This window comes from Physella acuta, unplaced genomic scaffold (assembly GCF_028476545.2).
Source record: "Physella acuta isolate Inbredline_101_S28 unplaced genomic scaffold, ASM2847654v3 ptg001790l, whole genome shotgun sequence".
NCBI lineage: Eukaryota > Metazoa > Mollusca > Gastropoda > Physidae > Physella > Physella acuta.
Window position 1 is genome coordinate 1 of NW_026733300.1, and position 65,501 is coordinate 65,501.

At 36.8% G+C, this 65,501-nt stretch overlaps 1 protein-coding gene across 1 annotated transcript; it reads left to right on the forward strand.

Annotated features, from left to right (window-relative positions):
* Positions 1-21,885: 21,885 nt before the first annotated feature.
* Positions 21,886-55,640, forward strand: LOC131930510 (protein Wnt-5a; the record flags this gene model as incomplete). The annotated part of the gene is made up of 3 exons (XM_059287036.1): positions 21,886-22,158; positions 53,104-53,260; positions 55,381-55,640. Coding segments are annotated over exons 2-3 (388 nt in total), but the record flags the coding sequence as incomplete, so codon positions are not given.
* Between the last annotated feature and the right edge of the window lie 9,861 nt (positions 55,641-65,501).

Sequence of the window (65,501 nt, forward strand, 5' to 3'; positions counted from 1 at the left end):
TCAACTGAAATGCAGTATATTGGCAGTATATCACTTCGATTTGTTTTAGAATATATTTTACTGTGATTGCAATATTTACGAAACAAATAAATACACGTGAATGCATGTGCCATAACCAATGCACGCTCAGCCTGCGGCGTTACAGCCTGTGCTCTCCCTCTTGCCTCATCAAAAGAATTGGTTATCTTTCCTTGCTTTTTAACAACACTTTAAAAATCCCTTCTTCCCGTGTCTCAGGAGGGGGGGGGGTGGAGAGAACAACCCCACCCCTTCCTCCCCCCCCCCCTTTCGCACTACTTTAAAACACGCATCTTATTTCGCCTTCCATGCCTCTTACTCACCCAGCCAACTTGCTTTAAGCACCCCCCCCGCCCCCCCCCCCCCCCCCCTCCAGGTTTATCAGCAACCGCTATATTCCGGCCGCTGGTAGCAAGAAAAAGAAACCCGTGTGATTGGCCTAGTTAGGACTCTCAAATTAGTGCACAAAATCTTGACAATAGTTTCAGACTCGGCGCTCGGGGCAATATGGCCGCCGCCAAATCAATGCCCGGGGGTCGGGTTCACCAAGAAGCGGGCTGGGGAGGTGTCCCGACGCCCCGGACAGCAATTAGGGACGAGGTTTGGTCAAGTGATAAAACGACGATAGCCCCAGGGGCACAAGCAGGGGGGCCGGGCTGTGGTGGGAGGGGGGTATTTCTTTATTTAACAATGACAGCTGTTGTCGCTGTTAATGTCGATAAATAAGCGATAACGACTGCGTTTAACTCATCGTAAAGCACATCTTTACCTTTTCAAAGACACACAAAGGTGTTCAATTTGTATTCGTTAATAAATCTACATTTTAAAAGAAATGTTTTGGTTAGTTTTTAAATTAAATATATTAAATTCTGAAATTACTTCTTTATTTTCGAATTCGACGAACATGGTCATGTTATGGTGTATTCTACATTGTGTTGTATAGGTATTTATCAAACCATCTACGTCACATAATGCCCTTACTCTATATTAATGTACTTGTGTTATACTATTTTTGTATATCAGAGTTTAATTACTATACACGAAAATATTAAATCAGATCAGTAAAATAGAATCTATGTAATACTTTTGACTATTAGCCATGAATGAATTCACGCAAGACATTAAATTTTGATTATCAAAGATGGCTCATAAATTGTAATTCCTTATTTTAAAAAAAAAATAGCTCATGACTCAAAGAGATAAGAGCCTAGCCTCAAAGATCAAGCTTTGTAGCTGTCACCCCATGTAGTGGGTGATTTAATCAGTCCTTTTTTAGCTTGAGCAGTTCTAAGGAATGAAAGAGACGACGAGTAATTCGCTTCGTGTCCCGAATATGACAAGACTTTATTGCCGACGGACGGTATCACGGGGTGAAAGGTAATTTAGGGTCTTTGTCTCTACCCTACCTTTACATATTCACCCCTTTTATAATGACTCACTTTTAAATAGACTTTTTATTATTATTTCCTCTTAACTTCTTTATAAAGGTATTATTTTATTTATGATGTTTAAGGTTGCAACAAGGATTTTAATCAATACCATTGAACTCAAAGTGTGCTTGCAGTGTTTCTTTAAGATTTTTTTCTCCGGGGCAACACTTTAAATTTTTGGGGATTGGGTGGGTGGGGGGTGAGGGTCTAATATTTCCTCGCTGGGGGTATATAAGTTATATTTTGTGTATATATATATATATATATATATATATATATATATATATATATATATATATATATATATATTAAATTTTGTTCGGGGGGGCATGCTTCGGAGATGGTTAGAGGAAATGCCTGAAAGAAACTCTGCGTCTTTGTATGTGAATTGTGTAAGTTACGTATATAAAATATCAATATTTGTAGCGTTGGGTTGGGTAAATGTAGAGCGTACACAGGGAAAAGGAAAAGAGAGAGATAAGCCAGTTAACGTCAAATGAAGCCATCAACCGACCATAAGATCGTAACCCAATGTCGCACGTTCGCGGAATGTTGGTATCGAGATACAGTTTTACAACGTTGGTCAAGACAGCTTTTAGTATCCCAGTGGAGCTAGTTCACAAGGCGTTGTTTACACGCTGAGCTGGGGCCCGCGGTGTGAGTTGGTGACAATGTTTTCACTAGCGTCGACTCGGATAACAATCTAGGGAGCCGGGGGAGGGGCGCTGAGAACCTCCGGGCTGGGGAGTTAAAGTGTGAGGTGTGGCTGGTCTCAAATCCGTGCGAGGTCCCGGGGTGGGAGGCACGATGTCCCAGGGATCGAGTTGCTTTGGAGAAATTTATTTTTAAAAAAATGTTCGGAGGAATTTTCAGATTTTTTTGGGTTGTTGTTGTGTTTAAGTGCCGTAAATCAGTAGAGTACGCAAGGTGGTAAGGGGGGGGGGCGCTTCACTGGGACCATTTTAAGGATAGTGGCGCTTTTTTTAAATATTTAAAATAAAAAACAAGCTGCACCACAAAACAGCAGCAACAACAATAACAACAAGTAAATACATTTTTTAAAAAGCTGCGAAGTTATGCAAATTGCTGTAATGTAAATGCTTTCTTCTTTTCTTCTTCTTCGTTCTTAATTTTTAGTTTTGGAAGGGATCGAGCCTTATCTGCCAGAGGGTTTGAACTCGAGACTTTTCTTTTCGAATTTATCATCCACGAGCTTTTGCCAACTCGACCACGCCTCCATCACAATTAAGGATACGTGTCAACTGGTTATGCCATCGACTCCTATTTCAGCCTGCTTTTCTTTTCGGATTTGCTTCCATAGCCTTCGTCCAACCAAGAACAAACTACAAGGCAGCATTTGTTTAATTTTGGAGTTTTCTCTCCTAGAAGAGTGGATGTTCCAGCTAACGAGACTCATCGAATTCGAGCCTTTTCGGTTTAGCAACCATGAGCTTTACCGACTCGACCACGTCGACAGCCATGTAAATGTCTAATTTTTAATATAAATATTTTAAAAATTACATGTCCATGGATCGTTCTATAACAAAATTTAATGCTCAAACACATTTGGCGAGGTCTAGCACATTTAACAGGTTAAATAGAATAGTTGTGCTTATCTATATTTTTTAAAATAAGAAAAAAACATAGAAGTAAGTCGACTTTTTGATTGCCTTACTAAAACTCAGCGCATTTTCATTAGAAATCCATTCTTATAAAGAGGATTAATGTTTTTTTTTTTTCAAATTTCGAATAATTTTATAAACGTTTAGGAATGAAAAATCATATCAGTCACAGTAATATAATGTGGCATTAACCGTCCTATTTGCAAAAAAATTCATAATTTTACCGCCCACAAAGATGGTACAAACTATGAAAACATTGGACCTAGTACTACCTTATACCGACACAACTAGTACATGGACAACTCGATACCTCCATAAGATGCAATCTTTTGAAGTTGCCGCCCTTTAAGTTTCTCAATGTTTAGCGCTAGCCTCTAATATTTCTTGATAACGGGTTATTTATGTGGCGTGGGTCTTTGAAGTCTCCAGTCGCGGGGCAGACGTGGTACCGGAAACAGGTTCCATCGATCCTGTTTATTACATATAAATCCAAAATTTGACTTAAATCCCATGGGGTCTAATTTTTTTTTTTTTTTTTTTTTTTTTTTTTTTTTTTTTTTTTTTTTTTTGAGACATGAAAAACCTAGACATACGACAAACATTGTTAGACCAGTTCAAAGTTGTTTTTTTCCTTAGAGATGAGATGTAGGACAGCATTTCTACTGTAAAAACATACGAGCCGACCCGCGGCGTATCATACGCCACTATTTAGTTGTTTTATTTTCTACTTTTCAGTAATTCATAATTTGTGAATTCGACAGTACCAATGCTGCCACTGAAAATATTTGCTTTATAACACTATCAGTAGGTCGTTAAGGACGATACTCCCCCCACTCTCCTTTCCCCCAACCCCTACCCTACACCCCCCCCCCGTGAAAGCAGCCTCCTCTTAGTTACCTCCCCTAAGTTTAAAATCGTTTCAAACTAAATTATCTGCCCCTAATAGCCATCACTAAACCCGGCTCTACGAACGTAAACATTTAGCGTGAACCACAGCTCACCAGACCATGTAGGGGTGGGGTGGTAGGGAGCGCGCTTACAGCTTGTTTTCTAGCGTCTCACAGAAGAGAATTATATATATAGATACTACTAAATACGCCCGTTTTGAATATTGGCACGGGTTAAGGTTATACACAATTCAAAAGTAAACGTCAGAACATTGAAATATTATTCCGCTTCAAAAATCTCCCTTTTCTTGTTGTGGATCTGAGATTGCAAAATTTATTTACTTTGATTGTATTGAAAGCTTCACACTTTCTTTGATTATAGTAAATAAAACATATAAATTCTGAAAAGAATGAATCTAATTGTGCGCATGTAAACTGTACCGATTGTTTTCACAAAGTGAAATGAAGTTGAGCAGAAAACGATTTATTTTCTTAACCATCCCTCGACATACGCAGTACCTCTTCAAGAGAAAGTTGACTCACTTTATACCGGCCTTCGGGGTGTATTATTAGAAAACTGCATGCTGGGATATTAGCCTCAAAAAACAGCAGCCGTGTATGTACTGCCGAGTGGCACCATTGGATAAAAACAAATCATTAGCGTCTAGAAATACAATTTTTAGTCTGCATTCTTTACTAGCATTTTTTTTAAACAATTCGTGTTTTCGTCCCCTCCCCCGCAAGTTACAGTTGAGGTTATAACTACGTGGGTAGGTTTTGGGTTATCTGATGCTCACGAAGATCAAAAACAAACTGGAATTTAACTAGTGTAGGTCTAACAATACACTGCATATATAAGCTGGTATTTCTCACAAAGATGTAAAGACGTTGCAGCTATATACAGAGGCGTCGCGAGGCGGGTGCAGAGGGGTGCGGACCGCACCGGGTGACACCATTTAGGAGGGTGACACCAAGACAAAAAAATTGCAAGATTTATAGAAACAAAAATATTTTGACAGTTCAGTGAATGGGTAATTATAATTTAAAAAGTATTTTAAGTACATAATTACGATTCCGACGAGTGGGGGGGAGGGGGGGGGGTGATACCATGACGTAAACATGCAAAATATAGAGAAAGCAATGCTTCACCCAGTTATATTAACAACCGACTATAGATGAACATTATTATTATATGCGAACACTTTAAATATTTTTACCGGGATAAGGGGGGAGTGACATCAACTGCAAAATTTACAGAGACAAATTAAGAGAGGGGGGGGGGTGACACCATGAGGTGCCGCCACTGACTATATGTTAAGTTTTATCTCTAGCCTAACGCTAATTCTTGATTTAATCTCTAACCATTACCTTGACCATAACATAACGTTAATCATCACATTAAACAGCAATACCTATTTATACTTTTGCTAGCTAATTTTTATTTTTATTTTGTGTTGACAAATTTAAAAAAAACCACTGTACAATTAGTTCAATTATCGTAATAGTTTAATAAATTATCTTTATTATATTGAGCTTTGTCCGTCTAACGAGAATAATTTAAACAATGATTTAGAAGCAATCGTCTTAAAAAAACAACTTTTCAGCTCTCGCTGACCCTAAATGCTGACTCAATCAAATTTCACATTTCTTCACAATTTCCTTTTTTCCTATACCCCACCTGTGTTTAGTATCAATTACAGTATCGAACCCACAGGTCTACTTTAAAAAGATCTATTGTCAACATCAACGACCCCGTTCGCTGGTAGGAAGAAAAAACCTCCACAACAAAAGAGTGGATATCTCCCACGTTCAGAACACACAGGCAAATTATGATTGTTTGGTCAAACTGGGGGCGTGGCGGACGGCCCAGATACACTGACTGTACAGGACACGGGCTGTAACCTTTGATCTGTGTCAGACAGTTTGAACTAACGGACACAGTCAACCGTTGCTTTTTTTTTTTTCACCTCCACACCTGGCCCGTGATCAGCTGATTACTTTGTGCTGTCGCTATTGTAGAGATGAACCCACAGCTTTAAAATAGCACTAAAATATTGATGTACCCACAGCTTTAAAATACCACCAAAGTAGAGTTGTACTCACAGTTTTAAAATACCACTAATATATATATATATATATACACACAGCTTTAAAATACCACCAAAGTAGGCCTATAGATGTACACACTTTCAAATACCTCTAAAATATTGATTTCATAATGTCATCGCAGCTTTAAAATACCACTAAAATATAGATGTCCTCACAGCTATCAAATACCACCAAAATTGTCTCCACATCTTTAAAATACCACTAAAATAAAGATGTACTGACATCTTAAAATACCACTAGAATATAGATGTACTCACATCTTTAAAATACCACTTAAATATAGATGTACTCACAGCTTTAAAATACCACTAAGAAATAGATGTACTCACAGCTTTAAATAGCTTTTTAAAAGATTTTTAAAGACATTTTCTGCATCACTGCAGATATCAGAAAATTTCATAGAAATATTAAAAATTATGAAATATTGGTTTTAGATTGTAGGGGCTTACACACATTACGGCGATGGTGCTGACCACACTATCCTTTAATATACCGATGTCACAGAAACATGTGAACTCTACTCCACTTACACATGGACTGTTTAGAAAAGGGAACTTTAATTTTACACAAGTAACAATTTATAGATGGAAGTAATGACAGTTGTCATTTTGAGAGGGATGTGTATTCCCCCCTCCCTATAGCCCACCCTCCCCTCCTACGCCGTTGGATTGCACGATGATTTTATACTGCTATTCTTTTACAAAACAAATATGGCTACACAGCAAAACAAAAAGAAGAAATGTATAAAGCCTAAGTTACGTAAGTTCTATGCACATTACAATAGTGCGACCTGCCTCTCGTCATTAGTTATACATTTTAAATGAGCAGATCTGACTGCTAATTAGTTTTTGAAGCCGTGCCAAGCAGACTTCAAAAAAAAAAAATCTTTCGTAGTTTTAAAAAAAAAATGTGAAGATAATCCCTAAAATTTCTCTACTGTCAGAATCTTTCAAAACGTGAACTTGTTGAGGTCTGGTAATTCTGTCCAGTTTAGCAGGTTTTATTTTTTTATGCGGGGACTCTATCTCCCATGCGAGGGGTGAAAAAAACTATCAAAGGGTTTAGGGAGCGACACCCTACAATCCCCCCTCGCCTTTGCTCTCATAGGAACTAAGATTATAATGATTTCCGTGTAATCTGAATTTTTTTTTCTCAGCGTTTCGCTAAATCTTTCCAGATTCCCTCATTAGCTATTACATTCGAACCACACTATCGTTTTTCGTTAATTTATTTTGAAGACTGAACTAAAAGGCTATTTTAGTTTGACTAGAGCGGTTATATATTAAAAAACATTAAGAATAAATGTTTGTGGTATTTTTATCACTTTGAACGAAGCATTCTTTTATAGTTTACCTCGCTTTCATTAAGTAAAAAATATAGTTAAAGGATTTTCTGTGCTATGTATTTTAAACTAAATATCTACAGCTGTTTCATCGCATTCAGTGATGTGTCTAGTATGATATTTCACTTTTGGGATAATGTGTAATTTAGGATAATCATTTACTTTATTAGGGAGACTTCATAGTTTACTTAAAATACTATCTGGGATCTTGTGGCATTGAGGGATTTGTGCCGAATGTATTCGTAAGGAAATATCTAAATGATTTCCCCTAGCCTAGTGGTAGAGAGCTGGACTGCTAACCCGTAAGTCTCGAGTTTGAATCCGGGTTCAAGTTAGTACACCGTCCCTGAGTCCACCCAACACTGATGGGTACCTAACTCACGTTAGGGTAAGTAAAGGCGGCTGGGCATATTCTGACCACACTATCTCTACATATGCCGAGGTCACAGAAACAAGTGAACTCTACTTCATTTGCACAATAGACCGTCAGGTTTGAAAGGGGAACTTTACTTACTACTTTCCCTAGTCACATTGATGCCCCCTTTTGTCCTGTTGATACCCCCCTCTCTCACCACACCCTGGTTATACACCCCCCCCCCCCCCCCCCAAATTCAGTCGTCATATTCTTCTCTCAGGTTTTCTTCCTTATAACCATTTACTTTATCGTCCATTCAAATGTCTGTGTCCAAACACAGTTCTGGGTTTTAAAAGTATAAACTGATACTCTTTCAATGGTCAATTAAAATAATTACCTCTACCACTCTAGTGCTGAGAAATTAAGTTAAGCGTTCAAGGACTTCCGTCAACTGGTTATTATGGTTATGTAGCTCAACGCTTTCTATAACTTCAGTCCGTTGTTTATCTTTTATGCTGTGCAGCTCAACAATTTCTTTAACTTCAGTCTGCTGTTTATCGTTATGTTATACATTCCCAACACTTTCTATAACTTCAGTCCGTTGTTTATCATCGATGCTGAGAATACCCACCACTTTCATTAACTTCAGTCCCTCACTTTATCATAGATGTTATACATTCCCAATACTTTCTATAACTTCAGTCCTTTGTTTATCATTGATGTTATACATTCCCAAAAACACTTTCTATAACTACAGTCCGTTGTTTATCATTGATGTTATACATTCCCAACACTTTCTATAACTACAGTCCGTTGTTTATCATTGATGTTATACATTCTCAACACTTTCTATAACTTCAGTCCCTTACTTTATCATTGATGCTGAGCATACCCCACAGTTTCTATAACTTCAGTCCGTTGTTTATCATTGATGTTATACATTCTCAACACTTTCTATAACTTCAGTCCGTTACTTTATCATTGATGCTGAGCATACCCCACAGTTACATGCCTGCACATCATCTAGTACCCCCGTGTGCTTTATCTCAATCCGCTGCAGCCTTTTGTCAAACTGCTCATAGATGTATTTTCGGGTTGGATCTAATCAGTGAAGGCTCCGGCATAAGTGTAAATCCTTTTCTTCCTGGGTTTCTTTAGATCTGTCTTCCTGAGCAAAGATTCCATGTTCCCGTAATCTCGTAGCCGATAAAACTCACCTTTTTGAACATGAACATAAGAACAAATCACCTTTCAATAACATCTATCGTATGCTTCGTTCTATTCTTGGAAAAATGGCACTGTTCTTCACTGTTTTCTATTTGCTATTAGATTATTAGAGCACGATTTATTTTCTTCTTCAGTTTTTTTCAATCAGGCGCAATACTAAGAGAATAACTTTTGCAGCCGATTATCTATCCTTTAAAGGCGAACTCTACTTCACTTGCTCAATAGGACGTCAAGTTCGGAATAGTGTTTCTTCCAGACTTTTTCCTCCGGTGGGGGGGGGGGAGGGGGGCACTTGAAATTTTTTTTAGGGGGGGGCGGTAGACTTTCTTTAGGGGGTGGGGGGCGGACACTGTTAAAAGTATATATTTTCTATATAAATTTCATTTCGTTCGGGGGGGGGGGGGGGGGGCGGTAGACTTTCTTCGTGGGGGGGGGGGGGGGGGCTCCGCTCCCCGAAGAGATGCCTGGAAGAAACTCTGGTCTCTGGTTCGGAAAGGGAACTTTACTTAACACGTAGTTGTTAATTGTGTTGGAAGAAATCCCGTCCACCATTACAATTAAGAACGAAGAAGAAGAAGCTAAAAATTGTCGTTTACCCTTAACAAAAAGTTATGTTTTTCTTTATTTAAAGAACCGTCATGAAAACGACTCTTTAATTTCTTGGGTTTACAATGCGTCTGTTTATCCTCAGTTTTTTTTAATATATCTCTCTCTCTTCTAAGTTTACTCTTTGCTCACATGCAAAGAAACCCGAGCTAGTCTGTTTTAAAAATACAAACCCAACATTAAGATAAAATTTATAGAGTATTTGGAATCTATATAAACGAAACATCCCTCTATAGGGTCACAGAAACGAAATTTTATATCACCAATTCGGAAAGGTAAGCCGGATTTTGATAGGCCCCGGGATGGTTATATAACCCGTCGAAGCGAAAAACCTCACCCCCCACAACATTCCTGAGCTGACGTAAAAACTTAACTTCTGAGGGGTTAGAGAAGAGCTCTTGACGTTACAATGTTGGCTGCCATGTTTGATCGAGGGAGGTTGATATCGTAATTGCATGTGTACGATTTCGCTGGATGGGTTGGATAAAAACTAACTTCAGAGCGAGACAAAAACGAGTTGTTGAATGGTCTATCTCGCAATACGGCAGAGTGTGAATCTAGCGCAGTATATACCCAATTTTTGTTGTGGATCTAGCTCACTATACAAGGTTTGGTCGTGAACGTTGTAAAATATTCTGGTTGTGAATCTAGCTTATGATATATCTGATTTTTGTTGTGAATCTTGTTCAATAAACGCCTGATTTTGGTTGTGAAGCTTACTATATACCCGATTTTTGTACGTCTGATTTTGGTTGTGAATTTAGCTCACTATACAACAAGTTTTGGTCATGAACATTGAAATGTATTTTGGTTGTGAATATAGCCAAGTTTAAAACCGATTTTGGTTGTGTATCAGGTTATAGTCCGCCCGAATTTTTGTTGTGAATCTAGCCCACAATGCACCAGATTTTGATCGTGAAACTAGCATACTATAGAGCAGATTTCGGTTGTGAAAACTAGCACATCATACACCCCATTTTATTGTGAATCTATCTTATTATACACATTCACTCTAATGCTAATAAAAAGTCGTAAACTTATATCAGCACATAAACTTTTTTTTTACCTTTGAATGTACAATTATGATAAGCTCAACAAAGTCTAATTCTTTTAATTTTTACCCTTTAAAAAACCCATCTTTTCAAAAGTGAAAATGAAATAAGAAAATACACGTTTGGAAATTTTCTATAATAAAAATTGGATAAAATTAAAGTGATTAATTTTTTTTCTTATGTATTTTGAAAGACGTTTTTATATGGTTGAAACACCAAACAAGTTTTAAATACTTTATATTTTTTAAACAAGATCTCCTGAATGTTCGTTAATCTTTTGAAAGCCATCATGCGATTGGAAATCAATCCGGTTGAAATCTTGATTGGATCGTTGCACGAGGAGCTGTAGTAGAAAGATAAGATAAGAAAGGGGGGGGGGTGTGCTAGTCTTAATGCACAAAGATGACCATAAGAGATTTACAAATGAGACATTTATACACCAAATCAGAACACCTTCATACAGCAACAAATAGTGGAGACTATCATACATCCACAAATATGTTGTGTAGACTTCAATACCCTTCATATATCAACAACTATCAGCGGAGATCGTCTTCACCAACAAATATTAGTGACGACCTTCATATAACAATAACTACATGAAGACCTTCATACACCAAAACTATGTGAAGACCTTACTACACCAATAAATATGTGGAGACCTTACACCAATAACTATGTCTAGACCTTCCTACACCAATAAATATATGGAGACCTTACACCAATAACTATGTCTAGACCTTCGTACACCAATAATTATGTAGAGACCTTCATACACCAATAACTATGTAAAGACCTTCCTACACCAATAACTATGTAAAGAACTTCATACACCAATAACTATGTAAAGACCTTCCTACACAAAAACTATGTCTAGACCTTCATACACCAATAACTATGTGGAGACCTTCCTACGCAAATAACTATGTGAAGACCTTTCTACACCAACAAATATCAGCTGAGACCTTCCTACACCAATAACTATGTGAAGACCTTCATACACCAATAATTATGTAAAGACCTTCCTACACAAAAACTATGTGAAGACCTTTCTACACCAATAATTATGTAAAGACCTTCCTACACAAATAACTATGTGAAGACCTTCCTACACCAAAAACTATGTGCAGACCTTCATGCACCAATAACTATGTGTAGACCTTCATAGACCAATAACTATGTGTATACCTTCATAGACCAATAATTATGTAAAGACCTTCCTACACCAATAACTATGTCTAGACCTTCCTACACCAATAATTATGTGTAGCCCTTCATACACCAAAACTATGTGAAGACCTTCCTACACCAATAATTATGTAAAGACCTTCCTACACCAAAAACTATGTGTAGACCTTCATGCACCAACAAATGTTCCGTGTGTGAGACGACCGATGTAGTACACTACAATATCAAGTTGTTTTCATTTCAACAGATCTACTTTGAGCCCGCACCCATTGAACTGCCTAATGTCTGCTGTGCAAGTGTCTTGCTTTACCATGTTCCTCGTCGATTCCACCCCCGTGGAACCGGGGGGCCGGGGAGGGAGGCGGCGGCGCAGGGGGTGGAGGCAAGGGAGGGAGGGTGTATCAGACGGAGAGAAAACTTTCATGTATTAGACGAATTTAATATGTAACGAAGGAAACCTAAGATAATAATAAAAGATGAAAACCATTTCTGCAATTAGGTTTGATAAAAAACGATTCTGAGTTCGTACGGAGGAGCCATTTTGTGTTTCGGCGTGTATGTTATTTACTATTCGAGCCCGGGGGAAAAAAAACATTAACTTACATCAAACGCGATACAAGTGTGGATATTATTAAATACACGGAAAACCCTTTTACTCGGACAAGAAAATCCACTCGGTCGCACCTCGTTTTTTTTTCCTTCTTTCTTGGCTAAAAGAAACTTGGTGCAACACCTTTATTTTAAAAGACGGACATATCATTTTTAAAGTTTTAATATGAGTACATTTCAATTTTTAAAACTTAAGTTTTAATATGAGTACATTTAGATTTTTTTAAACTTAAATTTAAATATGAGTACATTTCGAGGTTGTTTTTTTTTAAACGTCGTAAATATATTTTTTAAGATATACGGATTTTCGATTATAAAAAAATCAATATATTTTGAGGGTCGATTAGTGGTGTAGCCGGTGTACGTCTCCGAGGGAGGGTGGTCGAGGTGAAGCTCCGTCCTATGTCTGCTTCCATTCAGATAAAACTGTTTTTATAACTTTAAAAAAAAAAATTTCACCTTACAGGTAAATCGGAATGCGTCGAGTAATTTCATTAGAGACCCGCACGCATGTGTGCAGTGTGCTCGACTGTGCGAGTGCTTACGAGTTGCAGCGTGTCTTATATTCATTAACTGATAACAATTAATTCGGTTAGGGCGCCAACAGGCACCATGCCGTTTTCTCTTCTTATAGCAGATATTTCGTCACAGGAACTTTTTTTTATTGGAACTTTTTATTTTCATCATAGGAACTTTTCATCATAGGAACTTTTCATCATAGGAACTTTTCATCATAGGAACTTTTCATCATAGGAACTTTTTTTTATTCTCATCATAGGAACTTTTTTTTATTCTCATCATAGGAACTTTTTATTTTCATCATAGGAACTTTTCATCATAGGAACTTTTCATCATAGGAACTTTTCATCATAGGAACTTTTTTTTATTCTCATCATAGGAACTTTTTTTTATTCTCATCATAGGAACTTTTTATTTCCATCATAGGAACTTTTCATCATAGGAACTTTTTATCGAAGAAACTTTTCATCATAGGAACTTTTTATCGAAGAAACTTTTCATCATAGGAACTTTTTATTTCCATCATAGGAACTTTTCATCATAGGAACTTTTCATTATAGGAACTTTTTATCGAAGAAACTTTTCATCATAGGAAATTTTTATCGAAGAAACTTTTCATCATAGGGACTTTCATCACAGAAACTTCATCATAGGAACTTTTCTTTGTAGAACCTTTAAACATAGAAACTTTTCACCTTAGAAACATGTGGCACATACTTTTTTTTAATCATAAAAACTTTTTTTCCTCGAAACTTTCATCATCAAAACTTTCATTATAGAAACTTTCAAGAAAAAAATTATTTTCATCATAGAATTTTTCATTGTGGCATTTTCATTGTGGATAGTTATAGTTGGGTAGTTGTATCCATCTTGTGGTTGGGTAGTAATATCCATCTTGTTGGCCAGTAGTTGTATCCATCTTGTGGTTGGGTAGTAATATCCATATTGTTGGCCAGTAGTTGTATCCATCTTGTGGGCCAGTAGTTGCACCCATCGTGTGGGCCAGTAGTTGTATCCATCTTGTTGGCCAGTAGTTGTATCCATCTTGTGGGCCAGTAGTTGTATCCATCTTGTTGGCCAGTAGTTGTATCCAGCTTGTGGGCCAGTAGTTGTATCCATCTTGTTGGCCAGTAGTTGTATCCAGCTTGTGGGCCAGTAGTTGTATCCATCTTGTGGGCCAGTAGTTGTATCCATCTTGTTGGCCAGTAGTTGTATCCATCTTGTGGGCCAGTAGTTGCACCCATCGTGTGGGCCAGTAGTTGTATCCATCTTGTTGGCCAGTAGTTGTATCCATCTTGTGGGCCAGTAGTTGTATCCATCTTGTTGGCCAGTAGTTGTATCCATCGTGTGGGCCAGTAGTTGTATACATCTTATGGGCTAGTAGTTGTATCCAGCTTGTGGGCCAGTAGTTGTATCCATCTTGTTGGCCAGTAGTTGTATCCAGCTTGTGGGCCAGTAGTTGTATCCATCATGTGGGCCAGTATTTGTATCCATCTTGTGGGCCAGTAGTTGTATCCATCATGTGGGCCAGTATTTGTATCCATCTTGTGGGCCAGTAGTTGTATCCATCTTGTGGGCCAGTATTTGTATCCATCTTGTGGGCCAGTAGTTGTATCCAGCTTGTGGGACAGTAGTTGTATCCATCTTGTGGGCCAGTAGTTGTATCCAGCTTGTGGGACAGTATTTGTATCCATCTTGTGGGCCAGTAGTTGTATCCAGCTTGTGGGACAGTAGTTGTGTCTATCGTGTGGGCCAGTAGTTGTATTCATATTGTGGGCCAATAGTTGTATCCATTTTGTGGGCTAGTAGTTGTATCCATCTTGTGGTTGGGTAGTAACTAGTTGTATCCATCTTTCGGCCAGTAGTTGTATCCATCTTGTGGGCCAGTAGTTGTATCCATTTTGTAGGCCAGTAGTTGTATCCATCTTGTGGGACAGTAGTTGTATCCATCTTGTGGGACAGTAGTTGTATCCATCCACCCTACTTTTCAACATTAAACAAACGAAGAATTATTTTTTGTATGGTACTACCCGCAAGTCCAAGTTATAAACGATTCTACAATTCGCTAATCAACTACTTAGATGTAGTATCGCTATGGTTCACACAGCTAAAAAGAAAACCTAATCAACAACAAAGTTTTCTACGTTAGCCATTAATAGACACAAAGGCTAATCTAGCTAATTCAAGTAACGCGGTTTTACATAGACGAGAGGCTAACGACGAAGACGTTTCATTTTCCTATTTGATTAGTCTCATTCACCCCGTCCCTCATCCCATCCCGTACATTGTTCCTTGGGCAAATATTACGCTGATGCGAACTCCTACAGTATTTTCATCGTCTCAGCGTTATTTTAACTGCCTACCCCGGAAGTTTATATTTTAAAGCTGTATTAAGATGAGATAAATTCGTGGATGTAATTAACTAATTAAACTAATTTAAACTAATAAGCTGGAACGGGTAACGAAACTACACTCGCTAGGAAAAACCTCGTTTGTTTCTGTCGCTGTACTTTTAAATCTTGAAGCGTTGAGTTTCTACTCCCCCCCCCGTATAGAAGGCAGACACTCTACCATGTGACAGAAGCGATTAAGGCTCCTGTTGTTAGGCCTTGTTTTCTTATCCAGTGTCTTGTAGTCTCACCGCCAGACACAACAATCTCTTTGTGCCACTCGAGGGCGTCTCGGCTCTACCCCGGGGCACGCGCGCTGGTCCTGAGGGGGGGGTGGTGTGGTGAAAAAAGGCGTGTTGTCCAGATAAGCCCCGCCAATAATGCAAAGAGTGCACGCGCGAAAAGTTAAGCCCCGCCACTTTTTTTCCTTCCTCAAACGTAATCCACAGACAAAACATTGAGGGTAAGTGTTTGAGGTAGGTTAGTTAGGGTTAGAATAGTTAGGATTAGGTTTAGGGTTTGAGATAGGATTAGGGTTAGAAGAATTGGAGTTAGGGTTTGAGGTAGGATTAGACTTAGAATAGTTAGTGTTAGGGTTAGGATTTGAGGTAGGGTTAGGGTTAGGTTTTGAGTTAGGGTTTGAGATAGGATTAGAGTTAGAAGAGTTAGGGTTAGCGTTTGAGGTAGGATTATGGTTAGAAGAGTTAGGGTTAGCGTTTGATCATGCTAATAATTAATGACATGTTACAAGTTCACCCTCTTCAATAAAATATATAAAAGTACAAGTTTCATATCTCTTATTTTATAATCTTTATGGGTGGTTGTAGTTAAGTTTTTTTTGGCGTGACTTATCTGGAAATATCCAAAAGAAATGTAAGGTTCCTCTATCAAAACTCATGATCCATAGGGCAGATTAAGTAAACTTCAAATGTGCCTTGACCTCGGGAAGGTGTGGTCAGCACTATGCCCAGCCGTCTTAACTTCCCCTAACGTGATCCAGGTACCCATCAGAGCTGGGTGGAATCGGGGATGTGCTGCATTCTCAAGTGCGGACCGAGATTCGAACTGGAGGCTTTCGGAGCAGAGGTTGAGCGCCCTACGACTCGACCTCACCTGGGGAGTTATCAATAACAGACAATATTCTGCCCATCTTTTCATCCTTATAAAGAAAAATCGACCTTATAAAAAAATAAAAATCCTATAAAGAAAGAAAGGGAAATTAATCTTAGAAAAAAATTAAATGAAATTTATCTTAGAAAAAATAAAAAGAAAAAAAAATCTATCTAATATGAAATAAAATGAAAGTATCTTACCACAAATAAAGAGAACTCTAATCGTACAAGAATTTTTTTTTTAAATATGTTGTACGCAATAGTCTGATTCTTTGGCTTCTATATAACAATTAACCAGCTGGTTTAGAAATCAAGGTGGTTATATTAAGTTATGATTTAATCAAGTAAATTGAGTTGAATTACCTGTGACTTCATTAAATTAAATTATATACATACGGTTTAGTTTATTTTTTGTTAAAGTTTAGGTTATCTCTGGGTTACGTTTTAGGAGCCGGTTCCTAAACATGAGTTTCTTAAAAAAAAAAACGGGGGGGGGGGGGGGCGCCTCGCGAATGTTTTGCACGTGAGGACAGCACGGGAGAGCTCTAGTTACGCCTGGATCTCGCTTGAATGATGCCAGGGGCCCTGACGCCTTGTTGCTCCGGAAATGCCAGCACTTACTTCTGACATTCTGCCTCGTCAGTCTCTGGGATGGTTTGTTTCAGCCGTTTTGCGGCCAGCACGCCCTCTCGCCTGCAATTATCTATTATGTCTTATATATGCTCGTCATGTTTCAGCGGAGAGAAAAAAAATGTAACTCAAATATTTGGCTTGCTGGGCTGTTTAGTGGGGTGGGGTAAGGGGGGGGGGGGGGTGGATGGTTTTGGGGTGGGGGGAGTAGAATTTGAAATTTCTAACTTGGTGTTAGCTACTACACGAGACACATATAAGGACACACTTAATTTTACATATATATATATATATATATATATATATATATATATATATATATATATATATATATATATATATATATATATATATATATATATATATATATATATATATATATATATATATGTATATATATATATATATATATATATATATATATATATATATATATATATATATATTTATTTATTTATTTATTTATTTATTTATTTATTTATTTATAATAAATAAATAAATACAAAAATAAATAAATGAAATTATCTATCAATTTATCTATCTCTATCTAGCAATCCATCTCTCTCTATACGTGTGTATATATATATATGTACATGTATATATTAAACTTCCATATACATATATATATACATGTGTGTGTGTGTGTGTGTGTGTGTGTGTGAATATATATATATATATATATATATATATATATATATATATATATATATATATATATATATATATATATATATATATATATATATATATATATATATATATATATATATATAGCCATGGGGAGCGAACTTAAAGAGACGTTGACTTGTGCACAGTTAACCCTTCAACACCTGAACATTAATTACGTCGGTGATTGTTGTTTTCTGTTTAGCCATCACACAGTCACTCGTCAATCAAACCTTCATTACTACCCCGACAGGGGGGAGGGGATTGCATTTCCCGAAACCATTTTTTTTAATTTATTTTTTAAAATTTATTTTTAAAATTATCTAAACGTCGATGTATTATATAGAATTACACCTATCTTATAAAACTGAGTAATTCAGTAGATTACGTTTTGGCTTAAAGTTCAGGTGAAATGTTAAGTGGTGACATTAGGGTTGACCTCAGCCCTAATGTATAATTTGTATTCTTGACTACTGTTACACTGGGCTCCAAAATAAGGGCGTGGTAGGCAAGCTGTATTAGGGGGGGGGGGGGTGGAGGTCGGTGACCTACGTGCTCAGTGCTATATTTTATACATTGTGAATAAATAAATTGGATTTTATTTTTTACGAGTAAAGTTATATTTGTTTATAGAGTTAAACAAATGAAAATATGCAAGTAATTTTAATGCAATTTGCACAAAAGAATCAGTATACCTCATTTGTTAAAACAAATATCCTATAAAAACGTTTTAAAAGTGGGTTTGTATATCTCTACTGTATGGTTTCAAAATTAATCAAATTAATTCTCTTTCTCAGTCGAATAGTTTTAATTTTTTTTTGGATCTACGGTGTGTATCCTTTATGAAAAGCTGCACGTGTTTTTAATGCATTAACCAACAGAGATGTTCCAGTTTTAAAAAGGGGGTGGAAAATATATTTTTCTTTCCAAGTCAGCATAATTTCCAGTTTGAAAATTTGAAAAACTCAACCGGCAAAAAAAGGATATAACGGCTCAACCGCTGATCTTTTTCAATTAAACATTAATTAAATTCCTTGTGACACCATTTGGTTTATTATTTAGATTTTTTAAAAACATTTCATCATGGTAATTAGTGCCAGTTTAGGGTGCGTACGCAGCATAGGACATTCTGTTTAGTTTGGAATTTTTGGCTCAACGAAAAAAAAAAAAAAACAACTGATAAATTATTTTTTTAAACACGCTATTGTGTTGTTGTGTCTTGTAAACTGACCTACCACATTACAAGAATTACAGTTTGATCTGAACCATTGTCGTAAAGTTTGTTGACTGGCTGCTAATTACTGTTTGATCTGAACCATTGTCGAAAAGTTTGTTGACTGGCTGCTAATATTAAGTAAACCACTCACTGAATAACGGAAAGAAAAATTAATCAATTAATGCTTTTCTAGCAAAGACAGATATGCTACATTGTAGTATCGTTCCTCTTTTTCTAATGGCGAAATATACATGTTAATATATAAACAACATCATTATTTTTTGTAAAAAGTAAGTAAAAATTTTTTGGAAAGTGACGGTGAATTGTGTAGGCCAAGTAGAGTTCACCTGTTTCAGTAACTTTGGGATAGTATGCCCCCAAGCTCTACTTATCCTGAATTAGGTACCTATTAAAGCTGAGTTGACTCTTGGAAGTCTTACAAACTCGAGCCTGGGATATATATATATATATATATATATATATATATATATATATATATATATATATATATATATATATATATATATATCGTACATAATCCCTAATTTATTTTTGCTACAATTGTCGAAAAGTATACTGGATGATCTATTACATTTGTTTTTCTAGTCTTTTATATTATTTTTGTTATAATTGTATACCAACAATATATATATATATATATATATATATATATATATATATATATATATATATAACTGTTATGTCCTATATTAGCTATGTTACAAAAGTAACAAATTTAATAGAGATATCTTTAACAATGAGTTCGTAAACTAAAACAGAATACCCTTGCAGCTATCAACCTATTCAGAAACAAAAGACTCGTATGAACAGGGAAGCCAGAAGGGGAGGGCACTACGGTTCGGAAGTAGACAACCGCAGTAATAAATTATAGGATTTCCTCCAGAAATTTACCTTCGAGACTAAACAGTGTTTAGGAAATAGAACAATGGATCGGGACGGGAGGCCGTGTGCCTTTTTTTTGTTTCTTTACTGTGTGCTCTCGTTTACCAGCGTGATCTCGTTTTCCAACGCGAGAGTAGATCTAAAAGCTGAAGAAGAAAAGGTTATCAGTTGATAACATAATTTTATTCGTTTAAAGCGATAATAAGAAATCTTAAAACTGCATGTATACTAAGATACATGCACACATACATTTACACCATATATATAGTATAAATATATGTGTGTATGATGTTTTTAAAATATATATTCAAAATATGTAATTGGCATCAATATTTTAATAAAGGTTTTATTTTAAATGCCATGTTAGAGAATATATATGCTTACATATATTGTGGGTAGGTTGGTAGTGTGGTAGTGTGGGTAGTGTGGTAGTGTGGGTAGGTTGGTAGTGTGGTAGTGTGGGTAGGTTGGTAGTGTGGGTAGGTTGGTAGTGTGGGTAGGTTGGTAGTGTGGCAGTGTGGGTAGGTTGGTAGTGTGGTAGTGTGGGTGCGTTGGTAGTGTTTTAGTGTGGGTAGTGTGGGTCGGTCGGTAGTGTGGGTAATTAAGTAGTGTGTGTAGGTTGTTAGTGTGGGTAGATCGGTAGTGTGGTTAGGTTGGTAGTGTGGGTAGGTCGGTAGTGTGGGTAGGTCTGTAAAGTAAGTAGTTAAGTAGTGTGGGTAGGTTGGTAGTGTGGGTAGGTTGTTAGTGTGATAGTGTGGGTAGGTCAGTAATGTAGTAGTGTGGGTAGTGTGGGTAGGTCGGTAGTGTGGGTTGGTCGGTAGTGTGGGTTGGTCGGTAGTGTGAGTAGTGTGGGTAGGTTGGTAGTGTGGGTTGGTCGGTAGTGTGGGTTGGTCGGTAGTGTGGGTTGGTCGGTAGTGTGGGTTGGTCGGTAGTGTGGGTTGGTCGGTAGTGTGAGTAGTGTGGGTAGGTTGGTAGTGTGGGTTGGTCGGTAGTTTGGGTTGGTCGGTAGTGTGGGTTGGTCGGTAGTGTGAGTAGTGTGGGTAGGTTGGTAGTGTGGGTTGGTCGGTAGTGTGAGTAGTGTGGGTAGGTTGGTAGTGTGGGTAGGTCGGTAGTGTGGGTTGGTCGGTAGTGTGGGTTGGTCGGTAGTGTGAGTAGTGTGGGTAGGTTGGTAGTGTGGGTTGGTCGGTAGTGTGAGTAGTGTGGGTAGGTTGGTAGTGTGGGTAGGTTGGTAGTGTGGGTAGGTTGGTAGTGTGGGTAGTTAAGTAGCGTGGGTAGGTTGGTAGTATATATCAGCAATGTCAGTGGTAGTGTGTTGGCAGTATGTACAGCTTATACTCCGTCCGTGTTTGTATGTGTCACCCACGGGTTGATGAATGTCTGTTTCCACAATACATTATCTGCTCAAACAAATAATTTAATAACCTGCTTGATGGATTACATAGACAAATTGTTGGCATTTTTAAAATTACTGCATAAAAGAATGTAGACATATGTCGAGTAGGTTTTTTTAATACACATTTACATACTCGATCACAAACTTGAGAAGTGGATTTGTATTTATAGTTCATGTTAACGCCGTTTTTTTTTCTTTAATTTTGTCAGCATTGGAAATATTTTTAACCCATAGAATAAGTTACATTAATATATTTTCCCACGTTTTCTTTATACAATGTGTAGGCTCTTAGGTGTCCTATATTTTTCTTAAAGATTTAAGGCATTAGACGGTTTTCTTTAAAGCAGCGCTTCGTAATATTCCTTTTAATAACGAATAAAGGATGTCATTTAATCAGGGGTATTTTCTTGTAGTTTCGTATGCACCCTAATTACAGCAATAGCCAGTTTTTCATCCTCTTTTTTTTTCATTCGTCGCGTTCTTAAATATTACCATCACACATCCATCAAATCTCTCTCGCACTCTTCTGTCCCGCTAAGTTAAAAAAAAAAAAAACCCTATTCGCCAATAACACCGCGTCTTGGCTCGCTTGTAAGGGGAGACTAGCGAGATTTTTAAACCAACCTGTTGTAACTACCCCTCCATGAAAAACCTCGGCAGTTAGCGAACAGTAGAGGTGGAACAAGCGAGGGGTAGGAGAGCCAGTGACACATTGAGTTCAACCATTCGCTGTTCATAGACGGATCGAACGCGTTTGTTTTTCGTCGTTCAAAAAAATAAATTAAAAAAAAAATATGACGTTTTCATTTGGAGTGCGTGTGTTTTAAAGTGGATTTAATTTCAACACAGTTCGCTTGGAGAAAAATAAAGAACGAAAACTCAAGGTACTGGTAGAAGAATTTTTAAGTTTTCGTAAAAATAATGGATTCATAACTTAGATCTAGATCTAGATCTAGATATCTAGATCTAGATAAAGGTTTAGATCAACGAGTGTGCTTTGAGTTACTTTAATTTAAGTGTGCTGTGTACCTAGATCTATCTTTCATTTATGAATATAGAGTCTACCTACTTTATACAATTTAATATACATCTACACTTGTTTACTTTTTAAAATTTCCTTTGGTTCGGGATATGCCGGCAACACTAGAAATCTAGTTCAACTGTATAAATCATAATGCACATTTCTCAGCATATTTTATTATGGCGGCGTTGGGTTATGTTGCATACTGACGTAATGTAGATCTATCTTGTTTTTTTTAAATGTCGCTTTTAAATTATTTCCGTCTTTGTGTTTTAATATATATATATATATATATATATATATATATATATATATATATATATATATATATATATATATATATATATATTACAAAAACATGAAATAATTTTAAACCGACTTTTATACACACATATATATTATATACATATATATATAGAGAGAGAGAGAGAGAGGGAGAGAGAGATAAATAGATATAGCATGAGAAAATATATTTACATATAATATATGTTTGTAACAGACATAAAATAATGCAATGGTCCACTCTCTCATATTCACCTGAGCTCTAAACTTTTGGGGTTTATTTGACCAGCTGTTTGGGAGTGGGATTAACCAGCACATTTGATTGACGTGAAAGACAAAAAGGTATTTTGACAGATGCATTAATTCTGATTTACACAAACACCAACGCCGGCTGTGTTAAAAAATACCACAGCTCTATATCCCAATCTACACTCGACTCGAGTGTATGTATACACATGTGTTTATATGTGTTTATATGAATCATACTAGTTGAAAAAATTACAGTTACCTGTCTAAATTAATATATAATTAAAAAATAATTATTTATAAAAAAAATGTATGATTTTAATTTATTCAGGCAATATAACTAGTCATGTGTGTCGTTTGTTAATAATAATACCATACATACCTAATATAAGTGCTAACTGTATATACAGTTAACCCATCGCCCGTGGCTTGTACTGGGTACGTTTGTTATTTTAGTTAGAAACTTGGGTTACAACGAAATAGAGATAGAAACGAAGCTAAGTTTAGCCAAACGTTGCCCAATCCACGTCACGAAAATAGAATGGAGAAAAACAAACAACGCGTTTAGATTGTCGGTTTCTCATTATTATTACTTAATTTTTAATTGTTGGGCAAAAATAAATAGCCATTTTTTTAAAAACTGTGTAAAATTACTAATATTTCATTTGGTATTTATTTAGGGATGTATTATGAGCAGAGTTTCTTCCAGGCATCTCTTCGGGGGGGGGGGGGGGGGGGCAAAGCCCCCCCGAAAAATTTTTACCGCCCCCCCGAACGAAATGAAATTTATATAATTTATATAGAAAATATATACTTTTAACCGTGTCCGCCCCCCCGAAGAAAGTTTACCGCCCCCCCCGAAGAAAGTTTACCGCCCCCCCTAAGATTTCAAGTGCCCCCCCCCCCGGAGAAAAAAGTCTGGAAGAAACACTGATTATGAGGTGTAAAGTAAAAAAAAAATTAATTAATCAAAGAATAATTACTGTGATTACTTTACTTTACTTTACGTGACAAGTAAAATCTTTACACTGCTATTTTACTAAATTTTTATCATGCTCTCTTTGATAATTATTTAATCAGTTTCATCAACAGTATAACATCTGTATAAATAGAACCTATGTTTTTAATTTTAAACCATTTTAAACCAGGCATCTAGGGAAATATAAAGAACACTCAATCTACTGTTGGGGTGTCATCCCCAACCTCTTCTATCAATTTACCATTTTCGGTTTGGTGTCACCCCTCTCCCTACTATATATTTTTAAAAGCTTTAACTGGGTAAAACATTATTTTGAAATTAAAGTTTACTAAATTTCGCTGAGGTGTCACCCTTCTCCCTACTAATTTTTTTTTTAATTTTAACTGGGTAAAACATTATTTTGTAATTAAATTTTACTAATTTTCAATGAGGTGTCACCCTTCCCCTGAATGGTGTCGTTCGGTACTGTCACCCCCCCCCCCCTCCCCTTTTTTTTTCTTTCTCATCGTGTGACTGTACATATTTGCTGACATAAAATAAATATAAGGATATAATCTTTCTATTAGTGAAGGCCACAGGTTCACGATTAAACCCCTTAAAAATCATGGCTATAAATTATTACACTTGTGTAGGTATTACCATCAGTTGAACTTACGTCGAGACCATTTAACTGAACTTGAAGCAAAACACAATCACACAATCACTCCACATTAGAGCAGACGTTCCCAACGCTCTACACACTGTGACCAGCAAGATCTTAAAGATAAACATCGCTTTAATCCGGTTCCTAGTTCATAAACCTCGAGTAAAGCTCGACTGGTGCCGGAACTACTCTAGCATTCCAAGTCAACTTTTTTGAACGAGTTGTATTCTTCTTTAATATCTTTTTTTTTTCAACTGGTTTGAATCATTCAGAAATAAAAAAAAAAAGCGGTATTCTCATTTGTTTACTTAAAACGGTAACGCATCTGCCTCGATCAATCTAAGAGAGACGGTTTTCTGACGTGCTAGACCTTAGTGGAGTCAGAGTGTGTTGCGTGGAGTCACTAGAGTGGTACTTGGAGTCACGAATCTGTTGCGTGGAGCCACTAGCGTGGTAGGCCTGTTTGGAGTCACACGTCTGGTGCGCGGAGTCACAACTCTAGTGCGTGATGTCACAAACGTGGTACTTGTAGTCACAAATCTAGTGCGAGGAGTCACAAGCGTGGAGCTTAGAGTCACTAGCGTGGTACTAGGAGTCACAAGTCTGTTGCGTGGAGTCACAAGTGTGGAGTCATAAGCGTGCTACGTTGATTCACAAGCGTGGAACTTGGAGTCACGAGTCTGGTGCGTAGAGTCACTAGCGTGGTAGTCACAAGCGTGGAACTTGGAGTCACAAGTCCTGTGCGTGGAGTCACAAGTATGGAGTCATAAGCGTGCTACGTTGATTCACAAGCGTGGAACTTGGAGTCACGAGTCTGTTGCGTAGAGTCACTAGCGTGGTAGTCACAAGCGTGGAACTTGGAGTCACAAGTCTTGTGCGTGGAGTCACAAGTATGGAGTCATAAGCGTGCTACGTTGATTCACAAGCGTGGAACTTGGAGTCACGAGTCTGGTGCTCAGAGTCACTAGCGTGGTAGTCACAAGCGTGGAACTTGGAGTCACGAGTCTGTTGCGTAGAGTCACTAGTGTCGTATGCCTACTTGGAGTCATGAGTCTGTTGCGTAGAGTCACTAGCGTAGTAGTCAGAAGCGTGGAACTTGGAGTCACTAGCGTGTTACTGTGTCACCGATCCAGTACCCCTCCCAAAGTGGTCCCCACTGACGGCTGTACTTGGAGTCACGAGTCAGTTGCGAGGAGTCACTAGCGTGTAGTCACAAGCGTGTTACTGTGTCACCGATCCAATACCCGTCCCAAAGTGGTCTCCACTGACGGATGTACGTGGAGTGCTCATTCATAGCAGACGAGAATTTATTTCAATGGAACGACTTCAAGAGGAGAATCGCGGACAAAACGAAAACATGATATTTTAAACGAAGTTTTGCGTTGTTGGGGGAGGGGGGCGGGGCGAGATCCGGCAGGGTTTTAAGGTGTAGAAAATAGCTCAGATATTCCCTATCTTTTAACACAACGTGGGAAATAGCTTGGAAATTGTGGAAGCTACTGTAGAAATAGCTTTATCTTATTTTATGGCATGTAGCCCCGATATTTTCGAGACTGTAGTAGACTTTGCGCCATCTTTTAAAAATAACTCAACAGACGGTGACTGCCATATTTCTAAACTGTTTCGTTAATTGCTACGTATTTTTTTAAAGATTTTATTATAAAAAGCAACATTTTTTTTTCTTAAACTTGTACTGAGTTATAGATCCCAATCGTGTTCATTCTGAATATAAAAGACGTTTCCTATCAAGTTGCCCCCCTCCCCCATCTCTCTCAACACAACAGGTAATGTTGTGTTTTCCCCCCGTAGAGCTAAAAGCCAAGATCGTTTCTATTACTTTTAACTTAATTAGTCGGAGCTGGCGTGGTGCAGGGGGTAGGGAAGCACACTAGAGGTCGGTGCGGTTGGATGTGGGTTCCAGTGGAGAACCTACTAGAGCACTCCACTCTTCCGCCAGACGTGTAATTTGTACACTTAAACTGCCGTCAGTTCTAATTTTGAAATAACAAACACGCACAAACAAAAACCCCACATTAAATCTATCAGTATTGTTGTTTGAAATTTTTTTTAAATAAAAATAAATACACGTTTGAAAATTGGATTTGACGATGAGAAATGAGATATACTATTTCCTACTTTTGTATTTATCGGGATGTATAAAAAAAAATTTCTGTGCACACACCTACCCAGGTTAGATTAAGAGGAATATTCATGACACGGCAAATACACATTTTACCCCGGGTAATGTTTGCCTAATGTCTTACACCCGGACAGTGGGATGTTGTAGGTGTTTGTACTGTATGATATATTTACAAGATCCCCCCCCCCCCAACCCCACCCCCTCGCGTGGAGCTCTGAGACACATCGTTGTCAGGTGCATTTATTTATGGTTGTAGCGTGTCTGTTGGGCAGGATTCACTGCTCAGTCTGCGACTTTTTTCATGACGGCTACACGCAAAGGTTCCGGCACTGTATTTTCTTAACTCTCTCGACAAGTAGGGATGTAGTGTGCTTGTTTGAGAACACTTCTAGTAGGGATGTAGTGTGCTTGTTTGAGAACACTTCTAGTAGGGATGTAGTGTACTTGTTTGAGAACACTTTTATAAGTAGGGATATAGTGTGCTTGTTTGAGAACACTTCTTAGTAGTAGGGATGTAGTGAGCTTGTTTGAGAACACTTCTAGTAGGGATGTAGTGAGCTTGTTTGAGAACACTTCTAGTAGGGATGTAGTGCGCTTGTTTGAGAACACTTTTACAAGTAGGGATATAGTCCAGTTGTATAAGATCGCTATAGTATGTTAAAGAGTTGTGTTGAATAAATTCCTTGTAATTTGTACATATTTGGCTTTAAGTAATCTCGTCAATTCCCCGTATTTGTATAAGTTTGGGTTTATACTATGTCTTAAGTCCCATATAATTTGTATATGTTTGGTTTTAAGTTGTCTAATAAATCACCTGCAATTTTTATACATATTGGATTTAAGTTATGTCTAATGAAATCCCCGTACTTTGAAAATAATGTGGGTTAAATTTATGTATACTAATTTCCCTGTAATTTGTCTAAGTTTATGTTTAAGTAGCTTAAGAAACTCTGTGTAGTTAGTAAAAGTTTGGTTGTACGTACTCTTCTATAAAACCCCTTGGAAAATAAATAGTGTAACTATGTTTTATAGTAAACCTGTGTTCTGTATAAGTTGGTGATTACGTCACAATTTATACTGTATAAGTTTCGTTATATATTGTTTAACCTTGTACTTTGTGTAAATTAATGCTTCGTCCCATTTTGTATAATCCCTACAATATGAGCTCTGAAATCTGTATAAATTGGTGTTTAGATTCCATTTTGCCTTGTAATTTGTACACGTCATTGTTTCGTCCCACCTTAAATAACATATCCAGTGTGTATACATTAGTGATTACATCCCATTTTACCATGTAATTTGTTTAGATTAAAGTTGTTTCCCATTGTATATGACTTCTGAAATCTGAGAAAATTGGTGTCCAAAACCCAAATTTACTTTTTAATTTGTATAAGTTTAAGTTCGTCCCATTTTATATGACCCCTGTAATCTGTATAAATTGGTGTTTACATTCCGTTTACACTGTAATTTGTATAAGTGCGTCCCATTTTATATGACTTCTGTAATCTGTATAAATTGGTGTTTACATTCCGTTTACACTGTAATTTGTATAAGTGCGTCCCATTTTATATGACCCCTGTAATCTGTATAAATTGGTGTTTACATCCCGCTTACACTGTAATTTGTATAAGTGCGTCCCATTTTATATGACCCATGCAATACGACGTAGTCCCGTGTTTCCTGACTATTCCTTGAAGTTGTTGTTGTTCTCTCGCGAATGTCTTCCATGTGGTGTACCTGTGGTGTACCTATGGTGTACCTGTGGTGTACCTGTGGTTTGGAGTCAGTACCAGGAGCATCGGGGTCCCAGGTTGTTGCTGATCTTTACCTTGTCTTTCACTGCCATGGGACATTAGCCGACGTTTAGGCCGTCAGTCGATTATGTTCTAGCTAGAAGAACTTTCATCAACGTTTAGGCCGTCAGTTGATGTTGTTCTAGAACTTTCATCAACGTTTAGGCCGTCAGTCGATTGTGTTCTAGCTAAAACTTTCAGCAACGTTTAGGCCTTCAGTCGATGGTGTTCTAGCTAGTAGATCATTCGTCAACGTTTACCTTGTGACTTTAAGATGGGAAGCTTTTAGTTAACTGTCTTTACATGCGTTGTAAATCCTCATATAACATTTTAAAGCTAGGTATCAGAGTTTCTTTCAGGCATCTCTCCGATGGAGGGGGGGGGGGGTGCTCTGCCCCCCTCCGAAAATTTCAAGTGCCCCCCACCCACCCACTCCAGGAATAAAGGGCTGAAAGAAACACTGCTACGTATATTGTTTGTGAACTGTAAACATTCCGTACAAATTGCAGGCAGCATTCGTTATTTTATTAGTTGAATCGTTGCACACTTGTCTTGTAGTTTTCACTACGGTATTTAATCAATGAATACAGTAACATTATATAATATGTTATTTTTTTAATATGGATGCCACTGTGCTTAGGAGAGCTTAAATGTATTGGATTATTGAAAAGAAGAGATTTACGGTATACATGCAGAATTATTGCACACGTGCGCACATGGATCGTTATAGTTGTAATAAAATAATTTACGTTAATTTTGTGTATAAAACTACAGCATATAGCCTACATAAGTTGTGGTATGTTTGTTGCGTAGCTATGTTGTATTGAAATTAATGTGTATGTGATGGTGTAGAGGGGTGTGTGTGTGTGTGTGTGTTGTTTGGTAGTGCATACTAATGTACGTGTGTTTTGTGATCTATGTGTAATATGTAAGTGGTGTAAGGGATTGTGGTATTTATGAATGTATGTGTGGGAGTGTGTGTGGTGAGTGTGCAAGCTTGGTCTTTGTATGTATGTGGTGTGTGATCCATGTGTAATATGTACGTGGTGTAAGTGATCGTGGTGTGTACGTGCGTTGTATTTACATGTGTGTGTGTGGTGTCTGTGTGCGTGTTGCCCATATGTGCGAGTGTGTGTGTGGTGCTTGTATGTGTTTGGTGCGTGTGTGTGTTCGCGCGCGTGTGTGGGTCTGCGTTTGCGTGTGAATACATGTGTGTTTCCTGCACTTGTGTGTCTGTGTGTGCACGTGCGCGTGTGTGTATGTGTGTGTGTGTGTGTGCCGGGGGTACAAAGGAAAAGGTTAGGAACTAGACTTGGACCACCCCTAACAAGTATAGAACAGAGTTATCTTTTCCTCCCCCAAGAAACCTTTACCCCCAGATCTAACACGACCAACCTGCATCTCAATACACCGCCTATTTCCTTAATTGTATATTACCTAATCCAAGTGCACCATTCTTAAACAAGCACCCCCCACCATCCCCTACCCGTTATCTAAATGTTACTTAAGAAATACCGCCGGTGATTAAATTTTTATCGAACCGTTTAACAGAGAGGGCCTTTCGATTAGCCGGGTTGGTATAAAGCGACGAGGGAGGGGGGAAAGAATGGGGGGGTGAAAAGAAAAAAAAAACCGAGTAGCGGTGTGTAAATAAATAAATGGTGTTCAGATACTGCGGGTATCACTGCCACGCTGCTCTCCCTTCTCCGCGCGAGATGCAGCCATCTTCTTTTGTGTTCCACAGCTTTTAATGAAGAAATACGCTGGGGGGGGGGGGGGGGGGGGGGTAAGGCTATGGGGGTGGGGGTAAGGGCGGTTCACATTTTTCTGTTAGAAGTTGCTGTTGTTGTCTAGAGAGGTGGTGATTGATTCTTCTTTATAGACGTTAATCATAGAAATATTTTTTAGGAACAGTCAATAGTTTTTTTCTTGATTTAATCAATCAGTGGGGTACACATTTAAAATGGCACTGGTAACCCGAAAGACTTGAGTTCGAATCCCAGGCTCAAGTCGTAAAATTGCATTGTCGGAAATGTTAATAATTTGTTTATATATATATATATATTTTTTACTTTAAGAGTCTATAAACTTAACAGGCATGGAATCGTTAGCATGCATGGATATGCATCTTCTTCTGTGTGACTTCATCCATGGTTAATTTAATTTCTGGCTAGCTAAAGATGGGTTATGACGTTGATCGCCAAAAAATATTCTCACATTTTATTTCAATAGAATTTTTGACATGATCTAAGAATTAGATGTAGGCCTTCACGTGTGTGGATTTTACTTTTCGTCTGCTAATATGCTAGTTTTATTTGTTAAGGCTTTGTTATTTGAATACAATATTTCAGTTTGCATCTGTCTAATTTTAAAAAAAATAATCAAGATCTTAATTAGAAATTAGAATTAATTAGAAATAAATATTTACATTCATATTTATATACATTAACATCTTAACTTATTTGCTTTAGAAAAGATGAAAATGAATTAACTAAAATGATCGCATTTTACAAAATATTAGAATAAGCAGATATTTGAGTGAGGGATAATCTTTAAATTTTGCAAACTAATAAATTCCTTTAATTCTAATTGTTCTTCCTTAAAACTTATAATCGAATTACACATTATATTAATGATAAACAACGTCATATGATTGATAAACGAAGCCATATAAATGACAGACTATATCATATGAATGAAATATGATGATTTTTACCAGTCTATTCTGTTGCTTCAATCTGTCCTCACCCCCCCCCCCCCCCCCCCAACTTAAAATATCCACGAACATTGATAGCTGATAACGGCGGCCATTTTGTTCATGCTCTTCAAAACCAGACCTTACCTTAAACTTCTCTTAGGGGAAAAAAAAAGAAAAAAAAAAGAAACGGAAGGCTTAACTGATGGCTTTACATATAATAACAGTGGGATGCGTCCATTATCAAGTATGTTCAATCTTCACTTTTTAGAGTGTGTTTCTTGAGTACATTCCCCTTTCTATGTTAAAGTTCATTCCCCTTGCGTTGTGTTTTGGGGTGTTCGTTGTTTTAGAAATAAAACTTGTGTACGACTCGTGATGTAAGTAAAATATTGAACGTTTAGTTTGCTGCTTACATAAAATTACCACAGCGACAAAAAGAAACAAAAAACATCCTAATCCTTTAAAGTTCTCGTTTTTTAAATTAGGTTTTAAAAAATAAGCGTAGGGTCATTCAAGGAAAAATGTACTTATAATCATATCATGAACCTAACCGTCTACTTGGCAGGGTTTTAGGTCTAAAACTTGAATCAGTGAACTTAAGAGGACAATAAGTTTGTGTCGTATTGTGCAGTGAAACATTTCTAAGTTGTCCAGCCGTTTTCGAAACCGCCCCTAACTTTCCTAAAAACCCCTACCTTTCCTAAAGACCCTACCTTTCCTAAAAACCACTACCTTTCCTAAAAAACCCTACCTTCCTAAAAACCCCTACCTTTCCTAAAAACCCCTACCTTTCCTAAAAAACCCTACCTTTCCTAAAAAACCCTACCTTTCCTAAAAAAACCCTACCTTTCCTAAAAACCCCTACCTTTCCTAAAAACCCCTAACTTTCCTAAAAACCCCTACCTTTCCTAAAAACCCCTACTTTCCTAAAAAAACCCTACCTTTCCTAAAAACCCCTACTTTCCTAAAAACCCCTACCTTTCCTAAAAACCCCTACCTTTCCTAAAAACCCCTACCTTTCCTAAAAACCCCTACCTTTCCTAAAAACCCCTACCTTTCCTAAAAACCCCTACCTTTCCTAAAAACCCCTACCTTTCCTAAAAACCCCTACCTTTCCTAAAAACCCCTACTTTCCTAAAAAAACCCTACCTTTCCTAAAAACCCCTACTTTCCTAAAAACCCCTACCTTTCCTAAAAACCCCTACCTTTCCTAAAAACCCCTACTTTCCTAAAAAAACCCTACCTTTCCTAAAAACCCCTACCTTTCCTAAAAACCTCTACCTTTTCTACCGTTCCTAAATGGCCTTACATCTTCCTTAAAAGCCCCATACGTTTCCTAAATATCCCTTACATTTCCTACCCTTCCTACATAGTCCCTAACTTTCCTACAGTACACTTACCATTCTTAAATAGCCCCATATCTTTCCTAAATAGCCCCATATATATATATATATATATATATATATATATATATATATATATATATATATATATATCCAAAATAGCCCCATATCTTTCCTAATCAGACCGCAACCTTTCTTAAATAGCCCCAAATATTTCCTAATAGCCCCTACCTTTCCTAAATAGTCCCTTTCTTTCCTAAATACCCCCTCCGTTACTAGATGGTTCTTAATGATTCCTAGATAGCCCTACAATTCCTAGATAGCTCTACAATTCCTAGATAGCCCTACAATTCCTAGATAGACCTACAATTCCTAGATAGACCTACAATTCCTAGATAGACCTAAAATTCCTAGATGGCCCTATGATTCCTAGACGGCCCTAAAATTCCTAGATGGCCCTATGATTCCTAGACGGCCCTACAATTCCTAGATGACCCTATGATTCCTAGATAGCCCTACAATTCCTACAATAGCCCTACCATTTCTACATGACCTTCCGATTCCTAGATAGCTCTTCTCTATTTCTGCTTTCCTTTTATTTTATTTTTATTTTTTGCATTTAGGCCTATGTCTTTCTTTGTGTATGTGTACGTGCATCTGTATGTGTAGCCTATATGTTGGGATGTTGTTATGGGTATGGCTATGCGTATGCGTATCCTTATAAATATTTGTCATGACTAATACATTTAAGAAATCAAGGTTGTACTGTTGAACGCACCAGCTTTTAATAGGGAACAAAAAAAAAAATTCTGAAGAAAAATAACAAAATAATTTACTTCGTTTTGAATAAATAAAACCCTTGGCATGTAGATCCCGGGTTTTAGGTTTGTTTTCTTCGTTGTTATCTTTTCCAAAACTTTTGGAAAAATGAGCTCGACATATACATAAACATTACAGGAGTAATTTCTATGCGCTTCATAGAACACGCAATGTTTAACTAGTGCAGGTTTTTAGAGCAAAGTAAATGCCATTCTAAGCGTATCATGAATAAATATTTCATAATTAAATTTTGAGAATTTAATAGTAAAAACACCACAATGACTCATGAAGCACAAAAAAATAAATATTGTTCTGATGGTAAAAATGTTTTATCTAATTTTTTAAAAAAACGATCTATTAAAATATGGAATTTTTAAAAATAATTTTCGTTTCTTTCATCTCTTCTGTTCATTTTCTTTATGAGTAATATTTTTTATAAACAATTTTTATATTTTCCTCACACAACTGAGCAAACATTCAAACACTCGGGCTTTAAAACAAACAACAAATTTGGATAATGCGCTGTTTATTTTAACAAGAGAGCGGGTGGTCTATTGTATTGTTTCCTTAGATTTGGAACATATTATCCCCGGTAAGACCTTAATCCCTATTTCAGTGATTTTATTACTAAGGTTGCTGTCTATTCTTTTATGAGCTAAAAAATTCGATGCCTGTGAACCTATTCAAATCAAGCTTTGTAAAGAAAAATTCACATCTTGAATTATATAGCTTAAACCAAATTGTATAGATACTTTTTTGAATAAAGTATGCAGATGCCTACAATAGAATCTGTGTTGTCGAAGTTTACTTTAATATATTCTTATAAAGAGTGTGCAATAACTAAAAAAATGTTTCGAAATACAAAGTGCTATAAAGAACATTTGGTTTATTCTTCTGTTTATTTAGTTTTTTTTTTAAACAATACTAAGTATATTTTATTTACTGATTCATCAATACAAATTTTATGATGCATCTATTTTTAGATGACCCGGTTTTAATTTTTTTTTTGTTATTGTTTAATTAGCACAAATCTTCTTGCATTTTTACATTCCTTAACTGTAATTTTTTTTTATGTGGGGGGGGGGGGGGGGGGGGGGGGTCAAAGGAACAAGGTAAATTGTTTATCTTTATTTTCAGCGAGAATAATCAAGCATTTCATTTACATAAATCTTTTTTTTTAAATACCAGTAATATTCGCGATTGTTTGTCCAGTGCAACTCATGGGCTACAGACTGCACATCATTGGCTAAATGGTGCACAATATGGGCTAAAGGGTGCACAATATGGGCTAAATGGTGCACAATATGGGCTAAATGGTGCACAGTATGGCTAAAGGGTACACATCATAGGCAAAAGGGTGCACAATATGGGCTAAAGTGTAAACATCTTAGGCAAAAGGATGCACATCATTGGCTAAAGGGTACACATTATAAGCTAAAGGGTGCACATCATGTCTAGCCAGTGCGCCTCATGGTCTAGCCAGTGCACCTGTGGTCTAGTCAGTGCACCTCATGGGCAAGAAGAGTGCTACTCATGGTTTAGCTATTGCACATCATGGCAGAGGCGTAGCGGGGGGGGGGGGGAGGGATTTCGAGGTGCGGACCGCACCGGGTGACACCATTTGGTGGGGTGACACCATTTTGTGGGGTGACACCATTTGGTGGGGTGACACCAAGGCAAAGAAAGCAAAATATAAATAGCATAAAACGATCATTTACGTTAAATAAATGATTCATTAGATTTAAAAAGTCTTCTAACTAAGAGCAAAATTGAAAAAAAAACTCGAGAAGGGTGAGTGTGTAGGGAGGGGGTAGGGGGTAGGTGTGTGTGTGTGTGTGTGTGTGTGTTACACCCTGACGTAAACGTGCTAACGAAATAGAAAACGATACTACAACCAGCTGAATTTATAACCAACGTTAGTACTTTCTGTAAAGAGTTTTAAGCCGGGTGGGGAAAAGAGGGGGGGGGGAGGTTGTGGCACCGCCCCGGGTGACACCCGACCCACCGACACCACTGCCTCATGGTCTAAAGAATGCGCGTCATGGTTTAACCACTGCACACGTCATGGCTTAACTATTGGACATCATTGTTTAAGAATTGTGGGACGGAGTGGTCTAGCGGTAGAGAGCTGGACTGCTAACCCGTAAGTCTCGAGTTCGAATCCGGGTTCAAGTCAGTACACCGTCCCTGAGTCCACCCAACTCTGATGGGTACCTAACTTACGTTAGGGAAAGTAAAGGGGATGGGCATAGTGCTGACCACACTATCTCTTCATATGCTGAGGTCACAGAAACAAGTGAACTCTACTTCACTTGCCCAATAGACCGTCAGGTTTGAAAGGGAAAACTTGACATCATGAATTAACTACATCACCATATAGTTTCACCACGTCACCTAACCATGTAATCACTACACCTCTTGACCTCTTGACCTCTTGACCTCTGATACCTATATATTTCTAGAACTTTTTCACTCTGCCAAGTTTAAACATCTAAATTTAAAAAAAAAAAGTTTATAATTTCAAGCTTAGATTGATCTTAATTTGTTCTACTTAATGTGCAAAAATTTAAGTGAATACATATCCCTTTTTTCAATTACTACATTTATATGACGGGGTGTATAGAAAATATCGACACAAATTTGCTTCGAGAGTTTTAACCATGAAATGTATTAACTGTTAATATTGTTAAGTTAAAAAAAAATGTTTTATTTAAACGTTGGATTAAGTTTTATTAAACTAATGCTAAAGTAATGTCGTCTTGATAACAAGTTGGATTTACTTTTAAGCCAAAGAATCTGTATTGTAAGGTGTAAAATTGGAAGCAGTTATTTTTACAGAACAATTATATATTTTCCATTAAGATATTTCTTTTCTTTATTTCTTTCATACATGAATTCGTTTCAGAATTGTATCTTATTTAGAAACACGTTCTAAAACTAAAGAATGTATTTCTTTTTTTTTTTAAATTAAAATAATATACATCTATATTCTGCCTCGTTTCCGTATGTTAGCGTAAGCATAGAACACATTCCTAAATTGCCGTTTTCCAGTTTATGTTAGAATTTTTTTTTTTTTCATAAAGTCCATTGTGATAGATGGTTATCTATTTTCAGCTCGCTACTGAAAGTATAGAAGTTAGCTTAGTGTGTGAGAAGCATAAAAAAAAACAAAAAAAAAACATCAAGTTACTAATGCTGTAAGAACGAAGATTTAAAATTTGGCACCGTAATACTATAGCAAGCCATTCCATTCTATCAACGCTGTCGTTACATTCTTACACACAAGGAGACGTGCCGTCAACGGGAGAGGAAATTTTTAACACTCATCACAGCCTTTTTTTTAAGGGATACGATTCTGTGAATAGGAAATTACTTTATTAGCGTCAGAATTCTTGTCAGCAGGGAGTCGGAATAAGTACAATTGGAGGGTAGAAAGTTATAAATATCACAAATTGAGGGCAGAAATTATCATAAAGTGACATAAACTGAGGTAGAAATTATCACAAAGTGAGGGCAGAAAGTATCACAATGTGGAGGCATACATTATCACAAAAAGGAGGCATAAATTATCACAAAGTGTAGGAGGCATAAATTATCACAAAGTGTGGGTAAAAATTATCACAAAATGGGGGCAGAAATTATCACGTAGTGAGGGTAGAAATTATCACAAAGTGACACAAAGTAATTGCAGAAATTACCACTAAATAAGGGCAGAAATTATCACAAAGTGACACAAAGTAATTGCAGAAATTACCACTAAATGAGGGCAGAAATTATCACAAAGTGACACAAAGTAATTGCAGAAATTACCACTAAATGAGGGCAGAAATTATCACAAAGTGACACAAAGTAATTGCAGAAATTACCCCTAAATGGGGGCAGACATTATCACAAAGTGACACAAAGTAATTGCAGAAATTACCACTAAATGAGGGCAGAAATTATCACAAAGTGACACAAAGTAATTGCAGAAATTACCACTAAATGAGGGCAGAAATTATCACAAAGTGACACAAAGTAATTGCAGAAATTACCACTAAATGAGGGCAGAAATTATCACAAAGTGACACAAAGTAATTGCAGAAATAAACCACTAAATGAGGGCAGAAATTATCACAAAGTGACACAAAGTAATTGCAGAAATTACCACTAAATGAGGGCAGAAATTATCACAAAGTGACACAAAGTAATTGCAGAAATTACCACTAAATGAGGGCAGAAATTATCACAAAGTGACACAAAGTAATTGCAGAAATTACCACTAAATGAGGGCAGAAATTATCACAAAGTGACACAAAGTAATTGCAGAAATTACCACTAAATGAGGGCAGAAATTATCACAAAGTGACACAAAGTAATTGCAGAAATTACCACTAAATGAGGGCAGAAATTATCACAAAGTGACACAAAGTAATTGCAGAAATCACCACTAAATGAGGGCAGGAATTATCACAAAGTGACACAAAGTAATTGCAGAAATCACCACTAAATGAGGGCAGAAATTATCACAAAGTGGGGGCAGAAATTATCACAAAGTGGGAGTAGAAAGTTTCACAAAGTGGAGGCATAAATTATCACAAAGTGACATAAAGTGGAGGCATAAATGATCACAAAGTGACATAAAGTGGAGGCATAAATTATCACAAAGTGAGGGCAGAAATTATCACAAAGTGAGGGCAGAAATGAAGCAATCAAAGTGTCTGCAGACAGTGTAGGGGTGGGGTGAGCACTTGCTCGGTGACGTTAGACGAGACTTGTCAGAGTTCCCTCGTGTTGATCAGATCTCGTACGAGATAGACCATCCTTTCCTCTTAGTGTCAATTAGAGGCTCACCTCCGTCCCATTTCACTATTAATTTTTTGTTGTTTTTTGTTTCTTCTTGGAAAATCACCAAGTTTAATTATTTTTATTGAATCAAGTATGTTTTTTTTTTTACATTTATTTTTTTCTGTTTGTTTGTTTGTTTGGATAAATAAGGTGACATTATGAGGAGTTAAATAGTTTTCTCTCGATGGTAGGTTAGTTCGTAGTTGTCGAACGTTTGTTTCTATATGCATTCACGGTGACTACTTCTGTTTAAGATATAGGCATATAACCTACGGTAATATTTATTTATTTATCTTTTATTTTAAGCATGTTATATGCCCTTATATAATATTTTCTTTAATATAAGTAAGTAATCTTAACTTTCCTTCCATTCTAGTCCCTTGTACATTTATTCAAACATATCCCTACCTTTATCGATTGCTTTTCTTTGAATTCCATTTTATAAAGTGTAATTTAACAATATAAACTAAATTCCCACCCGTTGTGATGACGACGATTATGTTATTTTAAAATTTTTGAATGAATTATAAGGCTGCATTTGAAATAATAAAAACCTTCTTTCATAGATAGGCTTACAATTCTTTCCTTATTCACCATATTTACAAAGCTGTTCAATTCCGTTAGGAGGGTATCTTGCGATCATCAATCAGCATCTTTAACTTGTCTTCTAGTATTTTAATATTTTTTTAAAACGTAAGGGGTGGCTAAACGTTGTTCTAATGAGTTATGGTTAGGGTTTAGGTGTGAAATTTAGATTAATTAGTATATGTGTATCGGTGTGTATGACCGTGTTTTTAATTGTATCGCATAAAAATAACTTCTGTTCCAACATATGTTTATTATACCAAATGTTTCAGTTATTCAGTTGTGTTCTGTCATCACTTGTTAGTAGTAGCACTCATTCATACATGTGACTTTGTGGCTTAGTAGAGCGCTAGACTGCTAACCCGAAGGTCTCGAGTTCTAATCCGGATTAAAGTTAGTAGGCCGTCCTTGAGTCCACCCAACTCTGATGGGTACCTAGCTCACGTTAGGGAGAGCAAAGGCGGCTGGGCAAAGTGCTGACCACTCTATCCTTTCCTAGGTGAACTCTACATCACTTGCCCCATGGACTTTCGGGTTTGATAAGAAAACTTTTCTTTTACTTTACTCATTCATAGGCTGCATGTGGCAATGCCGATTTCTCCTCACCCCCCCCCCCTCCCATCTCACATTGTTGGGTGAACAATTCAATAGACGAATAGCTGATAAGGCTACCCTCAGATCAGCGTATGAAAGAAAAGATAACCCAGCTTTACCCCGATGTAAGAAAGTTATCTCCGTATTTATTTTATTTTCGCTTTATAGAATAGTTCTGCTTATTCTGACTAAATTAAGTTACATTTTTTAAAGTAAGGGGCAATTCTGTAGTGTACTTTGTATAATTTAAAATATAAAACATTTCGTGCTGTGTAGTTCCATTCGTTAAATCGTTAACCATTTGGCATAAATTAAACAAAAATCTGCCCACGCACTTTTTTTTTTAACAGGCTTCAAAGCGCAACGCGAACTTAGAGACTGAACATATGAAATACTAAAACAAAATGCTCGTTAACACAGTTTAATATAACGTAGTTTCTACACAGTAAATTTAAAAAAAAAACTCAGTAGCTCAACACTGTTAATGCCTATTAAACTACTATCTTAGAAGAGTTATTCTATATAATTAAAACTGACACATAAAAACTATCTACTAGCTACCAAACCCGGTGGGAGTTATATTTCGTTCGTGACGTGTTTCGATTCTACCCCCCCCCCCCCCCCTAATAGATGCCCGAAAGAAACACTTAAGCTAACTTTTAACGAAACGCTGATGGAAGGCCACGCTTATCTCAATATACTTCTACCATGGACAACGCCGGACGACCAAGAAAACCTACAGACGAACACATCAACAAGCGGCAACGTACAATATATGACAACTAATACATCAAATTAACCCATTCATTCCCATTCTTTACTTAAATGAAAATAAAATTAATTAAAGCGTTCTCAATTAAAATTAATTACATAATATTGTTCAAATATTTACAAAAAATAGTATCAGTTGTATTTTTAATTGTAATAACATTAGAGATTAGACAACAGTACACTTCGAAGTCGGATTCATTTAAAAATATTTTTTGTTGTAAACCATAACCCGCGTTTAAACGACGGTAGACGTTAATCTTAAATTTTTTGTGTCCTACAAATTTGGCAAACCACAAATGCTCTCCATGCAATGTATCTAATCTAAAACCATTTTAATTTAATGAGTTCTTTACGCGGATTTTACACCAGCAAACACACACTAAACTTACATTCAAAGACGGCAGACAATACAAGTCTTCACGTTTATAACGGTTCTCTTTCCCTGCGTACTAGGTAACCTGATTTTAAAATCTTTTTCCCTTGTTTAAATCCAGTCTATCCCAGCAGTTAAAAACAGGTAAGGGAGAGAAGCATTGTATAGATCCCAATAGCTGCGTGTTCACAATGATTCATCACAGGCTGGAGTTTCGTCTGACGGTCATCACTTTATCTTGGAAAACGTTGCGTGTTTGTGGAGTTGTGTGGTCTATAGCATAGGCAGCTAAGTCTTGGTGGAGTTGTGTGGTCTATAGCATAGGCAGCTAAGTCTTGGTGGAATTGTTGTGTGGTCTATAGCATAGGCAGCTAAGTCTTGGTGGAGTAGCATAGGCAGCAAAGTCTTGGTGGAGTTTATGTGTGGTCTATAGCATAGGCAGCTAAGTCTTGGTGGAGCTGTGGTGTGGTCTAGTTGGAAGTTCCATCTTGGTGGAGTTGTGGTGTAGTTTAGAGCATTGCCAGCTCAATCTTGGTGGAGTTGTGGTCTAGTTGGAAGTTCCATCTTGGTGGAGCTGTGGTCTAGTTGGAAGTTCCATCTTGGTGGAGTTGTGGTGTAGTTTAGAGCATTGCCAGCTCAATCTTGGTGGAGTTGTGGTCTAGTTGGAAGTTCCATCTTGGTGGAGTTGTGGTGTAGTTTAGAGCATTGCCAGCTCAATCTTGGTGGAGTTGTGGTCTAGTTGGAAGTTCCATCTTGGTGGAGTTGTGGTGTAGTTTAGAGCATTGCCAGCTCAATCTTGGTGGAGTTGTGGTCTAGTTGGAAGTTCCATCTTGGTGGAGCTGTGGTCTAGTTGGAAGTTCCATCTTGGTGGAGCTGTGGTCTAGTTGGAAGTTCCATCTTGGTGGAGCTGCGCTGTGGTCTAGTTGGAAGTTCCATCTTGGTGGAGCTGTGGTCTAGTTGGAAGTTCCATCTTGGTGGAGTTGTTGTGTAGTTTAGAGCATTGCCAGCTCAATCTTGGTGGAGCTGTGGTGTGGTCTAGTGGCTGTGTGATTTATAGCATAAGTTCTATCTTGATGGAATACTACTAAAAATAAATTAATTCTATCTTGGTGGGTAAATAGCCTACAAGCATGGTACTAGAGCTATCTAGTCGAACGTTTCCTCTGTTCTTTATTTTAGAGAATTTCATCATGGAGAATCTGTAGCCTGAATTAGAGTATAGAGAGTTTTATCTTGGAGAAGCTGTAGCCTGAATTAAGAGTATAGAGAATTCCATAATGGAGAAGCTGTAGCCTGAATTAGATTATGGAGAGTTTTATCTTGGATAAGATGTGCTTACATCTACAGTTTAGAGCTAGGTTTGTGCCTGATAAAGTTGCATCCTACACATACAGGGCAGATAATTCTACTGTCAGCAGCCTACTTTAATAATCAGCAAAAAGTTTTGAACCATGTTCTTTTTTTAAAATATTAACGGTTTATAATATAGAATATTTAATAGTTAGATGAGCAAAATACTTTAAAAATTTAATAATAACTTTATAATGCATATAAAGATATATATATATATATATATATATATATATATATATATATATATATATATATATATATATATATATATATATATATATATATATATATATAAAGATATATACATATATTTATATATATATATATATATATATATATATATATATATATATATATATATATATATATATATATATATATATATATATATAAAATCCTGCTCCACATATCTTATATACATATGTTTAGACAACGGTTCTACATAAACTAAAGCAAAGTCATTAAACGATTTTTTTTGTTCTTTTGCTTCCATGTGCAATTAATTTCTTGAATGTTGTTTCGTTTCATCTTTATTCCCAAATTTAAAAAAAGAAAAAAAAAGAAAAAAAAAAGACGGATAAATAGAATGAACTTAAAATTACAGACTCGCATTTCCCCAACAGCAATATGTGGTTCTAAAACTCCACCTTCTCACATCAAAACCACTCTCCGTCCCCTTCAAAACTCTGCCGGTTAATTCCGTCACCGCCCCCTCAACAAGTCGAGTTAATTAAACTCCCCTAGAAGACAAATTCTTCCTGTTAATTGAAAACTTGGCTAAAAGGTCTCCCATTGTCGGATAGCCTTTCTCAACGCGTAACAAGTTTACTCGCAGGCAATAAATGTTCCCTACTTACTTGGGGGAGGGGGGGAGTAGGGGAGAGGGGGTAATTCTTCCACCCCTGGCCTGTCTGCACGAGTACTGTTTGCTTGTCTACACTGCCTCGACCATAACTCCCCCCCCCCATCAACATCTTCCCTTCTCAACGTCTTAACAAAAAGCCGGGGACACTAAACACTCGCGTAACACCCTCCCCTTGTATAAACATTGTAATTGAATCCCCAGCGGCCCTCGGGTAGGTAGAGGGTCTGATTCAGCTGAGTCCGATTTAAATACATTTCTTCCCCTCTGTGTGTTAAAACGCTTTGGAACCAAATAAACGATTAGCGGGTACAATTTTTATTTGCGACATGCACTACTTATTAGTTTTAATTAACTATGCCTATTGTTTATTAAATATTTTTTTTCGTGGTAACCAGTACTAAAACGTCTACCGGCCCACCCCTCCCTGAACGAAATAGAATTACTATAGAAAATATATACTTTTACCAAATTTAGTCCGCCCCATCGAAAAATTTTAAGTGTCCCCCACCCTACCCCAGGAGAAAAGAAGCACTGCCCTCACCCCTCCCCCCCCCCCCCCACCAAATCTGTCCCCAGCAGGAAATCCTACCTTTCAGCATTAGTTTTAACGGTTTATTACGTAATCGACTTTTTAAAAAAAAATGCTTAGATTTGATTTATTTTTTCTGTAAATGACGTCGACGAACTGTATATGTATGATTGTATCCTTGTATTTTTCTACCCATATCCTATAACACATCAGGGCGTGCTACTATTTACCCGTTACCCCATCTCTTAAAACAGTGGTTCCTAACCTGGGTTCGGTCGAACCCCAGGGGTTCGGTGGGTCAGTCTTATGGAGGTCAAGACACACACCAGACTCATATGATTCAAGATATGATTCTTTCAATGCGGACGATAGTATTATAAGGAGGGTTCAGTGAATACGCTTCTGAACCTGGTGGGGTTCTGTACCCCAGAAAAGGTTAAGAGCCACTGTCCTAAAATACTTTCAGCTAAAATACTTTTTAAACACGGCAGGAGTCACGCGGACTTCCAAGACCTCAGCCCGTGTTTTGTTTTGTTTTGTTTTGTCCCAACCAAAACCTCTAAACATGGAGTAACCCATCTAATCAACTGCTCAAACACTACCTGTATACGTGTCTACCTTCGCCACGAAACGGAACCAAACTCGTGAAACACACAGGCCATAGCCTTGTCAACCGCCGTAGCAACACCGCCTCTAATAACCCGTCCCCCCCCCTTGTGTCTATACCACCCTGTTTGTGGTAGAGTCTCGATGCTTTGTAAAAAAAAAATGTCCGTGTCTGATTAGAGGACTTGGAAGACAGTTAGTGTAAACAGGGTCCTTTCAACAAGTCGGCTGTTGTGTATAGCGGTATTAGATACAGTTTGTCGTTGGTGTTCTATGGAACTTTTGCTTGTCGCGGTGGAGGGCGGGCTATCAGGAACAACAATAGCTGTCTCCGATATTTACTGTTCATGTATATATATATATATATATATATATATATATATATATATATATATATATATATATATATATATATATATATATATAAATATATACATATATATACATATATATATATATATATATATATATATATATATATATATATATATATATATATATATATATATATATATATATATATATATATATAGATATAGATATATAGATATATATATAATTATGTAAATATATTTACATATATATATATATATATATATATATATATATATATATATATATATATATATATATATATATATATATATATATATATATATATATATATATATATATATAAAATTAGAGAGAGGGATGGATAAGTGGATGTAAGTATGTGCTTGTGTATACAATCCTTTTCTCCCCTTTTATAATTATATCAAAGCATCTATGTTTAAAGTTATGCATAATTATAATACCGTATTATAGGAACCATTAAGACAGTTGAAATCTAAACAAATAATTAAATTTGCACAATTATATCATGCCTTTTCAGGCTAACAAAATCATGCATCATATTCAAACTCCATATCTCATATTTTAGCCTCAAATTTAACTTCATATTTATTAAGCCTCATATTTTAGTCTCAAATTTCAGCCTCAAATTTTAGTCTCATATTTTAGCCTCGTAATTTAGCCTTAAATTTCAACTTTATATTCAAGCCTCCAAACTTTGTTTCATATTCTAACTTTAAATTTTAGTCGCATATTAGTTCCACATCTACACACGCCGTTGCATTCTACTCATGAGATGACGTAACACCTCCCACCAAGAAGTTTTCTATACGACTGCTCCTGTGCACCCTTGACCTTTGAACTGCATTCCTCGCTTTCATAATATTATTTTAGCAGCACTGTCAGATCCGCTGTGAGTTGTGACCTACTGGACCTAGACATTCCTGACATAGCGCGGGGTTGAGGCGCGGTGGGGGGGGGGGAGTCCCATTCAGGTTGGCATCCATCAAACATGTCATTCAGTCACCTACACCAGAATTAGGGCTCGGGGAAAAATGAAGATGTAGAACAGGGCAGCCGTCTTTGAAGAAACGTGTCTGACTATGGTGTGTGGGGGTTGGGAGTGTGTGTGGGGATGTGTGGGGGTGGGATGTGTGGGGGTCGGGATGTATGGGGGGTGGGGATGTGTGGGGGGTGGGGATGTGTGGGGATGTGTGGGGGTGGGGATGTGTGGGGGTGGGGATGTGTGTGGGTATGGGTTGGGGTAGTGGTTAGTCGACTAACTGAAACTCATTTAGACCCTACGTATCTATTACAAACCATTAATTGTTACTATTACTGCAATGATAGTTACACAGAAAAGCCTTTTACGTAATTTTTGTAAGTAGGCCTATATCAACAATTTAAAGAACAGTTTAACCACATTTCAGTACCACACCTTGCTTTTAGTATTTGACCTCGTATCTATACATAATGTAAATATTTTGTTGCATTTGGCTTATAACAGAGAGCTATAAGTTATTATAAGAGGGTATAATATGTTCTTTAAATAAATTTTTTTGACCAAAAAGTTATATAACTTGTTAAACAAATTATATTCGTAGGCAACGTTTTATGAGAAGTGTTTAACTAATTGTAGTCATTACGGGGAGACAATTGAATATAAAAACAGGGCAGCTACTCCTGGTGTAAAAAAAACAGTTTATCTAAAAAATCACGTTTCTGAAAAAATGGATTAGAAAAGTTACTAGATAGCCTGATGTAAAATGTAACCGTAAAAATCGCATAGCTGAAAAGCTGGATTATAAATTTATCTCCTTTCTTGTCTTCCCTTCTGTAGTCGTCGGTTTCATCTCAGCCCGATAATATAAGGAAGCTTTTTCTTCTTCTTTTTACATTGTACTGTATTTTACATTGTATTGTTGATTTCCCTCCAACGCAATTGGGTATTACGTATCAACTTGTTATGCGCCACATAGGCCGTTGACGCCGATTTCAGCCTGCTTTTCTATTTAATTTGCTTCCATAGCCTTTGTCTAACCAAGGCAGCAGTTGTTTGATTTTGGAGTTATCTTTCTTAGAAATAATTGCTGTCGAACTCGTGACTTTTCGATCTAGCAACCATGATCTTTACCGACTCGACCACGCCGACCCCCATAACGAAACAACAGCAAAAAAAATTCTAAACGCTGGATGAAATCAATCACCCAGCCACTGTGCAAACACCCGTCAATGACTTGTCTAAAACCGAAAGCCAGAAAAAAAAATCCCGAAGAATAAACAAGCAAATCCCCCATGATCCCTCCCAGTACAACACCTTCTTTCTTCCTATCAGCCGTCAAAGAACAGTCCGCTTTCTGCTCTTTGGATGCTTGATACATTTACCTGTTATGTATTTGCAATCGTTTTCCTGTATTAAATTCAGGTGGCTGATCCAAAAATAGCTCTAATCAGATTACGTCAACGGCGAAGATGAGACTGAGTGTCACGTGAAATAGAAGCTCCGTCTCTATTTTAAGCTCGCGAAATTTCTAAACCTTTTATTTATATTCGACCTCACACCCCACGTTCCTGTTTTTTAATTATAAGTTAAATTTTGAATGCACACAGAAAAAAAGTTGCTATATTAAAATGTCAATTCACATTGGACGAATTTCCCCGAGGTAATTAATACCTCAGCAAGGTTAGGGTCGTAGTTTCGTGTAAGTGTTAAAGTTGGTGTAAGGGGTGGCAACTTCTTGTATGTGAAGAGACACTTTACTAATGATCTCAGTTCAACATTCAGGTATCCTTTTTGAGTGGGTGGTTTTTTCTTAATGGATGATCTTCTGTTTGAGTGGGTGGTTTCTCTCTTAATTTATGATATTCCGTTGGAATGGGTGGTTTTTTTCTTAATGGGTGATATTCCTTTTGAGTGGGTGGTTTTTTTCTTAATGGGTGATATTGCTTTTGAGTGGGTTTTTTTTGTTTTCCTTAATGGATGATATACATTATGAGTGGGGATTTTTTTTTAATGGATGATATTCCTTTTGAGTGGGTGGTTTTTTTTGTTTTTTTTTTTTGAAAAAAAAATGATATCTCTTTTGAGTGGATGATACTTTGAGTAGCGAAACCTCCAATCAAAAAAAGGTTTTAACTGTACCTTCGTCACACACAAAACGAGCTCTCGTGATCAAATAAAATGACATTAAGCGTTTCCGGGTAGACAGGTTTAAAAATTTAAACACACATGTCTATAAATAGTTATTCACACACATTTATGATACACACAAACACACACATATAATATATATATATATATATATATATATATATATATATATATATATATATATATATATATATATATATATATATATATATCTTTAGGTCCTATAATAACCTCTATATATCGAGCATGCATAAATAAAAGCGCTCTCACTGTACCGAAATTCTGTCTTTCCCTCGATGTATCGTAACAATTCTGGTCTATTGATAATTTTACAACCATTGAACTAAACACACATCAACAATGCACGGGGAAGCGCAATCATCATAAAGAGTATAGAAGACCCACCCACGATAAACGCTGATTCCCCCCCCCCCCCCCGTCCCCCATTCCCCCCTCCCCTGCACGTCCAACCTCTTACCCCCCCTGTGTTTGTATGTCCTGTCATGTACCGGCTATATCACCCTCTGATCTCCCGACTTCCACCGGGGTTCGACCAATTTGGCTTGACCCTGCCGCCTTCTGCCACTGGGCTACGGTGCCGGCTCCAAAAGGGTTTGATTGGCCACTTGACATGCGCCAACAATACTCCGGTCAGATTCAGACATTGATACGCGGCGAAACACGCCGGCAAATGGAACAAAAACCATGCCGGAAGAAAACCCGTCAAAAGACCGGCAGATTATTTCTCCGTCGGCGCATTCTGCATAGTCACGGAATAAAAACAAAGTGTGGGCGGGGAGAGGGGGTGGGGGGTTTCTATTTAATTTTTTTTTCCCTATCCCGATGCCTGATTGGATTTTCGTACCTTAGATTACCGTCCTGAATGTTCGCCCGTCAATTGATTGTAACGGAAGATGTATACGGCTATAAATTACCGTTCACGGAAAGATCTGGTACCCCCCTCCCCCACCCACCCCCTCCCCTAGATTATGGTGATTCGCTTTTCTTGCTTTGGCCCGTTTTAGCAGCGTTAGGCTTTGTATAAGAAATGTTGGAGTGGAATAAAAGAAGAAATTTTTTGTGTGTGGATAGCTTAATACTATCTTGTCATTAACATATACACACTCTCATATATAATTATATAATTATATATATATATATATATATATATATATATATATATATATATATATATATATATATCAATTGTACATACAGAGAAGTAAACACTATATATATATATATATATATATATATATATATATATATATATATATATATATATATATATATATATATATATATATATATATATATATATATATTTCATGTTCCGTAAAGTTTAAATAGCGTAAAATAGTTGTTTCTATGACACTAAGAATTTGTAAGTAGTTGACAGGGTGACATAAGCACCATCACCAATATCTGTAGCACCAAGAGAAAATATTTCGTTTGGAGGTTTGTTTGGCAGATTCTCATAAAACACCACGACACCCCACCTCCTAACCCACCCTGCCTACGTCACAGTTGACCTTAACGGGTCACATCGAATGGTTCGTGGTCACTCCGTTTGAGAGTGGTTCAACATCGTTGCACGTATCTGATTGTGAGATCAGGACAGCGACACGTGCAGTCCGTCAGATAGACATCTGGTCGTTGGGATATTTCCAGACCACCTAACACATCATGCTAACTTCACTGATTTTATATTTGATACTGTGTGAGTGTATGTATGTATGTACATATTATATATATATATATATATATATATATATATATATATATATATATATATATATATACATACATATATATATACATATATATGGAGATATTTACATAAATGTAGATATATAGATATAGATATATACATGTACATACATCAGACACACACATACATATATATGTGTATATATATATATATATATATATATATATATATATATATATATATATATATATATATATATATATATATATATATGTGTGTGTGTGTGTGTGTGTGTGTGTGTGTGTGTGTGTGTGTGTGGTGTCCCCTAACACCCTCCTACGCCACTGCTTGTAATGATATATCGGATGGGAATATACCTGCTTTTTTATTCTCTGTTATAGAATAACGTCATATGGTAAAAATAAACGCATAACAAAACGTATGTTTGTTGTACGGAATTCTGTCGGTAAACAAGTGCAAGCAAAAATAGTGTCGACCGGAGTGGCAGGGGCTATCAGCTCCCGAGTTTATTTGGGTGCCGCCAATACGTTCATTGAGGGCCTGTTAGGGCGGTGTGTGTGTGGTGCGGTGTGTGTGGGGCTGTGTGCGGGGCGTGCTGTATCATACCATCTGCGACAGCAGCTGATGGCTATCCCCCGACTCACCTCGCTGTCTGCCCACCCCGCCACCCACCTCGCTGAGGGTGCAGCAGCTGTTCGCCCCCCCCCCCCCCTCAGGTACAAGCGCTACCTCTTGTTTCTAAATCCTCGACCACAGCGCCTATTCAAAGTATAACAAACACCATTGTCTTTCATAAAAAAATATTTCCTTTTATAAAAATTATTGATATTTTATAACACATTTTCTACTAAATCAAACTATTTTTGATCCAAAGTTCATACTAGTTATAATCTCTGTAGATTTATTATCAAACACAAAAACCATTGTTTCGTCATATCATAAAACAACTATATTTATTAAGGCAATTTTTTTAAACAACCGTTAAACACGAATGCCACCCATATAGACATATGCCAGTTATTATGTGACAGCCCGTGTCTTGGCCCCCACAAGTACAAGGCAACCGAGGTAGTTAAGTTGTGGGTTGCATTTATAACATTCTTTGTTCTACTTTTAACGTCGCTTTAATACCAACCACCCTCCGTCTTTGAATGTCTTAGCTTTACAGGTAATATCCGACACATTCTTAGAGTCTTTCCACACAAAAAATTAGTCAGGAAGTCTTTAACTGAACCCAAACCCATATAAAAAATCAGTCAAATAATAAACTGCTGCGAGAGACTTGCTTTCTTCTATTTTAGAATTTCCTGTCAATCAAACTAATTACTTCTCTCTCGTTGACGTATTTTTTTTTTCCCATTCACATGCAACACTGCTCCTGTTTTATAGTCGTCTGTGACTAGTCAAGCAATTTCCGAACTTTGTACTGCCCTGGGTAATCAATAACTCGCACCTAGTGACACCTCTGTCTACCATAGAAAGGTAGATCAAATAATATTCTGGTTACCGATCCCTTTCCCTCAGAAATAAAAGAACAAAAAGATTGTATGATTAATTTTTTTCCCTCTGATTTTATTTCTCATTTCTTTACCTGATTAAGCACACTTGTTTAGGGTTTTGTTAAGGGCAAGCATAGCATTTGTTAGTGTGATCTTTGGTTGTTTTTTTTTTATTTTTTTATTTATTTTTTTTTTTACATAAGGTAAACCTATTTTTTTTTATACGAGAAATGTTTTTAACATTAGGAAACAATATGCGAAATTGCGTGTGTAGTCAGATATTTTTGTTATAAAACAATAAAGTATATATTTGTGTGGTCTACCACGTCAGATTTGATCATTCATCTTAATGGTAGTCGGCAGCTCTGTTACCGTGAGTGACGGTTGGGCCAAATTGTATGCTGTCAATATCCCTGTATACATCATCCTAATCCCACCTGCTGGCGCGGGGGACGGGGCGACACTGTACCTTGTGTCAATCAGTCAGGTACACTCTGACGCGTATATCCTGCCTGTATTGTCATACATAATTCATGGGATGTGAATTCTATAGCCGACCTGGGCTGACTCGCGTCGAGGGCAAGGGGGAGGGGGAACTAGAATGCATTGGGTGTAGTTTATGAATGGAGTGGTTTCATGGCCGTGACTTTTGTGAATGCAGGTACAGTGTTCTTTATGTGGATATGTGGATTCATCATATACATTTAGCACTTGTAAAAATATCGTTTTGAAGCAGGTGGTCTATACAAAACAAAGTAACTTGACTCAGTTTGATCATGTGCTGAATTTATACATCCTGTGTCTTCGTTGTATATTGCGTTGTGGTGATTTTAATAAGAAGACAAAGTTTTTTTAATAGAGATACCATTAAAAATTGTGAATGAAGAAGTTATGAAAAAGGTATCAAAGGTTTGTATTAACTGCGAGGTATTACGATATCTGTAAGCAAAAAGCTGCTAGGTTTTTGTTCAATTTTGGCCGCGCCAAATACATTGTCATTTTAATTAGGCTTTTAACACTCTATAGACCATTCTTAAAGCAGATAATTATCAACCTAAATTTATTAGTAAATGTTTTTGTAACTAGATATACTTTATAGCTTTTATGTTGTGTCTTTTTATACAGTTTTAACTTTTATATATAGTTGTGTAGCTATTTGATCATGTTATGTCGTGGGATATAGTCACATAGGCCTATGTTATTTTTGTCTTAAATGGATAATGCATAATTTCGCGCTTAGATAAATTACTATAATATAATATTTACATTGGTTGTAGCATTATGTTACACTGCCATATAATATAGTTTATAGTAGTCTTTACTTTACATTAATGGTAACATTATTTAAAAATGTTCTACAATAAATAAAATTAATAATGGTTTATACATTATACATACATTAATGGTGACGTATTGTAATAGTCCTATAATAAAGGTTATTCAAATGCATGCATTAGTTATAACATATCTTGTTAACATTATATCTTGTATCTGTTAACATTGTATCTTGTATCTGTTAACATTGTATCATGTCTCTGTTAACACTGTATCTTCTATCTGTTAACTTTGTCTCTTGTATCTGTTAACAATGTATATTGTATCTGTTAACAGTGTGTCTTGTATCTGTTAACATTGTATCTTCTGTTAGCACTGTACCTTGTATATGTTAACATTGTCTCTTGTATCTGTTAACATTGTCTCTTGCATCTGTTAACATTGTATCTTGTATGTGTTAACACTGTATATTGTATGTGTTAACACTGTATCTTGTATCTGTTAACACTGTATCTTGTATCTGTTAACATTGTCTCTAGTATCTGTTAACACTGTATCTTGTATCTGTTAACATTGTCTCTAGTATCTGTTAACACTGTATCTTTTATCTGTTAACATTGTATCTTTTATCTGTTAACATTTATCCTCTGTTAACATTGTATCTTGTATCTATTGACACTGTATCCTCTGTTAACACTGTATCTTGTATCTGTAACATAGTCACTTGTATCTGTTTACATTGTCTCTTGCATCTGTTAACATTGTATCTTGTATCTATTGACATTGCATCTTGTATCTGTTAACATTGTATCTTGTTTCTGTTAACATTGTATCTTGTATCTGTTAACACTGTATCTTGTATCTGTCAACATTGTCTCTAGTATCTGTTAACATTGTATCTTGTATCTGTTAACACTGTATCTTGTATCTGTTAACATTGTCTCTAGTATCTGTTAACACTGTATCTTGTATCTGTTAACACTGTATCTTGTATCTGTTAACACTGTATCTTGTATCTGTTAACATTGTCTCTAGTATCTGTTAACATTGCATCTTGTATCTAATGACATTGTATCTTTTATCTGTTAACTTTGTCTCTTGCATCTGTTAACATTGTATCTTGTCTCTGTTAACATTGTATCTTTTATCTGTTAACACTGTCTCTTGCATCTGTTAACATTGTATCCTCTGTTAACACTGTATCTTGTATCTGTAACATAGTCACTTGTATCTGTTTACATTGTCTCTTGCATCTGTTATCATTGTCACTTGTATCTGTTATCATTGTCTCTTGTATCTGTTAACATTGTATCTTGTATCTATTGACATTGTCTCTTGTATCTATTGACATTGTATCTTGTATCTGCGGCAGATGCTGTGATCGGTTGAGATTATGCTAGCATGGAAGGTTCTCGACGGCGGAGGAGAAAGAATGTTCTTCCCCGGATACCAAAATGGTGGTGGTGGACGGTTGCTGTCCTACTTATATCCATGCAAACACAGGCGGTCTACGCACTTGATATGTGGTGGTAGGTGTTGTTGTTTTTTTTGTTAGATAAATGAGTCGGTTATTTTCCAGGGTTAACTTTTTTTTTAGATAAAGGAGTCTTGTATTATTTTGTTTTGATGAATTCGTTATGTCACTGGTATAAAACGGTGACGTGTCAATATGGAGGCTGTTGTTATTTTGCATGGTGACTTGTTAAAAATGTTAAATGGGAGGCTACTGTTTTGTTTTAGCTAGTCGAGTTATCATGCTAGTTGAAAATTTAGTCCCTTCACCCCCCACCCCCCCCCTACCCCCCCCCCCCCCCCCCCGAAAGTTTCAAATCCCCTTCCCCTCCTCGAAGAAAATTTTTTTGAAAGAAACACCATATTATTTTTGCCAAATGACAAATAGAACGCTAATGTTTTTTGTTTTGTTTATGCTAGCAGACATAACTATTATCTTTCATTTAAATATAGTACTTTCATGATGTTTAACTAATTCATTAACCAAACAATGTGCGTATTTTAATATAATAATTAATGAGTAACAATAACCTTTACATCACTAAAAGTTTTTGATTTATGAAAAACGAAAGTAATAAAATATAGACAATAGTCAAAGTACAACAAATTCTCTGTATAAACAGACAATATTAAAAGTTTATACCTCTATCATACCTCCACCCCTTCCCCCCCCCCCCCCCCCCCCTCATACCGCCTCTCGCAATATGCCCTCTCATCCATGTGTCATAAACTGCCCGTTGTCTGAATAAAATAATATTTTAAGTTTATTTTACGATTCAGATTAAACAAAAAATCTCTCTTTATTTATCGAAAACATTTTAATCTTAAACAGCATAGTTTGAATGAATAAATAAATAAAAATAGACAAAAATCACTTACGATTTTGTTTAATGAATAAACGTATAAAATTATATTACCCGAACGTTGAAATTAAAATAATGTATCATCGCACTTACATGGCACGGAAAGTATTTTTTTGCGAATAATAGCACGGAACTTTTTTTTTTTTCGTTTTGGCACTTGACGGTTTTATTGACGTGAACAGATGCAGACCTGGCTTGTCGCTCACTGACAGACAGGCAGCATATTGACACACTGACACACACACAGACTGACAGACACGCAGCATGTTGACACACTGACACACACACACATACACACACAAACTGACAGACAGGCACCTTCGTACAAGAGGAAAGTGATGCGCTGTCAAGCACGGGGGGGGGGGGGGGGGGGAGAGAAAAAAAATGGTAATTATGGGCAGACAACTTGCCAAATTCCAGTCCGAGGAGAAGTTAAGTGCTCCTTGTTTATTTAACATTTTCCCCCACCTCTTGCAAGAATGGCGGGGAGGCGGGGAATTAATTTGTAAGCATATTGTTCTTATGTTACCGCCTAGCTTCTACATGTAAACATTGTCTGATAGCACTAGTAGAAATCAGGAGCGACTATGCAATCAGTAAATGCATATATATATATATATATATAATATAAAATCTTAATGTGTATAAGCATATACATACACATATACAGTTATATTTGTATATACATCTGTATAGGCCTATACATCTGTATATATATATATATATATATATATATATATATATATATATATATATATATATATATATATATATATATATATATATATATATATATATATATATATATATATACATATATATATATATATATATATATATATATACATATATATATATATATATATATATATATATATATATATATATATATATATATATATATATATATATATATATATATATATATATATACAGATATGTATGATACATATGTTTGTATGTTTATAAATCGTGTGCCTGCGTATGGCTGTATATGTTGGCCTTATGCCTGTATATGCATTTAATATTATACCGGTATCCGTATAAATGCCGGGGTCAAGGAAACAGATGAACTCTACTTCATCTGCCCCATGCGTCTTGGGCACAAACGGAAAAATATGACGATTCGTATGAATGTAAGTAAATTTATACGTATGTGTACGTTTTTGAAAATGTGCATGTAATGTGTATTTGTGTACACGTACATGTAACGTGTATGTGTACACACTCAATATATGTACCAAATTTATTTGACGGTGTCATCTCCCCAACAGGCAGCTTGGCGTGTCAGGACTAGAGAAGTGGAACAACCCTCATATTCTGATGCTGGGGGCCCAGCCAGGCATCTGCACCCAGTTAAAGGGCCTCTCGGCCCGGCAGATCAAGTTCTGTCAGCAGTACCACGACCACATGCCCAGTATAGGACGCGGCGCCAAGCTGGGGATAGCCGAATGCCAGTTCCAATTTAGGCTCCGGAGGTGGAACTGCAGCACGGTGCAGGATTCTTCCGTTTTTGGACCAATCATACAAATACGTAAGTTTTTTATACCAATCATACAAATACGTAAGTTTTTTTTTAAACCAAGCATACAAATACGTAAGTTTTTTAAACCCAGCATACAAGTACGTAAGTTTTTTAAACCAAACATACAAATACGTACGTTTGTTAACCAAGCATACAAATATGTAAGTTTTTTAACCAATCCTACAAATGCGTACATTTTTTAAACCAAGCATACAAATACGAAAGTTTTTAACCAATCATACAAAGACAGAAGTTTTTAAACCAATCCTACAAATACGTAAGCGTTTTAACCAATCTTAAGCTTTTAAAAAGTTTATAAAGTTAGAACCAACATCGTTGATTATTATTGAATTAGACAAAAAATATACTCTCATTCAATGCAACAAAACCTTTTCAACCACGCTATTCATTAGAAAAAAATACTGTCATTAAATACAACAAAACCACTTTAAACACTCTTCAACCCACTGTACGCTCTTTAAATTCGCATTATTGGCCGTATAAAACTGGATTTTATAATGACGACATGCGCCTACCTTTTTGGACGTTTTCAAACCATTTTTCACGTACAATAAAGTAATTTAAAAAAACATGAATTTTTCTAGTGCTCTATTTCAATTTGTGTTCAAATATGTTTTACTTGAACACCCCAATACATAATACAGATATTACATGAGATGTAATCGTTGGATGCCCTCATGACATAATACAAATTTTGTGTGATTTTACATTGTTGGACATTCCTTGACTTGAAGTAATAGAAATCTTGAGCGAGATTATTTTGTAGGACATTCCATGATATAATACAAATATTTTGTGATTTTATATCGTTGGAATCCCCTTGACAGAATACAAATATTGTGCTACATTATCTAACTCGCCTAAAACCATCGTGTTTATCAACTGCCCAGTCAAAGTACACCTTCGTTTATTATGTCTATACATGAACGGTGAGCCCCCCACCCCCACCCCCAGCCCGGACATCAACACGGCGAGGGCGACGCTCCACCACCCATCAGTTTATTACTCCGTCTAATTACTCAATGTTAGCCAACCCCGGTGAAGAAATTTAAACAACGCCGACAGGATGGCGCCCGATCAAAAAGCCCCCTTCAACACAAGACATCTGTGGTCGAAAGCTTGCGTGTAGGGATCTCAATATTTAGAATACACGAGCCCTTTGATGGGGGCTAACCCGTGCAAAGTTGGGGTCTTCAGTTTAGCTTAAACCTCGCCTAGTTGATGCTAATACCTGTTGCATCTTTTAAACTCGAACTTCACTGATAAACTTCTAAATCAGCAACTCTTTAGAGATTGTCTTTTTTTAAATATATATCCTCTATACGTAGGCGTCCTAATCACAATGATTTTACAACATCTTTTCTATTTATAACACATTGTATGCATTCATTTGATATGGTTAATCACTGTAGGCGAGCTCTTTTAAAAAAAAAAAGATAAAAATCACCGTGTATTATGCTGAGCGATGCACCCACAGTCGCTCTTTTTAAACAGTGTTTGATCGACTATCGCCAAATGCTATCGAGATGGGTATCTCAAGGGCAGGGTGCTGAGTCCCACAGTACTCACGGTGATTCCAGAATGTTCTGGTTTACAAGCAGAGCCCAGCAGTTTATATGCAGGAGGTTATCCGCCGGCAGGGGGCGCTAATCTCACGCTCACATCTCCCAGAATACAAACCACTTTAGCGGTATGCCATAAAGACTTTCTTTATCAGTCCATGTTCATGTGTTGTTGTTGTTTTTTTTTAATTCCTCTGTGTGCGGATTTTTTTTTAGTCAACACGTCGAATCTTGCGGGTTTTTTTAGCTTGCAATCGTAACGGGTGTAATTGTTTAAGGCATACAAGTCATTGAACTTCAGTTTTTTTTTTCATCGTTGATCATTTTATTCACCAAGACAAAGGAACCAAATAAAACAGATTTGGTGTAGAGATTAGCATTAAGAGATTAGCAGGCTGTTTTTAAAATCATTTAATGAAAAAAACCTTTAACTGATTTCTTTAAATGTTTGCTAAAAGTTAAGGTTGTATTACATACTTCGGCAACATAGTGAAAAATACGTTGAGTAAGAGATTTTTTTTAAAAAGATTCTTTAACGAAAAGAGTATTTTATGTACATACTAGTCTTGAACACTTTGGTCATTTTAGAAAGTTCACTTTAAAATGAAAATCTGTAAAGATTTAAAAAACACAGTAGTGCCAGATTTAATGACAAAAGTGGGACGGCGTGGCCTAGCGGTAGAGCGCTAGACTGCTAACCTGAAAATCTCGAATTCGATCCCGGGTTCAAGTCAGTAGAACGTCCATGGGTCCACCCAACTTTGATGAATACCTAACTCACGTTAGGGAAAGAAGAGGCGGCTGGGCATAGTGCTGACCACACTATCTCTTCATATGTCGAGGTCACAGAAACAGGTGAACTCTACTTTACTTGCCATACGGACCTTCAGACTCGAAAAGGGAACTTTTAGGGAAAAACCCAAACATTTTGTCAAATGAAAGAAGTTTACAATGTTCTGGGTATTTAAAAAAAAACAGCTGTCTCTAGTTCTGTAAAACCTTCTCTCTAATTTTTTAAACTGGTGTCGCAAAATGTGAACGGAACATTTTTAGTAAAACAACAATGTTGCATATTCTAACGATTTCTCAAATATTTAGTGATTAAAAGAATTGTTAGAAACTAACATTATTGAAGTGAGATCTTATATCAAGGAAAATAAACACCCGTATCAACTTTATACTATGTCGTAATTATTGCTTTTTATTGTGTGACAAATTGCGATTTTTAATACAGCTTCATACAGGATTCCTCCTATAGATGAAAGAATGTGCTAAATAAATCATCGCTGATTTTGGGGGCCATAAAAGCAAACTCAAAGATGCGGTCGAAAAAAAACGAAGCGGGTTTCCCCCGGAAAATTTCCCCCACATTACGATCTCAGTTGAAAGAAAAATTCATCCCATTAAAATGCTTGGCGCTAATTAGGTCGTAATTCGCACACGCTGCATACATTAGAAAAACACGGGTAAATACGTATACTATGAACCCTGTGTCTTGGAACTTTTTAGACTATGATTTTTGTTTTTCCTGTGTCTTGAAAACGTGGTCATAATGAAATAACTCCTTAAAGTACTGCTGATTTGTTCGTTTAAAAAAAAAAGAACGCTTTGATATGTTTGATCAAATGCACGTTTTACATAGTCCTACCCTGCTTTTAAGACTACACGTGGGGCTTAGTAACTTACAGGCAGGAAATATCTCTTCGTTTTCCATCAACAGCTAATTGAGCTTATTTGGAATATTTCTTTGCTGCTTGCATTATAATTTGGCTCATTATTTCTCTCCTATACAATAAATGATAGTTTTCATTTTTTTTAAGGCACAGACTAAATATAATAAAAAGTTTCTTATATAGTAAAATTATTTACATCTTAAAACTGACTAATTTTCTGTATAATGTTATTGTCTATGTGTTTGCTGAAAACGTGTTGTCAATCTCAAGATGAAGTGCTTGTAAATCTATAACAATAAAAATAAACAATATCTTAGCGGTGTGAAGTGTAGCTATTGTTACTTTATTTTTATTTATCTGAATACACCCTCTTTGAGCTTTAAAATATGTGAAATTGTTTAGATTTTTTTAAGACACTGCACGCTCAACTAGTCGACAGTAAACTAGGCTCAGGTTTTCTAAGGGCTTATTCTCTCCCACCAACCTACCCCCCCCCCTTCGGAAATCTTTCTCAACGGTTTCCACCCCCCACCCTTACGCCCCCCCCACCCTTACACCCCCACCTCCCAACAAACATCAAAGCCAGTTGACGCGACAAGCTAGAGGGCCAGTAACTTGAATTTCACCGAGCAATCGCCCTATTATAGATGGGAACAGATTAGAGCTGACAGACTCCAACCGACCAGAGCGTTTATCGGGTATCAGGTTTTGACCCACGGGAAACTGTGAAGCGAACCACTGAAGCGAGGGTAGGGTCGGCGCTAACCGGGGGGGGGGGGATTTTATCCATCACTTGCATGTGTCTTCAGGGGGGGGGATTTTATCCATCACTTGCATGTGTCTTCAGGGGGGGGGGGGATTTTATCCATCACTTGCATGTGTCTTCACGTCCACCCCCGATGAGACTGAAAACTATTTTTATTTTGAACTCTTGCGTGACTTTAAAGAAGAACAGTTAATATCTGGTTTCGTCACATAAAACAAGATTGAAATCGTTTTGTTGTTTTCTATTCAAAAACCTAGCATTGTCGGTACCATTATACTGTCTACTGAACTTGAATACTTGTGTGATGTCATCATCTACTACACACGTTTGTGCCCAAGACACAAGGGGTAGATGAAGTAGAACAGTGTATCTAATTAATTGACCTCGGCATTCTAGGAATAGAGTGATACATACTATGCCCAGCCGCATTAGTGTACTGTACTGTGCGTAATTTATGGGACGGAGTGGTCTAGCGGTAGAGAGCTGGACTGCCAACCCGAAAGTCTCGAGTTCGAATCCGGGTTCAAGTCAGTATACCGTCCCTGAGTCCACCCAACTCTGATGGGTACCTAACTCACGTTAGGGAGAGTAAAGGCGGCTAAGCATAGTGCTGACTACACTATCTCTTCATATGCCGAGGTAACAGAAACAAGTGAACTCTACTTCATTTGCACCTTTGACCGTTAGGTTTGAAAGGGAAACTAAACTGTGTGTAATTTAGTCAGCAGTTCTCTTTATCATACATCGTACACGAAATTATTACAATAAATACATTCAGGCCAAGATTATTTGAATCGTCTACAATAATCCGATTGAAAATGGTCTTCGTATATCGGAAAAAAATAATCTTTTAATCCTTAATCCTCTGATGTCGTATTATGTGCCATGTGTGTTGTGTAGTAATTCAGCTGTTACAGTATAACCAAACGTTCACACAAGAACCAATAAGTTCATCTTTTTACTGTAACACAGTTTACTTGTAGTCCTACATAAGTTTGTTCATTTTATTTACTCTTTCAGCTTTGATAAAAAAAATATCGTACCGTCTAATGTAGGCACGTTGACTGGTACTTGTATTACCGATGTATCTTTTTACTAGTAAGAGGATTACTAAAATGATGTGATTTGGAATGATACCGCTAAGCTCTGTCTGTGAGAAAATCTACTCAAATTTATGATTAAAATAGTACTGCTACATTCTGAGTGCAGTCTACTAAATGAATGCAATTAAAAATATCACTCATAAAGAACGTTTGTATAAGACCTAGTAGAGGTATGTGATTTCAAATATTACTGCTTAAGTCTGTTAAATAGAGAGAATTAAAACATATACCTAACTGCTAACTTGTCTACGGTTTAAAAAAAAAAAAGATTATATTCCTCAATATATTCTTATATCTAATTTAAAAATCTTGATTTTAATTGCTTATAAAAAGTTAGGTAATTGCGATCGAAACTCAAATTCAACGCTTTTCTCCACATCTTAAAAAAAAAACTTCCTTTAAGGAAGTCCAAGGCTTAGAAATTTGAAACTATCCCGTTTTAAAATACTCCTAATCATGAATTGATTTCATTTCTATAAAAGTATAATTTTTAATTAAACATCTATTATTAAAAGTATTATTACATCATTCATGTACATGTAAATGGATTCGTTTAGTCAATTATTTAACCGAAATGCTGTAAGAATATTCTGTCCGTCTTAATTTCACTAATAATGTCAACATCCTTTACATAATTAATGCGTCATTATTTTTTTTTTTCTTAAATCCGAATGCCGTCATTCTACGTCATCGAAACATATGTCGACGTAAAGATCACGATCAATATTGGTATGGGGCCTGGGGCTAATTTGGTCCAGGGCCCGCGCAACTAATTACAGGCAGGCCACCGCTGGCCGGCCGGGCTATAAATCTTCACCGCCCCTCTCCTGGTCAGCGCGATTATAGCAGGTTGGGAACGTTGTCGCCACATCATAACATACAGAGTTTTTTTTTTTTAAACCACGTAACTTTTCAAAGTGCTAGTCAATGTAGTCTCCAAATGGTGCAGAAACCGTGACAATACTGGTCAATGTAGTCCCTAAATGGTGCAGAAACCGTGACAATACTGGTCAATGTAGTCCCTAAATGGTGCAGAAACCGTGACAATACTGGTCAATGTAGTCCCTAAATGGTGCAAAAACCGTGACAATACTGGTCAATGTAGTCCCTAAATGGTGCAGAAAACGTGACATTACTGGTCTATGTAGTGTCTAAAAATTTCTAAATGGTGCAGATACCGTGACAATACTGGGTTGCACGCATCCATCTCAAGCACCGACTTCAAAGCGCAGGTGAAATGTTTCGTGTGATCAACAGTTGTCGTCCCTGTCACTTGCAATAGTCACCCCTTTACACCAAGTACGGTATTAGAATAAGAAGGTTATTATTTTTTTTTTTTTACAGCCGGTTTTAGACAAAGATGCATAATTAGAATATAAATATTTTTCTTGTTTGGTCAAAAATAAAATAAACATAGTTTTATCCTAACAATTCACTTCGAACTTTTTAAAAGATATTATATATATATATATATATATATATATATATATATATATATATATATATATATATATATGAAACCTTCATGTATTCATATAAAATTAAGCCCACGATAAAGTACTAAAAATATACCTAGCGCTTAAGGAACATGAATGTTCCTTCGCGGATTATTCAACGAAGACAGTTTTGGCCAATTTCCTGTAATATCTAGTTCTATCCGTCTACTGTAACTGAACCAGCTCATACCTTTCTTCCATGTATTATTCCAGCGTTGAAATTAGTAATTTTTAAATAATAAATATTATAAATATAATTGTCACCTAATGTAAAAACAACGGCACACTTCAAGGTAAATATAAATCTTTTGTCGCCAGATTCGTTTAACACGAAGGTTGTGTTAACCCAGGTATTGCTGTACTGGCTAATTAATTAACACGCATGTAACACCCAGTGGTTGCAGGTCCCTTTCTTTCATACGTAGACAGCCAATAAACACAAAGTCTTTCCGTTAATTAAAGCTTACCACCGGTGATGAGCGATTTAAACCCAACATACACTTTTCATTACACGTTTAACTTGTCATTTTTAGTTCATGCCGGTTTTTTTTTTTACATTTTGAACAGCTTGCACGTAAATTTGCAGTGAGTTGAGACAATTTTGTTCATCTTCCAGATTTATCAGCACAAAGTCATTATGCTGTGAGCGATAGATCATGCATTCAATATGCTATGAGCATACGATCATGCTGTGAGCATACATTCATTATGCTGTTAGCATACATTCATTATGTTGTGTATACATTGATTATGTTGTGAGCATACCTTCATTATGTTGTGGGCATATGTTCTTTATACTATTAGCATATATTCATTTTGTTGTTAGCATACATTCTTTATGTTGTGTGTATACATTCATTATGTTGTGAGCATATATTCATTATGCTGTTAACAAACATTCATTATACTGTTAGCATACATTAATCATGTTGTTAGCATACATTAATCATATTGTTAGCATACATTAATTATGTTGTGAGCATACATTCATTACGCTGTGAACATTTTCTAAAAACCCAATCCAAACTAACTAGTTCATTGATTTCAGTTTTGCACATTCCAATCTATCAAAAACTACCCAACCTTCACAATGACCGTCGAAAACAACGAGTGAAATTTTAAAAATATTCGGGGCCTTCTTCACCTGTACGTATATACACACGGAACAATACATCAAATGGAACTCTTTCACGTCCACAATGGAAAAAAAAAAACCTTGGATATCCCTCCCCCCCCCCCCCCCCTCCCCCTCCCGTAATTGAAGCCGCAATAAAACAGCTTGTGAGGAAATCATGAAAGCTCTGACCGGCCGGCGACTGGTAAACATAGCAGATTTACGAGAGCACGAGGCAGATACGTACGGACAGGCGTGCGCGATCCGGCCCCGCCCCTCACCACTAGCTCCGTGCAGGGGGGTGGGGGGGGGGGGGGAATTAAGTCGCCTTTAAAACCTTTAAAATTTTACTTTACCTTTTTTTTTCCCCTTTCCTTCCCTTTTTTTCGTGTTTTCTTTTACAACAGCGTTAAATCAAGCCCCGGCTTCTCGAACCAAATGCTGTGTAAAACAACTTCTGTATCTTAGGGTTATCGGACGTGGATTGTGGAAAGGGAACTTCAAGGGCCACCACCCTTCACTACCCCACATCACACCTGTACTGGCCACCGCCCCCCCCCCCCCCTTTTTTTTTATTTCTCCGTTTAGGCATGTTCATGTGAAACAAACGATTTAATTATAGGTTCAGTTTTATTAGTATTTTCCTCTTTATAGATTTTTGTTTATTTAAAGATTTAACCGTGTTAACTCCATTTACATTTATACATTTAACCCTTGTTCTCGTATAAGCGAGTTATACAATAAGGGTATTTTTCCTCTGTTTTTAAGTCAAAGTTTAGGATCAGCGCAAGTGTTCGTGTTTAGTTCGGTTTAGGTACCTGCAACCACTGGGTGTTACATGCATGTTAATTAATTACCCAATACAGCAATACCTGGATTAACACAACCTTCATGTTAAACGAAACTGGCGACAAAAGATTTATATTTACCCTGAAGTGTGCTTTTGTTTTAACATTAGGTGACAATTATATTTATAATATTATTCATTTAGAAACTACTAATTTTAACGCTGGAATAATAAAAGAAAGATATGAGCTAGTAGAGTTACATTAGGCAGGAATTAGTGAAGAATCGGCCGAAACTGTCCTGGTTGAAAATCCGCCATGGAAGTTTGAATCAAAGCGCTAGGTATAATTAGTGCTTAGTTCGGGTTAGGGTGTTGTTGCAGTGGATATTGACGGTAATACTTGTCGCTGTGAATGTGAATATGTGTGAGTACAGATCTATGTCATGTTTGTTGAGTCGTATAGACTCTACATCAACACCTCTGTAAGTGTAAATGACAGCAACACCATTAGTAAGTGTACGCGTCGCTCGACATCAACACTGCTGTAAGTATAAGCGTAACCTAATCCTGAATCAAAGAACAACGAACAACGCTTTGTCCTAACAGTTCAACCACTACCCCCCTCCCCGCCCCACCGCCCCCCCCCCCCACCCACATCTCAATCACCTATTAGCCCTCAACGGTCACCTCGAAAGAGAAAAGCCTAATGTATCAACGAGTACCGGGCGGACAGCTGACCACTGTTAATCACAAGTAAATGCCCAGCTCTCCGTCTGTTCATCAACGGTAACAGACCCGAGCCCTGCTTTTATTCAAGCCTGATCGATGACTCCTGACTTTGTTATTGAATTATCGGAAATGACTGTGCCGCGCCAAAGGGCTTAATCCGCCGATTACCGTGGGCTTTTCCGGCTGCTTTTCCTGACCGTCTGGAAACTCTCGCCCCTTTAACGATCGGGACGCGGGCATTTATCGGATTACAAGTAGAATTCTCACACCCTCGCTGGGAGACGCTTGTCCAGATACGTGGCATTAAATGCTTCACGTGACACACGCATGCCTCTCTAACTTGGCTTCCTTCTTCCCTACTAAACCTTTTTAAAAAATCGTTTAATGGAAGTCAAGACATCCACATGAAGATTTCAGTCCTAGTCGTAGACATCTTAACTCACACCACAAACTTAAGACATCAACTTAAAAAATCCTCCCTAGTCACAACATAATCTGAAGACACCAACATCTTAGTCGTAGGCACTTCACACCATGTACATAACGCTAAGACAACAACTTGAAGATTTCAAGACGTAGACAACTCACACCACAAAACTTATACAGAAACATAACGATA